The sequence below is a fragment of the Alexandromys fortis genome, unplaced genomic scaffold, assembly GCF_014885135.2.
Source record: "Alexandromys fortis isolate MF-2015 unplaced genomic scaffold, M_Fortis_MF-2015_v1.1 scaffold_6, whole genome shotgun sequence".
Classification (NCBI taxonomy): Eukaryota; Metazoa; Chordata; class Mammalia; order Rodentia; family Cricetidae; genus Alexandromys; species Alexandromys fortis.
The window spans coordinates 2,317,735-2,389,823 of record NW_026067902.1 but is presented as its reverse complement, the minus strand read 5'-3'; positions in this window follow the sequence as shown (position 1 = coordinate 2,389,823).

The following is a 72,089-nucleotide window of genomic DNA, read 5'->3' as shown; positions in this document are numbered from 1 at the left end:
TCTTTCCTCCTCCCAGGCTTGGGAGAGGGGGTGCTTGCTGCCTGAGCTGCTTTGGGGTAGGGCAGTGCAGCCGCATAACCAAGTCCGGGATGTTGAGCCTAAATGTAAGCACATACGCTGTACGGCATTAAGAAGATGACAAGCAAATGCCGGTGTTTAGGATATTGTCTATGTCAATCCTGGTAAGCAGCACTGATGGAGTGTGCAGAGGAGTGCTGACGCCTCCAGCATATAGCCACACCGAAGCACATAGTCCAGTTCCCTGACACTGGTCAACAGTGGCAAAACAGTGGGGTGGAAACTGGAATAGAATCCTCCAGATCCCTTAGCAGGCTCTTAGCGTCTAGGAAAAACCACATTCTCGGCATCGCTGTGATGCCAGGTGTAAACCCATCTCTTTCTGACCCCAACACCACTGTGAGCTTTCTGATTTGCTCATATTGCAAATTCTCAGGACAAATCAAAGTTTAACCGACTCATTTTAGTTACCACACGAAGCAAGCAGCCTTCTGCAGCTTATCAAATGAAACTGTTGGGGAGAAATTTTTTGTTGAATTCATTGGCATGTTAACTCAATGGAAATACTAAACTTTGAAAAAGTTTTATCTTCCACATTTAAGAAAGGTTTTCTTATTTCAAAAATCAAACAGAATGGCTCCCCATGCTTCTGCTAAATAAGATCATTTCATTTCTTCTTCCATTCTTTTCTCTTCCTTTTTGGCTTATGTGTTGTTGTTGGTATCCGATCTTGATTTGAGGCAATATCTGGCTAGGTAGCCCTGTTGATCTGGAACTTGCTATGTGAATTGAGTGGCCTTGATGAAGTTATTCTGACTTTGTTTCCTAAAGACTCAAATTAGAAGATTATGCCATGGTGCGCAACATAAAATAATTTAAGTTCTATCAAATCATTTCTTTAGAAAGGTAAGGGAAAACAATGGGTGTGCTTATATACATATATCATTATTAATGTTTCTGGATTTATAAATCTCCTATTCCTATTACTGCATCCTGACTTATGCATAATTTTAATTATCTCCAAGAACTCAAGGTGTTAATATATCTAGCTGATAAACACAGAAACAACAGAAAATTGGAGGTGTGGTGGTAATTTATTCCAGAATTTCAATAATTCTTCCATTTTTTTAATAATTCATTTTTTTTCACTGTGGGGATATTTCTCTACCATTGAGTCACATCCTCACTTTTCTTTAAGTGGTCTTTTAGATGCCCCCAACCATGCTTTTTTCCCCCAGGAGTTAAGGTATTGGTCTGCAAACTTAGGTGCAGTTATGGCCATCTGATATTAAGGGGAAGAGCATTTTAAAATGCATTTGCTGATTACTGCCACTTGCTTTGCAGAACTAATACATCCCGCTCTGATAACATCGAGGGGAATTAAGGCCCTCTTTTTTTTAGCAAATGCTTTTCACAGTCCAATACCCATTCCCATTGCTCCTATGATATTCCACTCCAATTTCCCTGTGCTCAGTGTAGACCCTAGAACTAGAGGAGCTTAATTTCTGATAAAAACACTTTCATCTTTTCTTATTACATTTTATCACCTCTTTCTAAATGTTTGCAAGCCATTATCATTATATGAATGTCTCAGTGGGAAACAGTTTTGTGCTGTGGAGTTGAGTTTCTGAGATATGAAGTCCAAACTGTCCTGTCCTAGAGTTTTCGCCCACTTTCCTGTGAATCAAGAGGCAGCCAGTGGCTTAACATATGAACCAGAAACAACAGCAAAAGACAGGCATCAGGGGCTCTAATGTGACTGCAATAGAAACCATTGTTTAAGGCACTTCCTGGGAATTATTTAAGGATTATGGTGTCAAAATTGCTTAATCCGTAGGAAATAGCTCAGGCCTTCAACTCACATCAGCAAATATGTATTAAGTGCTTACTCTGTGCCCTGGATTGAGTCAAGCACTCCACAGGAACAACAATAAAATGAAAATGAATTGCTTTTTAAGCAAAAGTTTCAGAGGTTTCTACTGAAAGTTGTAAAAAGTGGGAGGAATGCATCTGTGTGTGTTCTTTTCTTTTCATCTTGTACGATTCAAGAGTCTTTTCATCCTTAAAGAAAACGGGCTCCCTTCTCCCAGCAGATATCAATTGCCTATAGCTCCTTAGCTAGAGGTGGGACTTTGTGTCCATCTCCCGTTTCCATGCTGAGATTTTTGCCTGGCTTGAGCCTGTGTGGGTTCATATATGCAAGCATCTTGCTGTTGGTTGCACATATGATGTGGCCCCAGGTATAAGTCATCTACACTTTGGCAGAAGGCCAACTCTTATTAATGAAGATACCAAATACTTAAATCATGGTGCATGAGAAATCAGATTGGTATGTAGTGTGTATGGGCAGCACAAAGTGCATTATCTCTATAAATTTTAGAGACAGGACACAAAATTGGGTGGGTGAGAAAGAGAAACGAATTAGAGGAGTATGGGAGGGGGTAAATATGATCAATATATATGAAATGTCCATAGAACAAATAATCATGAGGAAATATTTTATAACATCCATAAAACTACATAAAGTTACTTCTGTGGACGAAATAGATATAAGTAGTAATTTCTTATCTCTTCTTTGAAGAAAATCATTTTTATTTGCATAGGTAGCAACTATTATTATTTTCTTCTTTGAATCAATAATACAATAAAATGATCATATACCACAAAAAGAGTCTTTTCCATCTCTCTTTAGCTCCTCCTTAAACAAACCCAAACTTTCATTTGTTCTAATTATTTTAGTTTTAAGGACAAGATACTCTGATGATTTTGAAACCCAAGGACTTAAAAATCAGTATCTGTCAGAGGCAGAAGAGGTGGCAAAGGGAGGAAGACAAAGAAAAGGGAGAGAAAGAGGTGGATGAATGGAAGGACAAGAAGGAAGAGGAGGAAGAAGAAAAGGATGTGGAAAAAATTTAAAAAGAAAGAGGAGGTGGGGGCTGAGCGGCAAGAGGAAGAACAGTGTTGTGAGGCTCCTGGATATATTAAAGCACTTTAAGGAAGAGGTAGGGGGCATGGGTGGGAAAGTGAAGTACATGGCTGTATCCTAAAGCATTTACTACATCAGAATACAAAACTAGATTAAAATCTGAGGGAGACGTGTGAGCCTCTACTATTTAGAAATTATTTACTCATGTTTGCTTTTACTTTTCTTATTTTACAAAAATCAAAAGACCCCTGAGTTTTTCATTAAATTACCTAGATAAGCTCTCAGGTTTCTCGATCCACTCCCACAGTCCTTTTAAGACAAATTCAACTAAGCTTGTTGTTTTAAAAGGTTTCTAATCACAGGAGACCCACATATTCAACTTTGCTCATTTCCTGTGCCAATTAAGAGACAAGGGTGGTTGTCTCCCTTCTGTTAGCACAAGGAATTCCAGGGACTGACCCTTTCCAACTTGACTCCCCAGTCCCTGGGAAAGCGGCATTGACTTTGGAGAGAGACAGGAAGGTGGGAATCCTGAGGCCCTGTGTCCAGGAGCCTGAGAACCAGAAAACCAAGGGCATTTAGAGGCAGGGAGTAGAAGCATAGGAATGAAGATGTTTCTCATTCACTTCTGAGTTTAATTCTTTAGTAAAACAGTGTCCAGGGCTAACACAACATCAAAATCACCTTATTTGATTGGTAATCAAGGAAACCCTGAAGACTTGTAAGCACTGTGTAGGCCGAAAGGATCCAAGAACCTGGATCCTCAGAGGCCAAGAAAAGAAAAGATAAGCTTTCAAGGTTGTCTTGGGAGACCTGGAGTAGAGAAACGTGATAAACTAAGGAGCCAAGGATTTTCCAAGAGGCCTGGGCCATAAACACAGCTGCTCTCACTTTTTCCCATATACAATGGGAGCTTGAACAAAATGGGGAAAAGGACTCTAAAAGAAAATGCGCAAAGCACCTAAAACAGTCAGAAGAGATGGGTAAATGGGAATGGCCGAATCCAAATCAAATTTAAAAAGAATAAACAAACAAACAAAACTTCTTTCAGATCTTTCTTGGCGTGATTAACAGAGTTCTCTTTTGTGAGTAAATCTATGAAACTTTTCATTCTATTGAGTTTTATCTCTGTAATCTACTAATCAAGCATATCTGTTATATATTGACAGAGTAGGTATGCCTAACCTACTGGCTGGTTTGTTACAATCATGGTGGTTTAAAAAAAAGAAAAAAAAAACAAAAAAAACAAAACAAAAAATGCAATATATGGTTTCTCCCAAGTCTATGGGTGGCCTGGGGAGCTATCCTGATTTGGGCCACACATTTGGATTTGAGACATGAGGAAGGTCAGCAAGTAGGAGGGTAAGGTATGCCCTTGGTCCAGGTCTGTGTTTTGCAGAGGGTTTCATTTCTACTCCACACTATCTCCACTCCTTTAGGACACTATCCAGGGCTTGTTTCCATGGCGGTCTAGAGGTCTAAGTGCCAATGTTTATGTAACAAGTTTCAAAGATAACAACTATTACTTTCTATTACTGCTCACAAAGTCTAATGAGATTCAGCAGTCATTGGCTAAGAACCTGCCTCTTGATAGTAGCAGTGACAAAGTCACATTGCAAAATGGGGAGCCCAGGGAGATTTCAAACTGAGCCACTTTTGCAATCACTCTATTGTATCCACCCTTCGTGGATTTGTTGACATATGATCTCCTGCTTCAGACTGCCCTTGCTTTGAACTTCACTAGAGATTGTGAATGAGGGAACCATGTCTTCAAGGAATTAGTTAAGCCATGAAGATTGAAACTTAATAGAGTTTAACAACATATGAATCATATTCTTTAGAATATCTTTTGTTTGGGCACTGATAGAAAAGCAACACCCACAAACCTTGGATGTTTTGTTTGCAGAAATAGTTTACATAACACTTATCAACAACATCGCTTTCATTTCAACATAAAATCAGTTTGGATTTTAGGTCTCAAGTCTTGTGTTCCTATCCTGCTGAACTATTGCAATTCATCAACATCTAGTATTGGGATTCCGTATTCTCCTGCAGGAATTTAGCTATCTACAAAAGGAACAATAAAAGTCCTTGAGATATGTTTTTATCACAATTTATGTCCATGTAATATTTTCAAGTTGACTAATGTTCAGTTTCAGAGACAAACAAGGAAAGTAGATTCCTTCCTAGGGTACCAATAGATCTGGCTCACTGAAGTTTCAGCCCTTATGGAGTCTTGCCTTGAAGAACAGGGCAAATGTTTCTACTTCTGGCTGTCCAGATGTAGATATCTAGCCATTAGTGATAGCTGGGATCCTTACTGTCTCCCAATGGGTCACTGCTTAATGTTTTGCTGCTGAGTGTGGTATTTCTGGGACATGGTAGAAGTGTAAGAGGTTCTACAAATTAGGAGGAAGTTAAGTCACTGGGAGTGTTCCCCTGATTGGACTATGGAGGCCCTGTTTCTCTCCCTCCTCTCTCTCTCTCTCTCTCTCTCTCTCTCTCTCTCTCTCTCTCTCTCTCTCCCCCCCTCTGTTCCTCCCACTCAAATGCCATGCTGTAAACAGGTCACCTCTGTCACTTACTCCTGTTCCATGATATAGTTTGCCACCCATACTCTTGCTCCTTGTAACAATCACAGACTCAAAGCAACAGAACCAAGTCACAATGGATTAAAAACTTCTGATGAGGCAAAATAAACCTTTTTCTTCAATAAGTCCTTTATCCCTATATTTTGTTGCTTTCATTTTTATGGATTGAATGTGAAATGCTTCCCACAATCTCATTTGATAGGACTTTCAATTTCTAGCTTCAAGTACTAGGTTGTGAGGGTGTAGATACTTTAGGAGTTAGAGACTAACTGAAGGAAATGACTTACTTAAGCCTTGAAGTTTCCAGTTCTAACTTACCTTTGGCCCTCTCCTTCCTACTGTTCAGATATGAACAAGCTCCTACCACCATGCTTTCTCCAATGTGGCAGACTGTATTCTCTCAAACACTGAACCAAAATAAATAAGGAAGTTCTCTGTTTACCTTACTCCTGTTAGAATATTTATCTTAGTAATTAGAAAAATATAAAATACAATATTACACCCTCTTGGGGGTATTTCTTATTTCAATTTATCCCTTGTCCACCAAGGCTCAACCCCTTATTCTAACTCACATGGGAACGCCAAACTCTAATAAGTGAAGAACCATGATTGTCCTGTAGATTCTGCTTATACCCTGCCCCAGATTCTTTAGATGTACTGCTATATGCTGTCTGCTTAAAATAATGGTAAGGAGAAAGTATAGAAAGACAAGAAAATGTCAAAAGTTCTATCCCAGATTGTCTTCCGTGGCTTATGTTTTTGGTGTGCACCATGTCTAGCTCTTGATCACTTATCACTGACTTTCTCCTGCCAAATTGCTCAGAATGGAACAGAGTGGTCTCACTCAACATGGAGAGGTATCAAAGAGAAGGTCACAGGTGGTAATAATATAGGCAGGCTCATAACAAGATTTTTGAAATATACCCCAGAGCTGCTAGATGAAGTAGTAGATACAAAATGTCTGCCTAAACCCAGCCCTTTGTCTGACTTTAAGTATGAGCCAGCTGTTCATCAGCCCCAGGAAACAAGTTGAAGAAAAGCTAATTAGATGAAGATGTTTCAAGGCTGACCAAGAGGAGGATGGTATTTTGACGCAGAGAGTTGGCTGCCTGTATCATAAAATCTTTCTTCCTCTGTGTGCACCACAACCGTTTTCAGCAACTTCAATGGAAGAGAAATCTCTGTAGCCACTCAAAAAGTTGCAATGTGTGGTTCTGACTCAATTGTCTGGAAATCTGTGAGGCAGACCTGGCTAGAAACATATGCTAGGAGAAGAGATCATGCCTGGTGAGACTGTAACTCGCAAACTTCTAGAAACCGGCCTTCTTGGAGTCTCCCGTGTGTCAGGGACTTACCACTAGGTAAACACTAGTGAAGAAAAGCCATCTGGCTGGTGCCCTCGAGCACTTACAGTCTAGGCAGAGACCAAGACAGATGGCTGAACACTTGGCTTGAAACTATCTTTGCTAAAATAGCTTGAAAGCTATTACCATACAATAGACATGAATCTAAGGCTCTCAAATGTTGAGCATCTCATCTGGAATACAGTTTCTCTCCCCCCTTTAAGGCTCACATAGGCATCCTCCTGAATATTAACCTTTATCAGGCGATGAAAGGAGACAGAGACAGAGACCCACATTGGAGCACCGGACTGAAATCTCAAGGTCCAAATCAGGAGCAGAAGGAGAGAGAGCACTAGCAAGGAACTCAGGACCGCGAGGGGTGCACCCATACACTGAGACAATGGGGATGTTCTATCGGGAACTCACCAAGGCCAGCTGGCCTGGGTCTGAAAAAGCCTGGGTTAAAACCAGTCTCGCTGAACATAGCGGACAATGAGGACTACTGAGACCCCAAGAACAATGGCAATGGGTTCTTGATCCTACTGCACCTATTGGTTTTGTGGGAGCCTAGGCAGTTTGGATGCTCACCTTACTAGACCTGGATGGAGGTGGGTGGTCCTTGGACTTCCCACAGGGCAGGGAATCCTGATTGCTCTTTGGGCTGACGAGGGAGGGGGACTTGATTGGGGGAGGGGGAGGGAAAGGGGAGGCAGCGGTGGGGAAGAGACAGAAATCTTTACTTAATTAATAAAGAAATAAATAAATTAAAAAAAGTCTCACATAACCTTAACTTTCTTCTCATGAGAGACTATTTACTTTTAAGACTACCATTATTCTGTTGCATTTACATTATATTAGGGCAAAGGAACTTTTTAATGTAAGTTATTAGATAGTGGTGTCAATTTCAATGTCATTTTCACTATTTGGGGTAAAAATGTATGGTGACAATAGTATAATTGTATGTTAAAGGAAGAGGCACAGCAGCTAAGATTTATAGAAACCAATGAAGGATTAAAATTAAATGAAGAGATGAAATAGAGTGTGAAATAAGCATATACAGAAATTGGCTGTTACATCCTAGTCAATTATTACCACAATGATAGTAGCCATATTGTTACCAAAACATCCTCATTTTTTTTCTGGAACATGCAATAATCCATATTTCATGTGAACATCCTCATTTTTTAAGCTTGAAAAATTATTGTTTAGATCACCAAAAACATGTCATTGAGGTGGACATGGCTTTGGTCAGCCAGTAGGCTTTTAGAACAAGAGACATCACATTGCACTAGGGAATGCATCCACTTCTCTACTAATAGTGAGAATGTAGACCTATTGGGTAAAATATGAAACCGACAATCCCTCTCTAAAACTAAAAACCCAGAGAAAGCTTTTGAGAGGTTATTTATGGACCTTGCTCTGTCTGGATGAATTATGATCCTTTATATCTTGGATTGAGTCATGTTAATGTTCCCCTGGAAATGGTGGGTCCCTAAACCTTACTCATCAGAGGTGAGCTAAAAATGTTGGTTATATGAAGGAGCAAAAATTTCAGCTGCTTTCTAACAGAGTTTCCCAAAGCAATAGATCTATTCAGTGAGGCCTTTCTGGTTCAGCTCAATGAAACCACAGAAAATGCCCAAACTAAACTGACTAAGATGAGATGCCAATGGATAGCATATTTTTCTTCTTTGAATGCTGTGGCTGAGGAAAATATCTGCAGAGTCCCAGTCTCTGTGTCCTCAGTGTTTTGGGGAACTAAGTCTCTGGCAGGACTTTGCTTTGTCAAACACATGCTGTATGTGTGTTAGAGTTCATATACTCATACTTACCACAGTGAATTGTGTCTTGAAATGTTCATTTGTTCTATGACTGACTAGATTTGCTCCTTTGAATATTTTAGATTCCTTTACAACCAACTCCTAAGGAGATCCCAGCATCAACTTATCAGCAAAGGTCCCACTCTTTCAACTCTTTTCTCCACCTGGATGAAATTTTCATCATCATAGAACTACTCATGCTAACTGACTTCTGTTGAAGTTAATTTGTACCTTGTCTTCTCAGAGAATGTACACTTGAGAAAAGAGATAAACTCACTACTTTGGTCTAATGGCTGCAGTAGTGTATGGTAGATACTGAAGATCACTGCTCATTGAGTGAATCATCCATTGACTTATGAGACAGAAACTAAGATGAAACATCCACCTAGGTAAACAGAACCTGGCTGGGATTCCTCAAGCATCTGTTTCTAGGTATCATGCTAGATGTTAAGCATGAGCATGTGTACTGTCCCAAATCTACATTCCTGTGGACACTTTTACATATCTTACATTTTATTGTTTGGGTTAGATTTCTTTGGAAAAATGCTGTTTCTATTATGTGCAAAGTGAGAAAATGTTTTTCTACAAATCACTCAGAATGTGCTTAGGCCATGAGAAGAGTTTCTCTGAATTAACTTGAGGGTTTAATTGTGTTTGGATTAAATAACATTTTTCTTTCAGAAATAATCAGATCTAAAATTTGAAGGAGATACTTAGGAGACTTTGGTCTTTATTTGGCAAATAATTCATTTGAATTTTGAGTCAGCTTTCTATTTGTATCAATGTTCAACTTTTAATACTTTCATTGCTTATTTTCATATCAGTATTTTACTTACTCTTTAGACTATCTTCAATTTAAACCTGTTATTACATTTGTTTTTTATATTTGAGATATACTTTATGGCATCTTAATAAATAAAAAAATACTATTTGTTACAACTTTTTAAAGCAGGAGTTCCAAGTATCGAATGTCTTATGCTAAAAAAAAAAAAAAAAAAAAAACTGTGTAAAAAGAAAATCAAGTATCAGTGCTTTGAGTTCAACTCAAAAATAAATGTTTTAAAAGTCAGTATTGTATTCCAATATAGTGCATACAGTGATGACATGGAGAGAGGAAGTGAATGTGAAGTAGAGTTGGGAAAATTTTTAAAATCCGATTTGTAGCTATTCTGCTAAGTGATATTGATGACTGTGTCGATGCTCCAATTACTCAAGAACCATTGAGTACAATGAACTCAGTTGGATTCAAGAGCTCAAGATATATTATCGTCAAATGATTTCTTTTATTGGGGATGAGGACTGGAACTATGCAGAGATAATAGCTAATTCATTCCAGTAAGTACATGGCACAATACTCCATTAAAATAACCTGTGATCATTATGACTCAAGGCCTCCCCATTAGAATCAAAGAGAATTTACTCATTGTCATCATTCTTCATGGCCACACTTATTGTTATTAGATCTTCCCTTCTTGGCACACTCATTCTCTATAACTTCTTTATCAATATTTTCACACTTGTGAAACCGTTTCTCTGTCCTTAGAATTGAATCATTCTCTCTATCTGTTGGCTAGATTTTGGGATTTTTTCCCCTTAATTCATAATCTCTTTAGAATAGTTTAACTACATAATTCTCCTTAATTACCACCATGATGATTTAGAATCTAATCTTTAGTTCACTCTTTAAATTTTGGAACATTTTATTAAGCATGTTAAGTTTGATTTAGTGCCTTACAGACCTTATAAAGCCATCTTTTCTAAAGCTAAGTTACAACCTGCTTCTTCATCTCATCTTTACATCCCAAATCATGGCATTATCTCATTATGGAAATTATTCTTCATTCCTGTGCCCCTCAACCTAACCACAACTATTTTGCTAATGAATCTCAATATTGTATATTTCCAAACTTGAATCCACTGCTTCACCTTAAACTACCATTTTACTCTTCATCTAAAATTGGTAATCTCTTTTAGCCCTGCTCCAATTATATCTCCCCAACATGCTCTCTCAGAATAATTCAGAGTAGGTTAATTCCATGAAAGCTTCAAATACACATGTGGTCTCTTGTTGTTTTCTGGGCCAAAAGTAAACATTATATCCACCTCAACCTTTACTTACCTGTTCTTCACCAACTTCTTAGGTATCATAGTACACTGTTGTAGGAGGAGAAAGGGCTTGCTTTTGGTCCCGGCCACTCTACTAGCTCACACCTAAAATAATCACACAGAAATTGTATTAATTAAATCACTGCCTGGCCCATTATGTCTAGCCTCTTATTGGCTAATTCTCACATCTTGATTCAACCAGTTTCTAATAATCTGCATAAGACCATGAAGTCATGACTTACCAGGAAGGAGTCTAACCAGTGTCAGCCTCAGGCATCTGCCACACTGCCCTTCTTCCCAGCATTCAGTTATGTCTACACTGCCTATCTAACTTCTGCCCTATCAAAATGCCAAGGCAGTTTCTTTATTAACCAATGAAAACACAAGTATAGAAGGACCTCCTACACTAGTACACTAGCAATGTTCTCTTCTTTTCTATGAATGATATTCATTAGTTCATTTTTCACATTAGTATAAGAGAATTTTTGACAGAAATGAATTAAGAGAGAAAGGATTGCTGCTGGTTTTTGGTTCCCAAAAGTATATTTAGTCTATCAGTCCATTGTTGTTGATCAAGAAGTTGAGAAAAGGGAAAGGAATGCACCACCCATACTGAGAACAAGTCTGCATTCTCAGTTAATACTCCCTGGGAAAATCCTCACAGATACAAAAGCCTCACAAACCTCCTAACTGATCCTGAATCTAAAGTTGGCAGTGAAGCATTCATATAGTTCTCTCCCTCCCTCTCTCTTTCTCTCTCCATATCTTCTCTCTCTCTCTCTCTCTCTCTCTCTCTCTCTCTCTCTCTCTCTCTTTCTTTCTTTTTTATTTTCCTCCCTCCCAACTCTTTCTTTTTCCAGTTTCTTAGTGTTTCTTCTCATGACAGGGTTTTTGATGTGCTAACATGTCTTAGAGTTTCTAAACCTTGACAAAACACTATGACCATAAAGTGGGAATAGTTTATCTCATTTATAACTACCAAGTCACAAGTCATCACTGGGGAAAGTCAGGACCAGGCCTCAAGACAGAAAACTCCAGATAGCAGCTGAAACAAAGGCTATGAAAGAGTACTGCTTTCTGGCTTACTCCACATGATTTCATTAGCCTGCTTTCTGATACAACTCAGGACCATCTGCCCAAAGTTGTCCCAGCCTCAGAGACTTAGGCTCTCCCACATCAATCATTGATCAAGAAAATGACCAACAATTTGTCTACAGTCCTGTATCATGGAAGCATTTTCTTAATTGAGAGTGCCTCTTCCCAAATTACTATAGCTTATGTCAAGTTGACAAAAAACTAACCAGTGCATATGTTTCCCAACCCACTCAGGGTTTTCTCTCTACCTAATTAATTCTTACTTATTGGAGCTGCATAAGTGTCCTGGCAGTTAATAGCTCTTGCTACACTTTCAGAAGACCAGTTTTAATTCCTGGAACCCACATGTTGGCTCACAGCTGTCTGTAACTCCAGTTCCAGGGAATCCAACACCTACTTCTGTCCTCTGAGTTAACCAGGTGAGCACAGACATACATACAAAAACCCTTACACATAAAAATAAAATAATATTTAAATTGAAAATAACTTACTTATACCCCAGATTACAGCTCAATGGCTACTTCCCAAGTTAAGTTATTGTCAGGGTTTTCTGTTCTGGATCATTTCCACAGTCATTAAGTCCCAAAGAAATCACACAGAGGTCTACATTAGTTATAAACGGATTGGCCCATTAGCTCAGGCTTCTTATTAACTCTCATAACTTATATTAGTCCATTATTCTTATCTGTGTTAGCCACATGGCTACAAAGTTCCTTTTTCAGTGAGGCAGTCACATCTTGCTTCTTTTGTGCCTGGGCCAAGACGGTTAAGGAATGGGCTTCCTTCTTCCCAGAATTTTCCTGTTCTCATTGACCTGCCTCTACTTCCTGTCTGGTTGTCCCGCCTATACTTCCTGCCTGGCTAATGTCCAATCAGCATTTATTTAAAATATAATTGACAGAATATAGATCATTGTCCCACACCATTAAGTAATTTTCTCTTTTCTAATTAAACGAAATCTCTAAGAAGATTTCTTTTTAGCCTTTAACTCAAGTGATTTTTTTTTTGGTTCATGACATTATTTTTATATTATTTATGGCTTATTATTGATGTAATATCTGTTTTCCTCCTGGTTTATAAGTTTAATAATTCAGGAATCTTGTCTAGTTTTAGATCTACAATAAGTTTACTATAAATTATATACTTCATTAATACTGAAGAATGAAGAAATAGAAAGTATTGCTGAATAGTATTTACATTTGAACTCCTTACCATAGTTCATATTTGCAACACACATATCTTTGAGTCTTGAAAAACACCAAACCAAACAAGTGTTGTAGCCTGGAGCTGGTGTCCTTGACCTACAAACTTGAAGATGCTCTGGAACTTCATTCAGTAGACTGAACGGATAAAAGAATGCTACATGGAATAATCCTCTTGTACAGTGTGAAGATTTGGATTGGCTTAATAAAATGTTAATTGGCCAGGAGCCAGGCAGGAAGTATAGGCAGAATGACCAAACTAAGGACGATGGGAAGGAGAAGGGTAGAGTGAGGCGTCCCCAACCAGATATATAGGGAGCAATAGATGAATGTGCCACGCTAAGAAAGGTACCACCATGTGGCAAAGCGTAAATAGAAATATGGATTAATTTAAATGTAAGAGCTAGTTAATAATAAACCTGAACTATCGGCCAAGAATATATAATGAATATAAGCCTCAGTGTGGTAATTTGGGAAATGGTTGCTGGGTAGTTGGGAACAGGCAGTCTCAGCAAGATATGTGTACTTACAGAATGTAGCATAAGGAGACACCGGAAATCAAGAGGGGCATTGTTCAGGTCTTCTGGCTCTCCACCTCTGTACCTGATAAACTAAAGCATTTATTGAAAGGTCTCTGCTCCCTTGGTGATCATACATTCACAGTAGGAAACATGCAGGTTGGTGTTCAGGTTGGAAGTGAGAAAGAACAAAGAAGAAGGAAGGAAAGTGAATTTCATGAAGGAAAAAAAAATCAAGATTTCTAAAAGCTGGCAGATAAAAGGTATTCTCAAAGAGATGTGGGAAACAGTTCTTTTAAAATATTTGTAACTCATGTGTAAACTCCCTGTGAGCATACATGGCCACTGTGGTTTTAGATATCAAATGCTTGTCTTTCTTATAAAACCTCCAAATTATTGGTAGCCAGATAGGTTCTCCCAGATTAGTTCTGGCATTCAGAAACAATACATGCTTTCAACTGTCGAGCTATATCTGTTTTGCCTCACAATATAAGGTTTTGTGTATATATGTATATATATATATGCTGTGTATATATATATATGCTGTATATATATATATGTATATATATGCTGTAGTTTTGGGTTTCAGATGAAAAAAGAACTCTTGAATTATTTTAGTTTTCAGACATGGTGTTTCGTATCAATATTATTCATAGTAGCCCAAACTAAAAATAGTCCATAAACTGATGAGTATACAATCAAAACATCTTGTATTCACAAAATGTGTACCAATTAATATATGAAAATGAGATCTGGGGAGACAGGACAGTGGTAGCTACATAAGGAAGAGGACCTGAGTTCAGATCCCCAGCACCCACATAAAAGCTCGAAGTGATAACATAATGCCAATGCTGGGAAGGTGAAGTCACGAAGATTTCCAGGGCTTTCCTGGATGTCAGTCTAGCTGAATCAGAAAGCATAAGAATTAATAGCTGAACTTCAAAAAATAATTTGGAGACATGAGAACCTTGATATCAGATGTTAACCTCTGACTTCCACCTACACAAGCACACACACTCACACAACATGCAATACATATAAATCTGAACACATACACACACATAAAGAAATATATATATATTCCTTTCATATATATGTATTTCATATATGTATATGTATGAAAGTTAAACTATCATGTGAGTAGAACTAAGAACAGTGGAAAAAGAGTAAGAATTGTATGATTTTGAATTTATGTAGGATCTAGAAAATGCAAATCTATAGAAATAGAAAGCATATTTGTTTGGTACCAAAGTAAGAATAGGGATTAACTAAAAATAAGAAAAATGGAATTGTAGAGGTTGATACAAACATTCTAGAACTGGATTGTGAGGATGGATTGAAAGTTTCATGAACATTGAATATTATTAAATCATGTGCTTAAATAGGTAAATATTATGTATACGCATGTATATCATTGAAAGTGATGAATTAGATTTAAAATTAAAACTTTTTGCTTCACCGAATAACATGAGACTAAGCTTCCTATTGCTGACGGCACCATGCACTTCAAATACATGGCACAGAGCCCCTGATCTGAAACTCATTTGAACAACTCTTCTTTGAGGACTGGATTTTATAGTAAGTACCAGAAGAAACCACGCAAACTTCCAAAGGAGGGGGAAGGCAACAGATAGTACCACTCAGCTATGTGCTTGTAAACCACAACAATGACCAGCATGGTGGCTCAATAACCTCAAGGGTACAGTAATGGGGCACACAATCTGATAGTAACCAACAGCTCTCTAATCAGACTTAAGACCTGCTCAACAAGAAGAAAATTATCCATGGTAATGGAAATGTAACCAACTGCCCAGGGCCGATGATGTCACAAATCATGAAGGAAAACCCGCCACTGTAATTTTAATAAACTAGAATAATTTCTAACTCACTATTTGTCCTTGTGCCACAGATAAGTGGAGTCCTCTCCTGGAGTCAAGGACACTTCTCTTTACAACAGAGACCATTGCAGAAAACCACAATCAATCACAATGTAGAGCTGTGGAGTTCAGTCCCAAGGAATATAAAGCACCTTGAAGGCTCAGGGAACATTGTGGAAGAGGGGGTAAAAAGATTTGAAGAGCCAAAGGATCAGAGAGTTTGCTGTGAGACTGTGTCTCCTAGTAATACCAGAGTCTCACCAACACAACTGCCTAAGCAAGAACTGAACAAGGACAATAGCAAAAGTCATATGGAAGTGGACCATGGTAAGTCCATGAAGACTGAAAACACTACAGGCAACTAAAGATTGCTCTGCGAAGAAAAAATATATTTCCCAAGGGGAAGGCATACCAATTGGCTATCTCGTACCAAATGATGTGCTCTGAAGACACACTTGCCACAAATATTATAAAGACTGAGCAAATCATATTTCTATTTAGTGAAAATACATATATATATACAAATACACATATGAGAGCAATTAACAAAAGAGGCCATGAAATTAAAACAGAGCAAGGAGATACAGTATATAGGATGGATGGGAGGGAGGAAAGGGAAGCGGAAAATGATGTAATTAGATTATAACCTCAAACTCTAAAAGAAATTTTTGTTAAGTTAAAAAAAAAGGGCCCTGTGCCTCGATTGTGCAAAGCAGTAGAGCCAGCCCTAGTGGTGCGAGCACAGGTGAGATGGACCCAATGGAGGGAGAGCAGACCTGGCCCTGGCCCTGGCTACCTGGTACATTGATTGAACTCACATAGCTAGGGCTGGATAGCTGCCTGGGTGTTGATGGGGGAAAGTTGGCAGGCTGACCAACCCAGCTACCACTCAGGCTCAGAACTAGGACTATGAAGTAGCCCACCCCAACACCCACCTTCTTTCTGAACTGCTGCAGCATCTGAAAGGGCCAAACCTACAAATCCAAAGCTACAGGATCTTCATGACACAAAGCAGCGAGAGTCGAGTACGGAGTGTAGAACAGAAGTGAGGGGGCTCAAACCATACCAATGATTCATTGCAGTGAACACTTACAAGTAAAGATATATGGACTAGAGGGTGTCCTGTGTAACTCAGTGGGCCACACTACACTACAGCTTCCATCCTGAGTTTTTCTTCTTTCTTTCTTTCTTTCTTTCTTTCTTTCTTTCTTTCTTTCTTTCTTTCTTTCTTTCTTCCTTCCTTCCTTCCTTCCTTCCTTTCTTTTCTTTTTTTTTTGGTTTTACTTTGGAAGGGTTGCCAGTACAGAGGACAGAAGTGAGGGACAGAGATGAGTGGAATTGGATACATGATGTGAAATCTACAATCAATAAAAGTTAAGAAAATGTACTATTCTTTTAAGAACAAACAGACAATAAGCAAAGCATTTTGGAAATCAATAATAGCAGCATTTGATTATGGCAGTGCAGTAGCTGCGTCTAGGATATGGAACTTTTAAAATTTGCAGCCAAAATCAGATTTGGGGATTTCTGATGAGTCTTTTTTTGTTGTTTTTGTTAAACTTGGTTATTAGAGGAAAATGTCTGTCTCTACTGCAATGGTAGCCAACCAGACGTTATCACCACTTGATTATTCCTTGTTCTAGGATAGCCTGTTCCATTTATCACAGGAAATTCAAGGTTGAAACTGGATCTCAGCTATGCATGTCTGTGGCTTTATGTGTTTGTGCGTAATAAATAGCCTTTGGTGCTTAGAGTCTACTTTCTAGGTTATAATTTGACATCATTTAGATTTGCCTTAGCATCGCCCAGTAGTATTATGGTGTCTGCAGCTTTAAATAAGAAATCACTCAGGAGGATAAGGGCCAAAGTTCCCTACTAGAAGCTTTTGGGAGTGGGTAGGAAGGGGAAGCTTTTTGTTCAGTTCGTGGAAAATGGACGTGTGTCTCATGGTGTCCACAGTTTAAATAAACATAAACTCTGAACCAGAGATCATACCCATCATTTCCTCACTGCTAGCAATACGAAACCAAAATATAATTTTATTTGGCTAACCCCAAAGTCGGATGTGGGTGCCAGCCTTGAAAGCCACACGATAAGGTTTCCAGCAGACACCACCAGGACTGGCTTGGTCTTGACCAGGGAAGTCACAGAGGCATCACTGCCGGCAGCCCATCACTGTGTTTAACAAACAGAGGCAACCATAACAACAGTGTGGAGAGAGTAAAGGGTCTTTGGCTGGCTGAGCATGGAGTCTGAAATGGCTGCGTATTATAACTCTGCTGAGAGAAATGACATCTTTAAAGAGGTGAAAGAGAGATCGGACCAAGGGCAGAAACATGACTAGAAGTAAGTATCCCTTCATCTTCCTAGGAATTGTGAAGTCTACTGATCTGAAACCTGTTTAGAAAAACCGCTGGGTCTTCCCTAGTAAATCTTTTTTTTTTTTTAATTTCCCCCAAACAGTGATCATTAATAAACAAGGCAGTAATATTTTTTGTCATATCGTCAGTGTCTCTTCCTTTGATATTTTGGGCAGGGCAGGTGGGGGGCAAAGAGCATTCCCGTCGCCTCCAATTGTTAAGCCCCAAATCTGGATTTGCTGCTTCACAGGCTTCCACGGTGGGAAGTTCCCTTTATTTATTTACTGTGGGGTTGTTATTTTTTCTCCAGTCTCTGGAGCCAGGGAGGGATGAGGAGATGATAGAGTTGGGTGCCCTAAGTTAATGACTAGCTCTGTATTCACAAGCTCATCCGCTTTTGTCCTCACCTGACGCCTCGGTGCTGCAGAGTGGAAATTAACTTTATTGAGGAGGACCCTTCAGGTTCCTTAAAAGAATAAAAAAACCTGCTTCCTTGGCTTGGAATGCTTTGACAGAAGGCACAGCAGCCGGCGGCCACATTCGAATACTGTGTCCTCTGGATTTGAGGGCAGAGAGGGAGTGGCAGATCGAGGCAGAGGGAGGGTAGCTCGAGTTATAGCACAGTCTATCAACAGCTCTCCTGCTCCAGGCATCCCCTTTTCGGCCACTCCCCCCCCCCCCAGAATCTGTGCATGACCCCCAGCGTTCTTCCCAACAATCAACTCCCCATAAGAAAGTGATCATCTTATGGCGAATTGGAGAAGAAGAAAAGTCAGTCTAGGAAAATGTTAGGATAATAGAAAACTCTTGAGTGTTGTAACCATCTGGTGTGTTGTGCTAACAAAGGGGGTGATAATTGAGTGCCCAGTAACTTCTTTTGCCTCTAAATAATGGTCACTCACCCTGATTTGTGTTCTTCACAAGAGTAATTCGCCGTCATTTCACACCACATCTGCAGCACATTTCCTCCCTCAATGGCGCCTTACATAGAAGTTACCACACTTAATTAAGTCCACATCATTCTCTTCTGAAGAACAGAAAAGTTTGTGTGGAGGCCCGAGTGGCAAAGAATCACAAATGAGACTTTAGTGATACTTGCTTTGTGGGAGAAATGGAGATTGATGGGAACTCCTGCCACCAGGGGTTGGCTCCTGGTTGGGGCAGGGTGGGGATATGCCCCGACAGCTTTAGGTTGGGCAACAGCTGTGGATAAGCTTAGGCAGGCAGCCTTGTGGCCAGGCTTGCTCTGGGAGGGGATGGGGACCCCATTGTCCCCTAATCTCGCTTTTGAAATTGTGCTACAATGGATTCGATCTGATTTCTAAGGTGCTGTCACCAGAGCATCATTAAAAGTCTTTTAAGAAACCGGAGAATAGACTAGATCACCAAAGGCGGCTTTGTGGGCCTCTCCCCAGCCTTTCTTTAACATGGTTCCCCATCCCCCTCGCACAGAAGGGATGAAGCCTGCAAATGTAGAATAATTAACGTGGATGATTTTATTTTATTTTCCTTGAATCAACACCCCAAAGTTATTTCAAGAATGAAAGCACTATTTCCAAGATGGGAGTTTTCAAATTCTGTTTCGCCATGGCCTGAGAAGAATGATTTCACTTTCTTATTGGTAGACGTAAAGCCTACGCCCTACTAAATGTTCACTTGCTGCTGCTGCTCTGTGTGTGTGTGTGTGTGTGTTCGCGCGCACACGCGCGTGCAGGCAGGCATGTTTCTTCCTACAAATGGTGAGCAGAGATTTAAAAGGTGTCTCCTCTAGAGGCTGTGTGAGCTAGGAAGCCTGAGCCTAATGAGGACATTAATCAAGGGGATCAGCACCAACGGATGAAAGCAAAGATTCTTCTAGTCTTCCAGTTATCTAAGTTATAAGTAAATTAGCAGCTCTTTATCCTCTCTTTAAATGATAAGGAGGGAGCCACTTTGGGGACATTTAAGATATTTCTCACAATAAGTGTCAAAATACCCTGAGAGCTCCCGGGGGTCCACCTCCCACACACAGTATGCCCTTCATTTGTTTATCTAAATGCTGACAAATTGCAGTATTTTAACAGCCTATCTGTAGGCTTGGCTTCATTTGCATGGCGTGCCCCCTATCTTTGAGTGGATAATGAGGCTCAACATAAAGCCCCCATTGACCGCTCTACAGAGCCCGACAGTGATGAATACTGAGCAGGAGAATTAGGTGCTGTGGAGAAGAATATGCTATTGTGTGTAACCCCTATCCTTTCATCTTCCCTGCTGCTCACTTTCAGGTCTTTCAAGGAAACTGCCTCCATCCCCTTTCCCCCTAGTGTCTTTTACTTCCCTTTCACTCTGAATGGGCACCATCTTCCAAATCGTCAGCTCAGCCCTGCGCTGTTTTAGTCACTCTAATTATGATCCCTGCTTATCCTATGAAATGCTAGAGGTTTCCTTTCACTGCGTGAGCCACTGAGAAAAGCCATAAGCCATTGTCCCAGGAGCATTTGGCCCTCCACCCACTGGATTCTCAGATACTCTCTTTTGCATTGCAGAATCCAGCCACCTTCTGTCTGCCACAGCCAGCTGCTGTCACTAACACAGGCTTCACAGAGTACACCCTCTGGGCAGGGATGGTGTTTTGGAAAGTTGAAGAGACAGGGTTATATTTTTTCAACCAAACTGAGCGAATATTTAGCATAGTTGCTATGCTATACAGAGAGTCTCTCTGGGGAAGAATGAGTGCTTTCCCATCCTAGAAGGCATTCCTTATTACGATAAGTAGACGAAGCAGTTTTTGTGATAAAATAAAGGACCTGCAGTACATGTTTGGTAAGATTCTGAAGATGCACAGTGATGGCAGACTGATTTATCTTCAAGTGAGGAAAGTTGTCCAAGTTACAAGACAAACCTGTGAAGGAAACTTTTTTTTTCCTTCCTTCCTTCCTTCCTTCCTTCCTTCCTTCCTTCCTTCCTTCCTTCCTTCCTTCCTTTCTTTCTTTCTTTCTTTCTTTCTTTCTTTTCTTTCTCCAGTAAACCATTTAGGCTGGTTCATAATACTTATTTCCAGGTTCCTCAGCCAGTTTCATCTTAAAATGAAACATCATTCACAAAGGTCAGTGGTAATCCCCAGACCTCTGCTTCTCCCCACTCAGTGTGTTGTTTCCTGAAATACAGTCCCCCTAATTCTCTAATTTCAACCAGTAATTCTTTTGGAAGATTTCCACGTGAGCTGGACATGTAAGTATAGCCTAAAATTCTAGTTTCTGAATTCTGCTATGCTCTGTCCAGTGAGGCAGAGAAGATCTTGGTCCTTCTAGACCTGAATGAGATGGCAGGAAAAACTGTTGACCTGATGGGAAATGAGTTACTGAATAATGGCTGAGACTCCATCCAACCTTTGGATTTTGATCATGTGAAACCATACACACTATTCTGTGCTTGTTTTTTTATTTGTTTGTTTGCTTTTTTTTTTTTTTTTGAGATAGGATGTCTTTGTGTAGCCTTGCTGGTTTAAAAATCACTCTGTAGTCCAGGCTGGCCTTGCACTCACAGATGTATGACTGCCTCTGCCTCTGGAGAAGTAGGATTAAAGGTGTGTGCCACCACCACCCAGTCTTTTCTGAACTTGTAATATTGCAACATTTCTAGTTATTTTATTATGAAACTTCATTGTTAAGGTGACTTTTTCAATTATTACTGTAGCATGTAACATTATAGAAAATATGGAAGTTAAGAAAATATATTTTAGTCCTAATCATTTCCAGCTTGCCATTTGATCTTCCTTAATGCATTATTTATTGTGTATATTCCATCAGTTTTCCAAATACATAAACAATAATTTTCAGGGATTTGTGTTCCTTTCTATTGACTCATTAAGGTTTTGTTTTTAGAAACCCATGGTTTATAGCATATATAATGATCTGAGGAGTACTGTTTACATAGATGGTGTTTCATGTCCACCAAGTTCTATGAAAGAAGGTGAACAAGAACAGTCCCACAGATAATGACAGGTTTGTATGTTCTTTCATGTATTCTGTGTACAAAAATTCATTAAAATGTGCAAAATTGGCACAAAAAATCAAGAATATATGCTTTCTAGTTCCAGTTATATCTGGATGTAGGAAATATATCTGAATGTAGGAAAGTTGCTTATCCTGTCCAAGTCATCATTTTTTCAGCCTCAAAAGATGGATAACAGGGTTTTGTCCTCTAAAATTCTTATAATGACTTATGGTCACATGTCTTAGAAATTATTCACAGTGCATGGTAAATAAGGAAGAGTTTGTGTAAGAGTAAAAGCTTAAGAAAGAGATTTGCACATGCTTCTGGACTTCTTCTCTGTACTGATTCCCTTACGCCTAGAAGAGTGTCAGTAGAGTCTAAGTCTTTCTCATGACTTGGGAGGAAACTGGATAATCTTTTTTCATTATGAAGATGTATTTGCCACTCTTGTGTGCAAAGCCTGGGGATCTTCCCCTGCTCAGCTTTAAGGGCCATTGAGAAATAGTTGGAAAGCCATCTGCACTACTGGGATGGAAGAGTGATTGATAAAATTTTTGTACATGCTCTTTGTAAGTCAATGACTTGTATCTGCCTGTGCCAGAGTGCATTGACCTTATAGCACTGAGTTGACATTTGTAGTGGCATTTCTGTGATAATCTTTGCTTTAGAAAGAAAGGGAGATTTGGGAGCATGTTTTAAAAAACACAGAATGGGGGATGTAACATATAAAAAATAAACAGAAATCCTCATATTTTACCATAATGGTATTCTCACAATAGAACTACAAAGTATGCATAGATTTATTGGTTCCTGATGGAGGAGGGTCATTTGTCTATTTGTTACTTTCATTGGTTAATAAAGAAACTGCCTTGGCCCTTTAATAGGACAGAAAATTAGGTAGGCAGAGTAAACAGAACAGAATGCTGAGAAGAAGGGAAGTGAGGCAGATGCCATAGCTTTCCTCTCCCAGATGATCTTTCCTGGTAAGACACCACCTCATGGTGCTATATAGATTATTAGAAATGGGTTAATCAAGATGTAAGAATTAACCAATAAGAGGCTGGAACTAATGGGCCAAGCGGTGTTTAAAAGAATACAGTTTCTGTGTAATTATTTTAGGTAAAGCTAGTTTCTTCTGTGGCAAATGTGTATGATCATGGGATCATCGTGGGTCTACTTTGAAGAAAGAATTTTAAGTGTTTACTAAAATAGCCTGTTTTCAAATTATCTTCCCATAAAGCAAAGTGCAGATTGATACAATGCTTATAATAATGTGAATGGGGAGTTGACAATAAGAAAAGCTGAGACACAGTTCCTCTTAGACTTTGATCACTTGTCTGGGACACAGCAATGACTGCCAGCCTTGAGTGAACACAGATGATTTTCCCGCTAAATCAAAATGTTACCAATTGTTAAACTGTCTATTTTAACCAACTCCTCAGAAACAAAATCCTTAATTCACCCAGCTAAGAAACTACCTAGATAAATATGATATTTTCTTGTCTTTCTTATTCTCAAGGACCGGGTGATGAATGTCTGTCTAGCAGATGTAATTAGAAGAAGTGTGATCCCATTATGGAAGTATTCTTTGTCTTCTTGCATATGAGCTGGAATGAGACAGGATCAGTAAAGGTTTCCAGAGTCCTCCTAGCCATCCTTGTTGTTGTGTCTTAAATGGCTTCTGCATGTAACAGAACAATAAAACAGAGAAAACTTAGGTCCTGACATCAGATAGCAACATAACATGGTTCTGAGACTTACTTATGCCCATAGCTTTCAACTAGCAAAGGGAAATAGATATTTGCAGCTTTTAAGGAACTGTTATTACAGCTATGTGCTTCTTTGCACAATGCACCTAAGATTACATTATTCATCTACACTCAAAATTCCTTTTTGAAATCAAAATGATTATTAGGTTTCTGGGAATCTTCCTGCAGTAAACTAAACAATAAAAATTTATAATAGAGTAGAACAAATGCTTCCCCTCAGTGTTAGACTTGCAGATACATCTTCAGTATGATTCTGGAGGAGGAGCAGCTATGTGAACCAACTCAAGAATTTCTAATAAATTACAGATACATCATCACTCTTACACAGAGAAGAGATATCTGTGGGAGGTAGAGCTTACACACAGCAAATGGTGACAAAGCAAAGTAAAGGTAACAGAAGTCCTTTGTTTATTAAAAAATGCTTCCATATAGAGGGCTGCGTACGTGCTTTGATAATCAAAACTTACCTTGGGAAAGTACCTTACTGTCATTGAGCTTTCTCATCTAAAATAAAATTCCTCACCTGAAAGTAATAATAGAGTTCTGTCCAAGATTGAATGAGTCAATGCGTGAAAACAATTACAACAGTGTCTAATACACAGTACACTCTCAGCAAGTCCGGGCTATCATTTTTATTATTAATATGTCTAGAGAACTTCAAAATCTAGTGGGAGTTAAATTCTTGAAAAGATGTTAGCGATAGCATGGCATAACGATTTATATCATACCTATGTGGATAACACTGTGGTCAGCACAGGAAAGAATCTAAGATTGGATGAGGCATTAAGGAACTTCTCCCCAAAGAACCTAGACTCGCTCAGAGCTTAGATTCAGAGAGAGCTCTCTACACACAAAGAGTAGCATTTCAGGATGGGGTTCAACCTGCGCAAAGAGAAAGCAAGCAAGCTAGTATTTGGTATGTGAATGGAAGCAACGGATATCACTTCTAGTCATGTAGGAAGAGATTTTGTGAGGTGTGTTTCCATGCCCTTGCCTCACTTTGGTATGCTGCTATGCTATGGTAAGACTCATATTTGTTGACTATGTAGCATGAGTAATGAATGGAACTTTGTAGTTTTAATTAAGTGTATGTACAGGGTGAATTTGTAGTCATAACAGAATTGTTATTACAAATGGGTAACAGATGGCAAGATACCATGATTCTGAGACTTACTTAAATCTGCAAATTTCAAGTAAAAAAAAGAAAAAAGGCATTTGGAGTTTTAAAGCAATTTTTAAATCATTTTTTACATTTTTAATTTTTTTAAAAAAGCTTTAAGACTATAATTAGAGCTGTTTGTTTCTGATACAATGGGCCTAATCCTACATTGAATATCCATTTTCAATATTTTTTAATTAAAATGGTTATTAGGTTTCTGGGAATTTTCTGCAGTATAACAAATTTTATTATAGTACAGGGGTATATATGTTGCCCCTCTTTGTTACTCTTGAAGACAACCTCAATATGACTTTGAGGGAGATGGAGATGTGTGGCCCATCAGAAACCAAAAATCTGTAGTTCTGGCTTAGTTGACTGGTAGTAGGGATCGACCAAAGTTGCTTCAAAGGTTAAGACCATGGTTAAATTGTTTTTGCTATTGTTGTTATGCTTTGCTTTTTTTTTTCTGGAAGAAAATATTTAAGAGATTATTGTGTAAGTAAGTATACTCTGGACCAGAAAGCATACTTTCTAAGTTAGTATGTCTCAGGCAAGAAACTGGAGAAGTGAACCTTAACTTTGCTATTGCTTTGCTTTCCACTCATCTTGACAAAGGATCAAAGTTTTGAAACTGATGATTTCATAGAGAATGACACATACACACATAGGAAGTCTGAAAAAGAATAAGAATGTAACCCACTACCAAAAATATTGGGACTTAAAACATTTTAATTCAGTTTTAGCATTGAAATTTTTCAGGGAAAATATTTTTGATGTGTCATTTTTCACTAGATCAAATAACCTTTAAGATAAAAAGCTAGATGACTATTGGGAAAGTGATGACATAAGCATTTTGGATCACATATAAAAGAGCAATCACTATGATTTTTGATATATGGGACTGACTGGGAATAAACTCACAGGAAAATCCCTCTCTAAACTCCTATGACTATTGAGGTTTTAAACAACTTTCAACCAGTTATAGAGTTATAGACTAAGAAAGTCATGCAAGAACATATTTTCCAGTAGCCAGTGGATATGATCAAAGCGTGTAATAGGAAAAAGAAGAATATGCTAGAAAGAGTTTAAAGGGTACTGGATAACATTGGGTGAAGGGTTTCCCCCTAGAGAACAGAGTCATCTATCTAAGCATGTAATAATCTCAGTTTTCAGGCCCTCATGAGTCTGTGCTAAGAGAGACACATGGATACTGTGTGCTACTTGCTTCTCATTATTCTTCCAGTTGTCTGACATTATGCAATGGGAAGAAAACAGAACACACATTAATAGTTAATACATTTGGAATCTAAAGGGAACTATATTTGGACATGGTAGAAGTATAACCATATGAATACTCTGGGTGTTGAGCATAATACAATGATAGGACATCTTAAGACATTTCTTAGAGGAAGAATATGGGTATTGTTTGTAAACATGGGAGTCTGTTAGGTAGAATATCTGTAGGAAATAAGGTACTCTAAATTTAGCATACATCAAAGGCTACTTATAGATAAATAACTAGTTCCAAACATGTGGCAGAGGAAGGAAGGAATAAAAGGATAGTGTAGAAATCTCAGGCCATTCTTAGCCTCAAGTCTGAAGGAATGAGAAGGAAAGACTGACTGTTAGGATCTGGAAGGGGAGCAAGACCAAGTCATTTGGGTCAGTAAAGAATCTCAGAGTGCCAAGATGATCTCACTGGGAAAGAACCGTGGGCCTAAATGCTAAAAGCTAATTGTCCATTTCTCTTAGGTCTCAGAGGTCTTTCCCTTGGTAATCTGCTGTGGAACAATGGTCTCCTACCTTGTAAAGATTTGTTGCTTGTACTGTTTTAATAAAATGCTGATGGACCAGGCAGGAAGTACAGGTGAGGTGACCAGGCAGGAAGTATAGGTGGACCAATCAGAATAGGAGAATTCTGAGAAGAGAAAAGTCTGAGTCTGCTGTTGTTACCCAGATGAAGAAGAAGCAAGATGAGAATGCCTCACTGATAAAGTGTACCAAGCCACATGGCTAACACAGACAAGAATTATGGATTAATGTAAGATGTAAGAGTTAATTAATAAGAAAGCTTGAGCTAATAGGCCAATCAGTGTTTTGTTTGTTTGTTTGTTTGTTTTGTTTTTGTTTTTGTTTTTCGAGACAGGGTTTCTCTGTAGCTTTGGTGCCTGTCCCGGAACTAGGTCTTGTAGACCAGGCTGGCCACAAACTCCCAGAGATCCGCCTGCCTCTGCCTCCCGAGTGCTGGGTTTAAAGGCGTGCGCCACCACCACCGGCTGCCAATCAGTGTTTTATTAAAGGACTATAACTGACAAATCTTTACAGGATAAAGATCATTGTCCCACAGCAGTAATCCCGCTCTAAATAGTGGGCACCAAATCCTTCTGAAGCAGTACATATATATCAGCATCAATGGGAAGAGAGCCACATATAAGAATGGGGAGGGCAAAGGAAGATTTTTGGGATGGGGATATAGAGAAGAAAAGGGTAGTCACTAACCACAGCAAAGACTTGAGTAATACAATCCTGCTCCCACTCCCCTCTACATATTCATAACTTAGAGTTTTAGGTGGGGAATAAATGCATATTGTAAGCTAAAAAGTCGAGTGCTGCTTCCTGCAGATTGGTCAGACCCAGAGAGAGCAGCAGCGGAGCATAGTGGCCTGTAGAGTCAACACTGGGTTCCCATTTCCTAGTGCCTTTCCAGTACCAAGCTGTTGACCCAAGGACGGCCTATTAAAGTGAAGACCAGGAACGGTGAGCATGAAGCTGAGAGTCTATAAGCACATGAACATGAGCAGACTACATACATGTCATACTACCTGCTCATCTTACCTCTTGATTGATTTATTGTATTATTACTGCCAGTTCTTTACCCTTCACTGTATCTATACCCTTATCTACGGCTTTGCAGCTCTTTTCACTGAAGAGTTAGAGTCTGTACCTCAAAGTAGGCTGCTCTTGACAATGTATTTGCCCATCTAGAAAGAAGTACATGGGGCAGTGTGTCAATTCTATGCAGAGGGAAAGTGGCAAAACAAACATGAAGCCTAGTTAGCCTACGGGAAGATGTGACGTGCCTAAAGCAGAGTCCTGTCACTCCCATCTCTTCCACCACTCGGCACAGGTTGAGTTAGCTGAACCCTGGGCATAGGATGGTCCCAGGCCAGACTGTGTGTGTCTAACCTGCCGCCTTGCTTCCAGTGTGAAAATGCACTTAGAGACTGTCATACCCCACCGAGGAACCCATGGCTTTTGGTACATAACAAAACTGTAATAATGGATCACTAATATATTCTCCCACATTCCTTCGCCCATTACATTGCATTTTCATAAAGGCTATGCTCTTTTAATGACAGCCTTTGGTTACAAAATGGCTTCAGGGTCTGCCCTCTTGAGTAACAATTTCTATGGTGCCTTTTTCTTTATTCCTTATTAGAGATGTTAGGATCTTATTCATACTCAGCTTCCTTGATCACTCTCTATCCAGTCTCTACAGTCAGTCAACCCTGGGTTTAGATCATTCACGGCTATTACCATGGGTAGAATAATTAAACTCAGCCTCAAACTTCTCTGCAAGAAAGTGGGAACAGACCGCACTGGAATGAGATGTGGATGAAGCCTTCAGGCATACATCATATAAACTTCCACAGACAGGTCAATCACAAGAGATTAGCTTGGGTGGCCTGCTTGCTACTGTACTTGGGGCTGAGGAACAATGTGTCAATCACCAGCCTGAATAGAAGGCACGAGGTGGGTGGGGCTCAGAAGCATAATTCTGGCTATTACTCCTCTCTTGTTTTCAGGGAAGAGCAGTTTTAATGGGGACCAGTAATGTTAGGAATAAAAACAAAGAGGCCAAAGGTCTTGAGCCTATTTGTGGTTACTGTTTACATATCCCCAAGAGAGTAGCATCATGGTCCATTTAATTATATCAGCAAGCTTTAGGACAGGTAATTGTATCTAGAGGAAGGCAGAAGGCACTTGTAGCTACTGAGAGCCAACTGCTACATTTTCAAGGCCAGTTTATATGCAGTTGTTATTAAACTAAAACTTGTAAATTTATAGTGAGATAAAATACATAAAAATGAACAGAAAATATCCAACACTTCTCATTTCCTATTTATTAAATGACATGTTACTGTGATTCACACCCTTAAACTTAGCTTTATTGTTTAAAAATTATTTATTTATTTATTTAATAAGTATACAGTGTTGTCTATATGCATGCCTACATGACAGAAGAGGGCATCAGATCCCATTATAGAGGATTGCAAGCTGCCATGTGGTTGCTGGGAATTGAACTCGGAACCTTTGGAAAAGCAGTCAGCATACTTAACCTCTGAGTTATTTCTCCAGCTCCCTCTTCAAATTATTTATGTTGGTCATACCTGGGTAGAGGGAATGCCACACAACGTAATGCTGACCACATTTTCCTAAGTCAGTGGTCACGGATGTCACATTCCAATATTAAACATGGCCACTGAACAAATATGCAGAACAAATATACACATCACAAAAATGAGCAAAGTTTACAACTCTGGGGTTTTGGGAGCCCATTGATCAATGTGCAGAACCACCCTTTGCTGACTGCATAACTAAGAACCAGTGTTGTGGATTCTCCCCACGCCTGCTTTTGTGGTGTTAGGATGTTGCCTGTCGCTATGCACACCGTTGCCTGGAAAGGTTTTCTTCTCCAATGTTATACTAATGACTCAAGCAAACCTAAGGAGAAAATCATCAGATTTAACGACAGAATGTGGTCATTGTAGTTCTTAGCTACCTCATGATCTGGCAAGAGGTAGGGTGAGAACACTATAGCAAGGATGAGGCAACCTTAGAAACCTGGTGCAAATATTTTCTGAGGAGCCTTTGACCTGACCTTTTGGCTGACTGTGGCGTGAGGAAGGGAATATTGACTTGCGAGACCAGATTTCCAAAGTGGAGTTAGTTGCCTATTTATTACCTCTGTGACCTGGTTCACGTCATTTTCATTCGTTTTAGAATATGAGATGATCATTTGAACCACATGTATGGTCTTATGTAGCTTATCCCATGGCATTTAGTTCACAGAGGAAATAAAAAGAAGAGGAAAAAGAACTGTACAGTCACTTGTTTCTGCTCCTTCATCATCGTTGGTGAAAAAAGACCATTTCCATGGGGATGTAGCCTGAGTGATGGCCTATTGTTTACTGATTCTGAGGCAGGGGCTGCTGTAGCTCAGGCTGTCCTTGAACTCAAGATGTAGCCAAGGATAACCTTAAACTCCTGATATCCTGTTTCTCTCCCAAATGGGGGAATTGCAGGAGTAAGCTGCCATATCCCACTGTATTCTGTTTTAATAAGAAGGAATATAGTGGTGTGGGGATTCTTGTACATATGGAGAATGTGTGACACTCACCTTTGTCTCTTTGACTTTTGCTATATGCCCAGCTGAAGAGAAAATATTGGAACCTAAAGTCTCCCTGCAATGTGTGAACCGCACAAGCTACGCTTCTGCAGGTGGCCAGTGTGCGGCTTCTTTGTGTGTTCTCACAGACTGTGAGTCTCTGGAAATGCATTCCAGCAGGGGGTATAAGTGGCAGAGATGAGAGAGCAATGGGCCTCAGGTTTTGTTGGGTAAACAGTTCCTCTGTGACTAGTCAGCACTAGCTGTCCCAAGCAGGTCACAGCCCTCCCCCATAGGGCCCTCCTTCCTGCTCTGAAACCAACAACCACCCTCTCTCTCTCAGCTTCCACTTGGCTGAGCAGGGACTGGGCACCACTGCCTTTGAGCAGAGCAGGGCCACTCCTCAGCCTGAGTCAGACCTGAGTGGATGGAATGAGAGCTTGCCAACCACAGAGCTCTCGTTGAATACGTACTAGAGTTGACTCAAGCCCACAAAATAGGACAGTCATACTTTTGTGGCCAAGGTCTCCTCACCTCCTCAGTTCCCAACACACTGGGTCAATCCAACATCTCTGTGAGCACTCCATCCTGTGGGAACTCCCAGGGCCTAGGAGGACCTAAAGAGACAGAGAGAAAAAACAAGGCAGTTTTGTGGGGAAGAAAAAAAAAGAGAGAGAGAGAGAGATGTATGTTTAGGAGGGCGTTGCCCATGTGCCCTCACAAGAAAACTACTTAAACGTTGGGGAAAAGGCTTAAAGTCCTTGCCTTTCACCTTTTGCAATTCTTGTCTCTGCTTCGGTGTCAGTACCCAAAGCCTTGTTGTCCCCCCCCCTTTTTACAGTGGCACTCACTAAAGGAATTCACTATGACTTCATATATATCTGCCCATTGGGGCTTGGTTGCTTCAAAAGTTGGCCTTAGCCTGTCTATCCATGTGGCCATTGCAGCATTAGTTAGTGCTGCTGTTTGGATCTCACTGGAAACAAAGCATGATCCTTTGTAAAATCACTTGACAAAACAATACGCTTCAGTGGTCAAGATAAATGTGTGTCTCCATTCTTGTTTACTTTATTTCTTTAAGTTTCATAATGAAACACACACACACACCTGGGTACTTAACACATAACTTTTTGTCACTATTATTGCATTTTTGGACAAAATTTATCTAATCTCTAAAGCATAATTGTTAAAGTAATTAGCTTCCTATGTAATTCTTACATTAGGTTTCATAGTCCTTATTAATTCACCAAATCAAAATGGAGAGTTAATATACAGTATTCAATCTTAGAAATAATAGTGGTCCCATATAATCTAAGAGTTAATGTAGTCTACTTCTAGGTATATTCAATAGAAACACAAGGATAAGTCTGCAGAAAAACTTGCCCATCAATGCACACAGCAGTTACTTTTCTTGCTAGAAACATCTACCAATTGGTGGTTGAGAAACTAAACTGTAATACATTGATGAATGAAATGCTCTTTAACCATGGAGAGAATGCAGAAACGATTCTAGTAAATGAAGTGGAAATACTACAGCATGGAGCAATCTTGAAAACTCATGACAAAACCAGTCTCCATGGTTAGGGCTGGAGAGGTGGCTCAGTGGTTAAGAGCACTTATTGCTCTCCCAGAAGACAAGAGTTTGGTTCCCAAAACCCATAGAACAGCTCACAATCCTCTCCTGACCCTTTCACCCACCAACACAATGAGATGCACACACATGCTTGCAGGCAAAACACTCATACACATAAAATAAAAAGATTAAAAAAAATCTGAGGGAAAAACTTCTAAGTCACTATAGTCCAGAACAGCCAAATCCACAGAGATAGATGCAGATTAATGGCTGATCAGGAGGTTGACAGAGAGGTGGGATGAAGAAAGACACAAGGATTCATTTTGAGCACAGTGATGCTAACATCACTGTAAGTATGTGAAATTTCACCGAAAGGTACACTTTGAATGGATCCATTGAAGGGCATATGACTTTGTACTCCTTAGTTGATCACTGCTCAGAAATGAACTTCTCAGCGAAGATTCTCCTGAATTCTCTCCTGTACCCAGCAAATACACTGAATGATATAATTATTATATTCACATTCATTGTATATGTGTGTTGACAAAGTATAAGCCCTATGCAAGCATGAATATTGTCAACTAAATCTGAGGCTTGGACTCTAATGCATGTCACACAGTAAGTACTCAATTAATATCAGTTAAATGAATGAATGGTTATAGATATTCATAGTACAGTTTGAGGCACACATTTTGTTAATTGTTAATTAATTTATCAATCATTCTACCTCACAATTTAAACATTCTGAGTTTGGATAAACGAAAAGGAAAAACAAATAGGGAAATTATCTGTGAGGAGTGAAGAGTCAGTTCTTTAAAAAAATAAGTCAGCCTCTAAGAAAAAATACACACCATGCTTTTAATCTAGACTATGTCTAAATGACCAGTTTAGAATATTTATTATCCAATAATATCCAGGTTTTATTGATTTTTCCTTACACTTTGTGGATACTACTGATATCTATCTATCTATCTATCTATCTATCTATCTATCTATCTATCTATCATCTACCTACTTATCTATTTATCTGCTCTCTATTATATGCCCATAATTTATCTATCTGTCTTTTTTTCTGTCTATTTATCAACTAGTCAAATCTACATCAAATAATCACCCTTTGTTTTGTATGTTGGGCACCTGATGCTCAGGATACAACATTACAGATTACAATTGTCATAGACTTTAAGAACAGTTAAAAAATAGCCCAGGGGCCACAGATACTGATGGCTATAAAGAGAAACCACCAAGGAAAAGGGCAAAGAATTAAAGGGTGGCATGGGGTAGGTAGAAAAAATCTGGGTTAGTGACGTTTTCACAGGGTTAGGAGATAGGTAAGAAACTGTGCTCACCTACATGAACATGGAGTAGTTAGAGGGAAGGGCAAATCTGTACCTCACCAAGTTGGAAGAAAATCAAGGAATGAAGAAAAAAGTGAGAGGAAGCAAGGTTGAGTGGCCTCCGGGAGTCAAGTCACTCTGGGGCTTTTCAGGACAGGATCAGGGGTCACAGTTTACTCTTAAACTAAGGGAAACCAAGGTCACAGTGACATGATCATCTTTAAATATGATGATGACATGATCTGACCTATATTTCAAAGAATTTTATTAATGTCAGGCCTAATAAATACTGAAAGCAACAGTATAAAATAACTGAGAATCCAGAAGACACCCTCAGTCTGGAAGGCAGCAGTGTGCCCCAAGGTGAAAAAGCCAAGTTAATATTTTTTTACTTTGGGGAGATCAGACCACACATGTTATAAAATGACTTTAATCCTGAGATATTCTTAGTATGATAGCCAAGCTGGACTGCATTGAAGAGGGATGCCCTTCTCCAGAGGAGAAATAGGCTAGTCTGCTGTGATGGGTTGCGTGTTCTTCATGGCAGGATTAAAAAGAACATAAAAGAATACACTTTGATTCAGGGTATGATGGGAGGATGCTCACTGCTGGTTTCCCAACATTACATAACACAAGAAGTTTGAATTTGCTCTTAATACTTGGGTCTCCAAAGGCAGTCTGTAAAACAATAATTCTATGGTAAATACTTTTTTTCTCTGGGGGCAATGGTATGAAAATGCGTATGTGGGATAGCAAAGTGTCTCAATATAATAAAACCCTTTTTAGGGTGTTATTTTTGGGGGGTGGGTATCAAAGCAACTACCATGGAAACAACTATGCTAAATTTCCTAAGAGATGCTCTTGAAAATGGTCCAGGCTTGTCTCACCATGAAGAGTAAGAGGACCAGGGTATGCCCATAACAGTTCCTAAGGGTCACGTGTCTGGGGCTGTTCCCACATGTATTAATTTCCAATCACTTCTGGTTGCTGCCTCTCAGTCAAAGAGAAAGTTGTATGGCTATGTCCTGAAGGAGGCCCTAGGCCCAGGGTTACTTGAAGAAGGACCTGCTGTGGACACCATTCACTTAAACAATCACACAGGTGCTACTTTATGGCATGCCTCTTGCCTGTCCATCAAGCCCCATGTCTGAGAAATGGCAATGCAGGAAGAATACCAAAACTCTCCAACATAAGCCTTGCATTCGTAGCCTCTACAGAACAGACAAGGGAAGAGCAGCCAGTACTCAGGGTGTGTTCATCACAGGGAAGGACAGCCTCCTGACAAGTTCTTTGGGGGAACTCAAGCATAGGAAGACAAGAGATTATTACTCAAAATCAGATTATATCATGTTCTTAACCATCCCAAATAGGAAATCATAAGGGGTCAGAGACATCCTTCTTGGATAATAACAAGCAATCTTTCCTTTGTTTACCTGTCTCTGTTAAATAATGTACCTAGGAGACATGCATCACAAAAGACTTGACCAAAAATATTCTCTCTTCTTTATCATCCAGTTGTGAAATGATCGGCTTAAAGTATTTTCCTTTTCAACTAAAATTTTGACTTGTTGCCAGCATTCATCTAAGAGAAAATTATGTATGTATGAGTCTTAATTTGACTACTAAACGAAGTGTGTGTGAGAGCATGCAACACACACTTGCATGGAAATGGTGACCTGGTTTTAACTCTAGTGTACAGCAGGGCTGTTGTAAGTCAGAAATGACTTCATCAGGAAATCAGGAAATCCTCAGTCAAACTTCCAAATATACAAATAGACGTCTTTTATTCTGCTGTGAATCAAAATGATGCCACGTCCTGTAATTAAGGATGTTAGTAGCCAGGTCGAGCGAGAGCCAACCATGTTTTGCCTTTGTTTCTAAGACAGTCATTTACTACTTCAGCATCTTAAGGTCGATAGGTACCTTATTTGGCAACAATTCAGTTGTTTCCTGATTCATTTTAGGGAAATAGAATTTTCATTCATTCTTTACCTCAGTTGGAGATGTACTGATTGTTTAAGCCCCGTGCATAAATATTTGTGTATATTGGACAGTTTACTATGCAGTCAAAGATAAAAGAATGCCTAAAAACCAAAATGCAATAATAATAATAATAATAAAACCTTAGCAGTGATTTGAATAGTTACTGAGCAACGGAATTAGAAATAAAACAAAACAAAGCATATGCTTTGCTTTGCTGTTAAATGCAAATATATGTGAGAGCTGGTCAATAGATAACGTTGGCTTATTATTTTTTTCTTACAGGAAATCATATGGAGTCGTTAGGCTTTCTAAATATTAACTATTCAGACTGACTGGGTAACTGGCTCCCAGGGTACTACACAATGGCAGGGTGATATGGTCTGTTAGCTAGCCCACAGATGATGGGAGGGGAGGTGAAGCACATTTCAAGCAGGGCTACACACACCTCAGAGATTAACTGTTACTCCTCTTCTGAAGTATCCTGAGCCCTCGGCCCATAGTGTGTCTGAGCGGCAGCTCTTCCTATGAGCATCAGAAGGAAGTTGTCTGCCCAACTCCCCCAGTGGCAGGAAAAAAGAAACCACCCAAATCCTGAGACAATGCCTGAATTTGTGGAGCTTTTGGTCCTATCTCTTGGTCCATCTCTATCAAGTTCTATCTTTGTTTTAGGCTCTGACTCATGCTCCACCCCCATCCCTCAGTCAGCTGTGACTCATAGCAGAGGCCAGCTGAACCCAATGTTGAGCCACATGGTCTGGACAGTGATTGTGTCTGTCTGTCTGTCCTTCCTTCTTTCATTCATTCATTCAATCCTTCCTTCTTTCCCTGTTTCATTCCTCTCTTCCTTTCTTCCTTATACTTGTCAGAAAAGTTAGGTCAAGTGTCATGTCTTGAGCATCTTCCTCAGGAACCTCTTTTCCCCTTGTGTCTTTAATCCTGGTGAGTTTTCATTCTGAGTGGGGATTTTGGGTAGATGTTTTCTTTTAACTGGTACTGTGCTTCAAATTTCTACTTTGAGAGGGATTTATCTTTACTTGGTTGCAAATGGCTGGTGTAGAAGGATCTTCTTTCTGTGTGTTGCTTTCATTGGTCAAATAAAGAAACTGCCTTGGTTTTTTGATAGGGCAGAATTTAGGTAGGTGGAGTAGACCGAACAGAATGCTGGGAGAAAGAAAGCAGAGTCAGGCAGATGCCATGGCTCTCCTCTTCAAGACAGATGTTGGTTAGACTCATGCCAGGAGGCCACAGTCAAGTGGTGATACACATTAATGGAGATGGGTTAAACGAATATGTAAGAATTAGCCAAGAAGAGGCTAGAGATAATGGGCCAGGCAGTGTTTTAAATGAATACAATTTGTGTGTGGTTATTTCGGTCATAAGCTAGTCAGGTGGCTGGGAGCCGGGCTGCGGGAAGTGGCCCCCCACTCCTTTTACTACAAATGACATTCCCAATGATGGCTTATTTCTTTATTTACTATTCCCTTTGCCCTTAACCTTCGAAATGTGCCTTTACAGCTACCCCAGTTAGGCTGTGGATTCTCTCCACTTCTGAAGTCTGAGTTTTTCTTTCTTTGGCCCACATGTGTTTCAGAAAAGGTTGTGTGTCTGTTAGAGCAGAACCAAGGCCAAGAAGGGCCTGGTCCAGGCAGACTGCAGCTGACTTACCCTTAAACTACAGAGAAATGAGTCAGCAGACCTTGCCAAACTTTATCCAAAACAAGAGAACTAATCTCTTGATCTCTAGCTTCACAAGAAAAATAAACAAACAAAAACAGGGCATGGTTTATCCGTTAAAATATCTGGTAGCTTGTCATTGTAAATAGCAGACATATTTGCCTGGCCCTTTAACTCGTATGGGTTGATTGGCAAGTTAGATCCAGAGAACCTTTGCTATAGTGTTTCAAGAAATCTTATTTCCTAATATTATTGTCTTGTGTTTGTTTTCAGAAAGGTGTATCCCAAAGACTCGAAAATGGGAAATGTTTGTGGTTTTAATACATGTTACACAAATTCATTACTAGAAAATGTATTATGTTACACATGGATTCAAACCTCGAGGCAAGTCCAGATCCAGTGAGCTAGTTTGTTAAGGATTTTTTTTTTTTTTTTTTTTTTTTTTTTTTTTTTTTTTTTTTTACAAAGTGCTACAGACACTATGGCTTAAAGCAGAAAAGTGCCTGTTCTCATGATTCTGGGGACCAGAAGTCCAAGTTCAAAGGTCAGCCTGCTGGATTCCTGAGGCCTCCCTTCTTGTTAGAGATGGCTGTCTTCCTCTAGGTCCTCACACGAGCTTTCTTCTCTGTGTCTTTGTACTCCTCCTTTTGTTCTGTTTTCTCTTTGGGTGTGTGGTGTATATGTTTGCACATTTGTGTGCACGCGTGTACATGTGCATGTGTGCTTGAGCATGCTCTCGGAGACCGAGTGTCAGCCTTGGGCGCCCTCCTTTTCTGCCCCACTTTATTACAGGGCCTTCAACTTGTTGTTTTGGCTGGACTGACTGGTTAATGAACTGCTGACATTGGCCCGTCTCCACTCCACAATCCCACTCCTGCCCAATCCTGGCACTACACACATCTGCTGACGTATCCGCCTTTTTGCATGAGTTCTTGGATATCTGAACGAAGCAGCTCATGTTTGCACAGCCACCCTTTATCCACCAGCTAGCTCTTCTTTTCTTTTAGGGACAGTTGTTGTGCTGCATGAGGGCCCACCCTAATAGGATCACCTTAATTATAATAATTCCTTAAAAATAAAATACTTCCTTCATGTCTGCAAATTGAGTCACATTTTGAAGTACCGGGGGCTCATACTTTGTCAAATGAATTTTTGGCTAACAAAATTCAAGCCATCAAAACCACTGATGCGATGCCTACTGTTGTATCTCCAAAGTATAGGCCTGATTATGATAACCCTGCTTAAAACCTTTCTACGGTTCTGAATTGTATTTAAGAATGAAGTCTCACTGGGAGATCGTAGTACATGCCTTTAATTTCAGAAGTCAGGGAAGCAGAGGCAGGTGGACCTCTGTGAATTCAAGGCCAGACATCTACAGAGTTCCAGAACAGCCAGACCTACAAAGATAAACTCTGTCTTGAAAAACCAAAGTAAAATAAAACAATAAAGTCTTACTACTTCTTTCTGCAACATCCACTAATTTCATTATTATTCTAACTCAATACTCAAAGCAACCCTTAATTAATTGTTTCCTTCTGTCTTTATTTACAATTATTCATTTCTCCGTGGTTTATAAATATTTGCTCCCATAAAACACACACACACACACACACACACACACATACACATGTGCCGAGAGAGAAAGAGACTTCAATGCTTTATCATTCTTTCTGGTATCTATTTTTTACTTTAGAGTATTGCTTGTCAAAATGCTTTACAACTCTTTTTTTTTCTTTTTGTAGGTTTCTTTTCTGTTATTTCTCTATAACAGCTCAGGCTATCCTTGAACTCACTCTGTAGACCAGGCTAACCTTTTAGAGATCTGACTGCCTCTGCCTTTGGAGTGCTGGGATTAAAGGCATGAGCCACCACCTTTACAGATCTTATAACCTTTCCAATTAGAACTCCACACAAAGGGAATCCCTTCTAATTATTTTGACATCACACTGTACCCAGCTGTGGCCTTTTTATTGCCTGTCTTATTGCACAGGTACTGTGTCCCTGTGAGCTGGAGTTAGCATAGTTATTTCTGTATTTTCTCTGCTTGCTACTGCTACAGTGGCTTCTATCTGTGGTGGCAATTAAAATGGTCACTTTTTTCTTATTTTAATACACCCTCTTATTACTTGATGATAAAGCAAAATATGTGATTGAATTTTATCTGGTAGTATTCAGGCAAAATCAGTGTATTGTAAATCTCCTATCTGTGGTCACAGTAGTCAGATTCTATTCACTTTGAGAAGCATCAATCACCCTGTTCCTATTCTGTTATACACTGTATGATTCATTTTCCTTCTGGACCCTGAATAGGTTCAGACAGTGACAGAAGTAGCAGAAACTGCTGGATGAGAAGGACCGGGATGCCAGGATCGTTCTTTATCTCTGTCTTTATTTCCCTGCAGCATCTTTGTAAGTAGTAATACCTCTCCAATTCCAGGTCCATTAGCCAAAATTCTACTATGAATCATCCTTCCTTGGTGGGATATTCCGTGATTTAAGATGCTGATAAAACAAAAACTGTCTACTTCCTCACCAGCCCAGAGTGAAGCACACATACCTACTTATTTACCTGAATATGTTTTATTAAAATGGAAGATTAAACATCCACAGGAAATGCAATTTTAGTAGATCTGGGATGGTTCCTACAAATTCACTTATCATTCAAATATTCCAGGGGCTTCTAGCAGAAATGATGGGAAGATCTCTGAAGGACCCCTTCCTTTCTACTGGGAGAGAGGGATGACATAAATAATGGATTGTGGAATTGGTCTTAGTTCATGAATGCTTCCTTTCATTAATGCATTAATATTCTTTTTGTTTGTTTGTTTTGTTTTGTTTTTTTTTTTCGACACAGGGTTTCTCTGTGTAACAACCATCACTATCCTGGAACTCACTTTGTAGACCAGGCTGGCCTTGAACTTACAGAAAACTGCCTGCCTCTGCCTCTGGAGCATTGGGATTAAAGACATATGCCACTGCTACCCAGTTCACTGATATTCTTTGCAGCATACTCCTGTTTTGAGACAAGTCTTCCTATGGGATTCATTCTGACAAATGGAACTTTATACTACTATATTAAAATATTAATCTATAAGTAACAGAAATATAATGTGAGAGCAAATATTATGCATATCATATAAACTATAATATGTTTCAGTGTGTTTACATCTGCATATATGTACACATGTACATGTACTCATAAAATGTAGGGGATGGGGGTGTAATTCAGGGTATAGCATTGCCTTGCATATGCAAGATTCCAGGTTTAGTGCCTGCTACCACCAAAGAAAAATTTTAGACAAGGAGACTTTATAATATTGTCTTCTCCCTCTACTCCACCTAATTTTTAAGGGTCTCAGCACTACCTTTCAAATTCACAGCATCTTATTCTTTTGTGTGTTACACACATACACACACCCACACCCACACACCTTCTGAGTTCCTTCAGTGTTGCTCATATGTATATGTGATCAATTGGGATTGGATTATCTTTCATGAGCCTGTTCTTGGAGAAGACTGATTTTTCTATCTCTTAAAAACATTTGTATTTTGATTTTGGTTGAGTTCCCTTGGTTCTGTGCTATTAGGTCAACTTGTCCATTTAACCCATAAGCCAAGTACTCATCCATACTTAACTAATTACTGAGTCTGACTTCATGACATTCTATGTAGCAGGCCCTTTGTGTTAATGCTGTTTTTGTAAGTGATTTGGTTGAAGTCATTCTCATCCATGGAATGTTAAATAATCAGAGGCCTTATAAAATGATGTGGACTCTTGGGGTAGGATTTAATACCTTTATACTTTAGCTTAACAGACACTGGATAGGCTCCCTATTTCTTATGGCCTCAACCTCTCTGTCCTCCATCAATTTCTACCTCGTAGCACTAAACTTATATATGTGCATTCAAGTTTTAAGTCTTTGTTTTACTGCCACCAATACTTCACATTTTTCCAAGCACCGACCACTTCCCACTCTCAACTACCAATCATGTCACCTACAATAGGATCCTGTTCTTTACACACACACACATACACACATACACACACACACACACACACACACACACCTGCACTAGAATGCAAAAGACATTAGTAAATAAGTAAGTTAAATTCAGTCATCCATTGGTGTCTATGGCCCCTGTGGACAGTTACATCTGAGGTTACTCCAGTCCCTTATAAAAATGAATACTTTTATATGTAATTTGAATACATTTTCTTGTGTGCCTTAATTATCTCTATAGTACATACAGTTCCTAATAAAACATACATGGTTTATAAATAGTTGTTGTGACATATGATTTAGAGAGAAATGGCAAGAGAGTCAAATCTGCATGGTTAGTTCTAGAAGAAAATTTTCCTGTAGCTTTCATCTGAGTTTGGCTTAATCTATGGGCATGGAACCCACAAGGCCGAATATACAGGGAGAGAGCCTCAGAAAAGGAGCAGGGCTGGCGTGCATTATAGAAGTGAAGCAGAATGAGGAGACAGCTGTACAAAGTTTGCTGCCACACCGACAGGCCTACATAGCATGCTCTGAGGCTAGCCAGGCACGGCACTGAGTGATTGTCATGAGGGAGGGAGAAGATATATTTCTTCCTCGTGTCTCCCTTTGCCTCTTCTCGTGTTGTATGTCCTGGAAAGCACACAGAACTACCCCATTACGTACTGCCTGCATTGAGGATCCCAAGAGATGATCTCATATAAGGGATATCGTGGTCATCGTGAATTTTGTAGGAGGGACCAACAGAAGAGCAGGGAAGAAAGACAGGAAAAGAACAAGCCCAGTGATTCCTGTGCTGGTGCATACTGGACAGTCTGCTGCTGGGCATGCCGGGATTCTAGGAGGTGCTGGGAGTTGGGGATATGTGGTGAGTGCATTTGTTTACTAACTCCGATTAGTTACATTTTAGGTGTGTGGAGTAAGTACATCAGTTACCCAGCACTTCTGTGGTATATCTGGGCCAATCATAGTTCCCTGGTAAAACCCTTCGGACCAAATGTATCAAGAGGAAAAAAAAGCCTTCCCTGTGACCTAGCGTGCCTGCTGCTTGCTCTGGGAAGTGGAAGGTGCCAGCAAGAGATTTCCAGGGTGAGAGGAAAGTGAGATTTTAGTAGTTATCACGTGCCCACCCCCTCTGGCCACACTTTGCTTTGCCCCTCCGATAATGTCCACGGTTTGGACCAGCATGGTCCTTCTTCCTTTAATTCCATCTGTCTGGTTCCCAGTAAATGTTTCGTGACTGCCCTTTCAGCCCATGCGTGGTGACAATTCTGGGATGCCGCAGTCCCTCCCTGCTTGTGACCAAGCACGCATACTCGTCTGTAAAATGCCTCTTTACTAAATGATTGAAACGCACAATACACTTCATTGCCAGTCTATTGCAAGCCCTACCTTTGTGTCTGGGTAGTCCGGTAAGTAACTCCTATCAATGCAAACATTATCCCTTTATTTATTTACTTATGAAGTCAACTTAGGCAAATTGTCTAAGGCCATGAGGGGATGCCAGAGGTAAATGAGCAGGTGGTGAGAAGATGAACGAAACCAAGGTTGAAGTCCGACTTCGTTGCTGATAAGCCTGCATCCTAAAGTCATGAGGTGCAGTTTGCTGCACGGAAAGTGTCAGTATCAATACCATCTTCCTAGCTTCTGTGGTCCTTTCTCTATCACTCTACCGGGTTCCTGGTGAGCCCTGTAGCTGTCTGATGCAGAGGAATGCTCAGCAGTGAGCAGCGGGTGGCTAGGCAGGCTCAGCCAGCCAGGTGACGCTTAGCCAGATGGTCCCCTCCCACCCACAGAGGCCACCATTGAAACTTTGAAAGAGACAAAATGTCTATGGAATCCCCCAAGAGGGACCAGATGCTACTTAGGGAAAAGTTGTCCCCATGGTACAGTCTGTGGGCATGTGAGGGCAGAAGAAACCTGATTGCAAGATAAAGCAGATGCAGGCGGCAGGACCATCTCCTTTCAGGATAAAATAAATACCCACTTGTTTCCCATTTGCGGTTGTTAAAGTGACCTCTCCCCAAATCAAAATCAAAAACAGATCCAGGAAGAAACTCCTGTACCTACTTCACGATCTCAATGGAGAAGTGTGCAAAAAGGCAAAAGAGTAAAATTGTACAAGGAGGTCTCTCTGTTTCTGGCTGGGCCTGGGTGTTTCCCACCCCCACACCCCACCTTCTTGCTAGTATTTCTTTTGGCAAACGTGCATTCTATTGGAGCATTTCCACAGACCTTAAGTAGGGGCATCGGGTCTTGTGGAATGGCGCACTATCAAATGGAGCTCCACTCTGGTTTTGTTTGCTGTGACCCCGAAGTGCCCGCTGGGATCTGTGAACAGACAGCCCCCTGCGGGAGTGCCCTCCTCCTCCCTTTGTCCTGCCTGGCTCCAGGCTGCAGCAGCTGATCTGGTTATTATACTCCTGAAAAGAATTTCTAGGTGGCCACAGTGACCATAAGGAAGCGAGAAACCACGAGGGCTGAAAGCCACGAAGAACAACACATGGGCTATTGAGCGCTAATCCCGACCATAACTAGAGGATGGCCTCAGCCTTGTGGTGCTCACCGAAATCTGAACCGAGGCTGAGAGGAGTTGGCCAGGGTCTGAAGCCACCATTTACCGAATGTGGCGTCATCAGTACAGTTTTCAAAAAGAGGCAAAGGGCTGTATAAGAAAAAATGGGGACAAAACCCGATTCCATTTAAGATTTAATCAAAATTGTCTTACTTTTGTCAGCTCTTTCCCTCTCTATCCTTAAGTCATGTGTGCTTCAGTGGAAATTTAAGCCGCATGGATGACTGACTTGCTTACCTTAGCCTCATCAAAGGATGACTCCACGCACACCAGCGTTTGCACAATTTTCCTTTGGGCAGTCGTTGTTACAAATAAAGCTCATGGGCAGGCCAGCAATGAACAGATTTGCCTTTTCTGACACTCTGCTTTGCCAATTCAGCCCTCAATCCAAGCATCTCAGTTTCCAAGGCAATAAAGACGCTCTGTGTTCAGCTGACGTAAGCCGACATGGATGCCCAGAACATGCCACCACACTCTACCATGCTCCCTTCTGTTTGAATGTCCCTCAAAGTGTCTGTTGGCTGGGTAGAGAATATCTTTTTGGTCACAGATCTGCTAATTATGTTGGATTATTGAGTAAAATATTAAAACTAACCTTTAAGAAGTAAATTATAACTTTTCAAAGTGTTATGAATCCAGCCATGCTTTAATCTGTTTAAGTGCACACCTTGCAATGAAATTGTTAGAGAAAAGAAGATACGTGCTTCTCTCACGCTTTTGCCCACCGCATCTCCACAATCTTGATTGACTGTCTTAACACGTGGTAGGATAAAAGGGTAGAATTTCTTTTTCATGTTGTAGAGGAAGAAGTCAAGGCCTAGGCTTTCCAGAGCAACACAGAAGACTCAGGATCATAATCTTGGGTCTTTAACACCCATGATGATTATGTATTCTGCGGGACCATGAACAGATCTCAAAGCAAAGTTAGAGACTGCCTTGTTCAGGTGCCCATTCAGGACTGCCTCTACAATGGAGAAAGGAGGCACAACTTTAAACGTTAATTACCCAGGGTAAATCTCCCACTCCCAGGAGGTATGGATGAACCAATTTACTGGGATGACATTCCACCTGAGCCAGTGGAATCTTTATGAAGACAGGATTGGCACCAGTTTCTTGGGGCGTTGTGAAGAATATGCTCTCAAAGGGATCCTTTAAGTATGCATTGCAAACAGCAAATTTTACTACGGGGAATCATGGAGGAAGCGGCTCTGTTTAACCAAGCACACCTGTGGTCTCAATACATACAACTAGAAACCTGAAATTTGGAAGAGGACTGGATAGAAGGACTATAAATTTCAGTGCAAACTCTCTTAGTTTGGAACAGATGTCCACCGAGACTTGCTAGTAACTACATGTGAAGTCAGTTTTCAGTATTGATTTGATGTTTACACTGCTTGAAGACAAATCGGTGTTTTTATAGGGTACAGCCCTGAATTAGAAGAAGGAGATAAATAGCCAATTTATATCCTGTCCACAGTTCTAAAAAAAATAAAAAAAAAGAACTGGAGAACAAGATTAATTTACCACACTCAACTCATCCCAAAGGTCCTGCTGAATGGTGAGAGACTTGCACACATTTAAATTGGAACTCACACAATATGCAGAATGACAAAGTATTAGGGGAGATTATACTAATTAAACTAGATTGTGAGAACGTCTCCAAGAGATCCAAAGTGCGGATATCTTCCAACTAGGGTGACAGTGAAAGCTTCCAGAAGCTTGCCTTGCCTCCCCAGCTCTCTGACTCTGGCGGTCTCAGCTAGGGCAGCACACTTGTGTATGCAGTGACATCTAGTGACAAAGGAAGATAGAACCAGCTCACAGACTTCAAGAGGCTGTACAGAGATGACTCCGCTGGCCTCCTTTCCTGGATCTGTGCGCAATGCTTTCTGTTGCAGATAGATACGCCAGGTTCCACACCTGACATGTTCATACAGGGTAAAGAAGGAAGCATTAGGAAGAGGCAGCAAACTAGCCTGCATTCAGAATCCAAACAGGAATCTATAAAGATTCCTTTCGCCTCATCTGTTTAAAAACCAACAACTAGTCACTTAAAGTTAGTACTGACTGTCCTTGAGAGCTGTTGGAATCTTCCCAGGAAACTCTACATTGCAGACAGCTAGAATGTCTCATTCTCAAATTCACATTCAAAAGCTTGCTTGAAATATATGGGCAAGTTACACAGGCAAGACAAAGCTTTAACTGTCTTATTGGCCTTAAACTGCCTGAAGACTGTTCTTGGTATTAACTGGATCAGGCCATAACAAAGCATTTCCCTTTTATTTTATCTGATTTTTGGACTTGGACTTAAATAAAAAATCGTGTCATATATGAATAAATTCAAAACTTTCTATAACAACTCAAGTCTTGTCTTGGTTCAAGCAGAAGAATATGAAAATCCAGAATTGTCAGTCAGCTTCTCAGTGGCTCCTTAGGGTGGGCCCTACTAGAACCTTCCTCATCCTCAACCTCTTTATTGGTATAAATCACTCACCTGGGATTTTTGTAGACTCCTGGGCCCTGCAGTAGGGCCCCAGAACTTGAACTTTCAATACTCAGATGCATCTTATACACTTTTCTCGTCTACACTTGCCATGCATGTCTCTCTGAGAGGAAAATACCACTGAAAGCAAAGAGGAGCCACACTCTGTAAAGGTCTCCATATCCTGTGAATTGCCCGGTCTGGGTTTATACACTTACAGGATGACAAACCAGATCATCTCCATGCTGGTCTACTTAAAAGAATCAATCAGGTAATTTCCATAACATCCTCAAAGTGAAACACGATGTTACAAACAAAACAAAAGCCTCTTTTCAAGGTCTCCTTTATTGGTTGTGGTTGTAATTGTCAGTTTCATTTTGAAGAATGGCTTGCACGGAAAAACAATCCCAAAAGAAAAGTCCTTTTTTTTGAGCAACTTCAGTTTAATGCTATGTATCTTAAAATTCTACCTGCACAGCATGACTAGGACCTAACAAAGGCATTCTGGGGTTTCTGGATTCTTGCTTGGAAATTAAATACTCATAGATTGATGAATCACTGTAATAACAAGGGAGTTTATACACAAAAGATCCCCGTGGTTTCTCTTGTTGTGAACTTTTATAAAAGAACAATCAGCTAATAATTTATTTTCTATTTTGCAATAGAATGGGATTTTAATATATGCATCTAATCTGTGCATATATGCACTTACATAATTAAATATTTTATTATTTGGGTGTATTTAAAGATGATACATCACATGGACATTTAAGACTAACACTTTTGTTACATTTTAATATTCCCTTGTGTTAGTCACTAGATTTCAATGATATTTTCTGGATTTAGTTTTGTTCTCATTTGTATTAGTTTTCAACTATCTTTCATTTGAAGCTTTCAGTGTCCTCTGACATTGTCAAATGATTTTACACATATAACTCTACTATCAGAAAGACCTGGGAAAAGCCCTTTGAAGATGAACTTCTATTGGTTGGCTGTTTGATCTGGAGTCTGCAGAGCCTGGGCTTTTGGAGACCTGCTAGAGAGCATAAAGGGGTTTGGAGTGGGATGGGAATAGGCTACAGAGTCCTCTGCGGAAATATCTTGGAGTTTATTTATTATCACATGTTCCTGAAAAAGAAAGAAGACATTTCTTCTATATTAAACAAAAGTTTCTCCTGAATCAAACATGTTTGCAAGATGCTAATTTAGAGATTCCCTTTCAAAATAATATGTCTATTTTCCTTTATAAGTTTCATATAATATATTTTGATCATATAATCAACCCCAACTCCTCCCATATCTACTTTCCACCCATCAAACTTTGAGTTTTCCTTTTTATCTTCCTTTAATTTTTCTTTCTCTATCAAGGCCAGTTTGTGTCATCTGGCTATTCTTGGATGTAGGGCTTTCTTTGGAGTGGAGTTAGCCTACAAAGGGTCATCCCATGACATGATGATATGCTATGTCAAAGCTAGCTCTCCTTCTCCCAGCAATTATCACATGTGAATACTTTCAGATAGTGGTAGGATTCTGTGCCCACTTTCCTTCTTCCATCCTGACCTTTGTCTAGCTTCAACTTGTGCAAGTCTTGGGCATACTGCCCCAGTTGTTTTGAGTTTATATATGCAACTATCTTCTCATGTATAGAAAACAGTGTTTGCTTGTAGTGATTATCTACCTCTGGTTCATAAAATACTTCTGCCCTCTCTTCCACAAAGTTCCCTGAGCCCTGGAGTGGGAGTATGCTATGCCCATGTTATTTGTGGCTGAATATCCCACGATGTTTTACTTTCTGCATGTTGATCATTTGAGAGGGTCTCTATGTTGTCATCCATTGCAAGGACTTGCTTCTCTGATGAGTGTTGATACTGTTCTATAAATATGGAAAGAAGTCTTTAGGAGTCATTTTTGTGTTAGGTCCATTAAGCAGAACACTAGTAGTAGGTTTTTCCCTAGGGCACATTTATCTAGGTACATTTTCTTGGTCCCTTTAACAGTGACAAAAATGGGTTTTCTCTCAGAGAGAGAGAGAGAGAGAGAGAGAGAGAGAGAGAGAGAGAGCGAGCCTTAGAGACAATAATAAAGTTGTTGGTTACTCCCAAATTATTGCACCAATGGACATATCTTTCCAGTCCAGTCTTTGTTGTAGCTTGCAACCCGTTTTCCCCTGGTAGTGTAGATATATATGATAGCTAGCAGGGATCAAACTCCCAACTGAGTACTAGCTTGATTTTTCCACATACTATAGCCCAGTATGTGGTGTCTTCAGTGAGAGCATTTTATCATCGTTTGGAGGGTAATCAAGTGTTGCAGGGGGCCGCTTGTTTGTCCTGACCACCCAGAATTGAAATAACCATATGGAAACTATATTAATTAAATCACTTCTTGGCCCATTAGCTCTAACTCCTTATTGGCTAACTCATACATCTTAATTTGACCCATCTCCATTAATCTGTGTATCACCATGAGGTCATGGCCTACCAACAAAGTTTCATCATGTCTGTGGTGGCAGATCCATGGTGTTTCTCTGGCTCCACCCTTCTTTCTCCCAACATTCCCTTTAGTTTTTCCTGCCTACCTAAGTTCTGCCCTATCAATAGGCCAAGGCAGCTTCTGTATTCGTTAATGGTAATCACAGCACACAGAGGGGACTGCTACATCAATTAAGAGCATTGGCAAATAGCTTGAAATGCTGGGGTGTGGGATTTATGAAAGCCCATTGGCCAAAAATACCTCACGGAGAGGTAACAAATTCCTGGTATTTTGGTTTTCATTTGCTAGCATGTTGTGTTCTTCTGTTGTAGAGAAACTCCATTAAAACTCTTTTACAAATGTACTAATATAAATTTTAGGAAACTTCTGCTGTGGTGATATTGTGTTTGTGCTTTAACAAATAAAGCTTACCAGATGATCAGACTGTGGAGATAGCCACAAGTTAGCCATAGAGGCCAGGAAGTGGTGGCTCACACCTTAAATCCCAGTACATGGAACTCACATACCTTTAATCCCAGCACTAGAGAGGAGGAGACAGGAAGGGGTATGTCTGGGTGAAGAGAGGAATATAAAACTGGAGGAGACAGGAGCTCAAGGCATTCAGTCGGAAGAGTCATGGGGAGGGGATCTTGCTTCCTTCAGTCTGAGGATTTGGCAGAGGTAAAAAGTCTTTCTAGTGGCTGGCTCCTTTACTTTTTTGATCTTTTAGCATTTACCCCAATACCTGTCTCATGGTACATCTACAGTAGTAGGTTTCCATATGGCTTTTCAAATGGCCTGTGTTATGTTTCTGGGAACCACATAGTAGAAATAGAGAATAGGCTCTTATAAATTAGCCTCTGACTGTCACACATGCACACTTCCACTCTCCAGATAAATAAATGAAGAGAGAGAGAGAGGAGATTCAAATGATTGGCAGTTTATTAAAATATTCAACATTGCTAATCAACAGAAGAATGCAAATGAAAACCAAGCTGACACATTGTTTTCCATCTTATTGACACAGTAACTGCTATCTAGGATGATGAACAAATGAATGTTTGCCAACTGTGTGGAGAATGTAATAGCACAGTCATCATGACAAATAGGATTGAGATTCCTAAAAAGTTATAAAATAATGTTCATATAACACAGATTTCTATACCCTTAAAGAAAAAGACAGTATGAGGTACAGATATCTGCAACTCCATGTGCATTGTACATTATTAATAGCTGCCAGTATCTGAGGTCAACTGAAGTGCCCACCAACAAATAGAAGACCAGAAGTGAACATTATTTAGTAGTGAAAAGGAAAATGGTGCCATTTTAATAAAGCACAGGTCTGGAGGACATTATGTTAAATTAGATAAATAAGACACAGAAAAATAAAAGCTGCTTGATTTAATTTATATGAGGGTTCTATAGAAGCCGAAGTCTAGAACATTTGAGCCTAGGTCTGAATGAAATTAAATGTTAGTCAAAGAGTATAAAGTCTCTGTTATCTGCTCCCATTTAGAAAGTTTATGATTAGGTTACTAACAGAGTTTTTTTTAATAAACTATCACATACTTTGAAATGACTAAAATAGTGAATCTTAAATATTCTTTCCATACATAACCAACACACACACAAAGAAGACCATTAAGGTGATGGGAATGTTAAGTTGTATGATTACAGAAATCATTGTGGAATGTGCACAGTTATCAAATCATCAACTTATGACAGCCAGTGTTGGCACATGCCTTTAATCCCAGCACTTGGGAGGCAGAGACAAATGAATCTCTGTGAGTTTGAGGCTAGCCTAGATTACATATTGAGTTCCAGGACAGTCAAGACTATTCAGGGACACTCTGTCTTGAAAAGTCAAATTACAAATAATAAAAAACAAACAAATAAACAGAAAATAGCATCGAATTATGAACCATGATCCAAAGTGGAAAAATAAGTACAAAGTAGGAGGCGATGAAATAACCTTCACCATTTCAATATGTGTTGATGAGGCTTACCTCTATGCAAAGTGAGTGAGTGAGTGAGAATGAGATTGATTGGGAGAGAAGGAAAGGAAGAAAAAGTTGCACAAAAGTTTCCATTATTTATCAATCTGCAAAATGACTGGTGGGTTTATGACAATCACTATTTTTTAAAATTCAACTACATCTATCAGAAGGACAGGAGAGAGAGAGTGAATATTGCCTAACTTGTTTCCCGGTTGATGTGACCAGAAGGTTCCCAAGGAGTGCCTGTGGGATTTGGTGGCTGAGTCAAACAGATGGGGTGGGAAAGGAAAGTTGTAAGAGATCTGCCTGCTTTTTTTGCTTTTTGAGAATTCTCCACACTGATTTTCAGAGTGGCTGCCCTAGCTTGCAATCCCACCCATGGTGAATAAGAGTTCCTCTCCCCCACCATCTTCATGGCCATTTGTGGTCGATTGTGAACCCATGGTTGTCTAAGTTAAATCTCAAAGCTGTTTTAATTTGAATTTCCCTGATTGCAAAGGATGACGAACACTGTGTGATGTATTAATTCTTTTGAAAACTTTGTTCAAATCTGTAGCTGACTTTTTTTTTAATTCGATCATTTGTTTTCTTGACTCCTTTTTGAGTCATTTCTATATTCTAAATATTAATTCTTAGTCAGATGCACAGCTGCCAAATATTCTTCCTCACTCTGTGGGCTTCCTCTTCATGTAGCTGATTATTTCCTCAGTAGTGTAAAAGCTCTTACCACAAAGTTTAGTTCTTACATTGTTAGCTATAGAAAATCACAGACTTTTACTGTCATGGTTGAGGAGTAGGCGATGGAACAGAGAACACTCCATAATACTCATGAAGAGTCACAGCACCCATTCACTTCCCCGCATCAGTTCCGCTCAGTGTTGCTGCTGCTGTCACGTGAGGTAGCAGCACTTCACTGAATCAAACTTGAATTTTGAAAAATGTGTTCTTCAAATTCTTAAGGACAGACAGTTTTAGAGTGAGGGTTGGCGTGGAGCAGACTGAATGAAGGCTGATCACTATGGAAATGAAAAGAAATAGTAAAACCCATGTGTTTGGTTTGTTGTCTGTTTATTTTGTTTGTTTTAGCAAAAAGGAAATTTGTCATAGCTGGAGTTGTATGTAGCACTTTGATAGCTGGGAAGCCAAATGAGTATGAGAAATTATAGTAATCATCAAAATATCTGAGCAGGGAGTCTTTGAGATGACTGAGTGTATAAAGGCGTCTGCTGCTGTGACTGAAGACCTGAGTTCAGTGCCTAGAACCAAATTAAAAAAAGGAGAGAACCATCTGCCTCAAGCTGTCTTCTGATCTCCAAAAGTCCACACTGGCACTGGTACACCACACCACACCACACCACACCACACACACACACACACACACACACACACAGAGAGAGAGAGAGAGAGAGAGAGAGAGAGAGAGAGAGAGAAAGAGTAAATTAAATAATACATTTATGTATGCAAAGACAAAAAGATTTGATGAGAAGTGAGTGGTTTTCAACTATGAGAAAAGATTTTACGAAGAATGAATCAGAGGTGACAGCCACAACAGCTGACTTGGAATTATAATGATAAATGATATTCTCATTTTCCCCTTGTATTGGTTTATTGCTTGTGTGACCAGTCAAATATAGCTGCTTAATTTGCCCACATCATGTATTATAAATGTAGCCTTGGGCATTTCAAATCCTATAAAATCCTATAGTTCATCGGGAAACCCTGGAGCCTCCTCAGAGTCTGTTCTCACATGCCCTCCAGGTGACTGCACATCACGTCAAAGTTAGAGGAGCACAAGGACCTGATTGAGGGTGACCTAGCAACACACAAAGGAATCCTCAGTTACCCATCTGCAACTCTGTTGCTAGGTGGATTACACACTGAGTAGTGAATTCCCATGAGAGCATGGTCAGCTCTTCTGCGCCACCCCGTAATCTGAAAGTTTAGTATCGAAACTCCTACACTGTTGGCAATTGCCAGTTCCCAGACAAAATAATTTAACAGTTCATGCTTATCATGTGGCTTGGAAGCCAGCTTACGAATCCATGGGACTCAGACTTAAGTCTCCTGCTGCCTCCTAGATGTTAAAGTATTTACTCTGCAAAGTATTTTGGTGGTGCTGATTGCCCAATGAAAGGAAAATGTCACAACTAGCAATTTAGTTATTTTGAAACCAACTTTAAACTCATTTGAGTGACTTTTACATTTTATAACTGTGAAGAGTAGGATTCTGAAGCCAGGACTTAGTGTCAGAATTTTGTTTCTTTCATTTCCTAGCTATGTGGTCACTGACAGACAAATTATCATCCCGGTGTCTTGGTTTCTTCTTCTCTGAAATGAGCCTACCAAAGTGTCTATTCGAAATGTTATTCCACTGTTTTTCACCATTTAGAAGAGCAAAGACAGACTTTGTTCACACACTAAGCTGTGATCTTTCTCATCAAATAGCTGTCACTTGGGGGGGGGGTGTTGTAAGCCCCACTATTGAAGTATTGACTGTAATGCTTTTCATTCGCAAACATTTATATGTGTGAAGGTGAGGTATTTCGTCTTAGTTATAGCTTTGGTTAGTCTTCTGGCTAGCTATAAAGCTTAACTGGCTAATTCCTAGGTATTAATTTATTTCAGCCAATGTTGCAAATATACCACACTTGATAGCCACCTTAGCCAAGGAAGCCCTTGAAGAGCTCATTTAATTAGTGGCCAGCCAGTCTATAGTGTTTTGAAGGTTTCAGAGCTACATTGGATATGGGCAGAAAAGAGTAATTGATTTGTCATTTGGCTCATTTCCCAAAGGTGTGCATTTATTTTGTCACTGGAAAGTGGGTGGTGGAATGCACAGTGTATGATAGCGAGTGCTATCTTTTGTAATAACATGTGGAAGTGTTTCCTAGAAGTGAAGACTAGGGAAATAGCTCTGGCTTTTAATCAATAAAGGTTGTAGAAATGTGGACACAGCAGGCAAATTCAACAAATGGGTGTTTGAAATCAATCTATGAAGATGGTCTTCGTATCCATCATACTCACCCATCTAGGAGAACCTGCATCTCAAGTTAATGTGCATTATCAACGTGATTGATTTTGCAGTCACTTAGGACTGAGTCATGCTTACAGATAAGCAATGTGTGATGAAAAATGTACACATGTGCACTATATATGATACATTTTGATATATGATATTTTTGATGATTGATACTTTTATTTGTTGGAAGCTGTTGGCCTGCATTCAGGGTTTTTTTCTTTTTTATACCTAAATATTTGCATGCATGCGGTCATGGATAAAATGGATAAAGTTTGCCAGATCGTGGTAGCACATGCCTTAAATCCTAGCACTAGGAAAGCAGAGGCAGGCAGATCTCTGAGTTAGAGGCCAGCCTCATAAACAGAGCAAATTCCAGGATAGCCAGTGCTAAACAGAAACACTCTGTCTTGAAATTCCCACTCCACCAAAAAACGATAAGGTTTACATCTTTATGGCTGTGAGGTCAAATGTAGAAGTTGGGGGGAGGTAATAAAATGCTGTACTTACAAATGTTTGATTATAATGAATAAATAAGCAATGTATTAGTAGCTTTCCATTATTATAGCAAAATATCAGAGAACACCTGAAGGAGGAAATAAGAATTTTCAAAGGGCTCAGTCCTTGGTGAAGTGGCCTCACTACCTTTATCCAGTGTCAAATCTTCAAAAAAGACGTGGGTGAGTGTTAGGAATAATTTTAAGACAAGCCTCTCTGCTGATGTGAATAATTCCAATCAGACCAAATTAGAATAAATAAAAATGCCCACATTTAATAAATGTAGCGCTCCCAGGTGACCAGCAACATGGCAAGGAAGAGAGGACTATGCAAAACCCGAAAACCACTTATTCCTTTTTTGGGACTGCAGCCTAAATAGCCTGTGGAAGTGGTCCTGACCTTCCCTGGGGAGGGGTTAGCGCTTGGTGGGCTTCCTGGAGGTGGAGTCCAGACCAAGGCAACTCCCAGGGGGAAGGGGTTTGAAATGGAGCTTCCTGCCCTACTGCTGCTCCAAGGATGGTTGCCAGGGGCTGGGGTGGCGCTTCCAATCGGTGATGAAATCTGCCTGCCTCGTGGCAACCAACAAACAAAGAGAGCAAGAATGGGGAAAGAAGGGCAGAGGGGTAGGTGCCAGAGAAGAAACCAGCCTGGAGATATACCTTTCAAAGACCTACTTCCTCTATGCAGGCCCTGCTTCTATTTAGTATTCAATTATCAGTCGATTAACCCCTTATAGTACTCTGGTGGCTCACCACTGTCAAGGGACCAAGCCTTAAGAACATGAGTTTTGCGGGGAGAGAATTCACATTAAAACCATAAGAACGAATGGTGAAGACCTTTTGACTCCTGTGATGCCTCAGAGTTTGTGAATAAGAGCACTGCCTACACTGGACTTTCTCCTGAGCCATCTGCTTTAAGATCATCTATGCAAGGACAAGCTCTGCAAGACAGTAGACGTGTCCCCTTTCAAATCAAAGTGACAGTTACTTACCAGGGTAATAGAAGACAACTTCTGTGTGAAATGACAAATGAACCGTTGCTGATTATGGAAGACCCAGGTTCTCCTTTTATAGGCTCACGGAAACAGTGCAAAAATACACATGGGTCATTGCTACTATAGTAACCTTTCACCTGTGACCCAGAAGCCTACATTTTCCTACTCAAATTTGTGGACTACAGCACAGGTTAAATTGTTTGCTTGCATCCTTGTTAAAATCTGATTTTGACATTTGTGGACAAGTTTCTCAACCACTCTTGCATGTCTCTGTCCTCTTGTTCCCCCTTTCTTGACCCATTTTCTCTCCCCGGGTTTCTTTTTTAGTAACAGCATTGAATGCAAAACAGTCCAATTATTGTTCAAAAATTACTCATGGTAGCTCATGAACTTTAAGCATTTTACTCATAATATGAAAGTGGGTTTTTTTTTTGCAAGTAAAACTTATGAAAAAAAGGTTTCTGTTTCCAAGTCTCTAAAACAGAAGACATTAAAAAGATAATCAAGCATACACCGAGACTCAAAGAGACCAGGCCTACAAAGGAGACTTTTGCAAAGAGGCTTCTGAAACTCTAGAAGTGACTGGAAAACATTTGGCCCTTGTGCAGGGGCTCTGGTCTCCACTGGTGAAGCTCATGACTTACGAGACCCCTGGAGTTCCAATGCTACACAGAGCTGGCTAGACCTAACACTATTATACATATATTTTTAAACTTTTCATTCATTCTTTGTGGATTTCATATCTTGCATCTCAATCCCATTCATCTTTCTGTCCCTTCTTATCTACCCTTTGCCCTTGTAAACCGTGCCCCCGCATAGTTGGTATTTTTACTCTTTTGGGCCTTACCATCCAGCTCCCAAATACATATACAGAGACTTAATTTTACTTATATGTAAGTGTGACATGTTTCTAGCCAGCTTTTCTTAACTAATTATCTTATCTACCCTTTACCTCTGGGCTTTTATCTTTCTCTAGTCTATATACCTTTCTTTCATTCTTACTCTACGACTGGCTGTGTAGCTGGGTGGCTGGCCCCTGGCATCCTATTTTCTTGTTCCTTTTTTTTCTCCCCTTCTTCTCTCTTTCTCCTATTTATTCTCTCTGCCTGGCAGACTGGCCTATTTTTCCCCTGCCTAGCTGTTTAGCCATTCATTTCCTTGTTGGATTAATCAGGTGTTTTAGGCAGGTAATCAAATGTAACATAAAAGAATGCAACACATCTTTGATTCCTTAAACAAATATTCCACAGCATAAACAAATTCAATGCCTCCCCCCCCAAAAAAAAAACAACTTAAAAGAAAAAAAAAATCTTGTGGAAGCTGTAGCGTGACACAGTGAGTCACACAGCATACTCTTTAGTCTATATATCTGGCTTCTGCTAAACTCTAGTTACTGGACCTTCACTGGGACTCTTCTTGACTATTCTGTAGTTGTGCAGTACTGGCCCCTTTACGTGCTCTAGCAGATCATAGATGGGGTGAATGTTGGGGTGGACCAACTCATAACCCTGGTTCTGGGCCTGAGTTGTAGCTGGGTTGGTCAGTCTACCAGCTCTCCCTCATCCTCACCACCAGAGCAAGCTCTCCAGCATTGCTGCAGGTGGTGAGGAGGAAGGGAAAGGAAGGGCATCTTTCCCTCACCTATGCCACCACCTGGAATCTGGGGATGGGGTCAGTACTTCCAATCTCAGGCCTTTAGATGGCTTATCTGTGACCTTGCCGACGGTGAGTTCTACTGTGCTGCCCAGGAAATGCGCTGGGACCACTCTCCCGTGTGCTGCACACAGTGAGGGACAGGACCAACTCTCCTCTTCTCATGATTTCAGGGCCAGCTCTCTCACCAGCCACAGACAACCCGGGGTGTTGGTGGGGCATCTCTTCCTCTCCACACCAGTTTATGTTAGATGAGGGCTGGGTCCAGACCTCCCACACTCGTGTTCTCAGGCTGGCTCACTCATGCCCCATCAACAAAGTCAGCTATACTGTGTTGCCCAGGAGAGTGCAGGGTCCCCTCTCCCAAGTGTTGCAGCTGGCCAGGGGCAAGGTCAGCTCTCTTGCCCGCTGCAAGTGGCATGAGGAATATTTTTAATCAGGTTGAGGAAGGGACATTCTGATTCATAGTATGCTGTGTTATTAAAATGGACACTAAAATTTACTGTCTTTTTTTTTTTTTTGGTGGTGGTGGCATGCTCCTTTAATCCTAGCACTTGGGAGGCAGAGGCAGGTGGATCTCTGTGAGTTCGAGACCAGCCTGGTCTACAAGAGCTAGTTCCAGGACAGGCTCCAAAACCACAGAGAAACCCTGTCTCGAAAATGCAAATAAATAAATAAATAAATAAATAAATAAATAAATAAATAAATAAATTTACTGTCTATTTTTATCAAGTCATGTGATATAAATTGTACTAATGAGTTTTTTATATTAAAACTTCTTTGCATTCCTATCTATTCATGTGAAATATTATTATATTATGGTAACATAAATTTATATCTTTATAATTTTGATAATTATTCTTATATTCATTTATAGATTTGCATAATGAAAATTTCTGTATTTATACTCCCTCTCAATTCCCTGTATAGTTTCCTTAGCAATTATATAATTATAAAAATTCTGTAGAGAAATAAGTGTAGAAATACAAGAGTAAACCTACAAGCATAATAATAAAGACAATCTTGGTTTGTGTCCTACTTAGCTTTAACTGTCAATGTGACACAGCCTAGAATATATGAATAAAGAATCTTGATGAGAAACTGTCTTTATCAGCTTAGTTTGGGGGAGGAATGTCAAAGACTTTGGAACTGTGGGCTGGGAAAGCTTTTTAGTGCTCAGAGCTTCTTAAGATATTATTATTTGGAATCTGAAAACTATGCTCAGAGAACGTGGACAGTAAAAGTCTAAATCAGAAGAGTTCATAGAATCAAGGACTCAGTCAAGAACTGGACTAGAGGCCCTTGATTCAGCATTTGTTTGTGCCGGTTTCCCTGGGCTGAAGAACCGGGTAGGATAGTCAGAGGGGTCAACGCTACTGAAACACAACCTCTTGTGCTTTTGGGGGTGGGAGGAATCACTGGGATACTGATTAATTAGGACTAAAAAATTATATGTGACTAATTGAAAAAAAGTATTATTGAGGTAAAATCCTCTCTGTTTTATTGGGACAAAGGAAAGTATTTCCCTCAGAGTCAGTTCACAGAAGTCATGGTCTAATGGGGCTAAGGCTATTGTCAGACTAACAGTCAAATTTCACATGAAAGTCTCCTACAGGACATTGGTTTTGGAGTCATGAAAGGTGCATAGGTCAAGAGGTCATTGAGAAAAGCAGACACTTGTATGATATGACAGGTCAGACTTTCTGAAGAGAGGCCAGGAGAGGTCAATGATGGAGGTTCAGAACGTGGGTTATTGGAGATGATATGACTATGGGATGTTTGTCAATTACAGTGTCAGGTGTGGAGTAGAACTGCTCTAAACTTACAAGACCAACTGTGTGCTGAAGATAGAGATGGAAAAATAAGGCAGCCAAAGCCCTTTGGAGCCCAGGGAATCACATCATGAATGGGTTCCAGATACCAGACATCAAACTACCAGGTTTGGGTTTTCACAGCTAGCTTTTGAATTTGCTTTGATATGATTGTTTTTATGTACTAGTTCTGCCCTTTTACATTAAAATGTCAAAAAATTAAAGTCAATTGCACTATGTTTTCTATTATAATAATAAAATGAGCTCTTGACAAAGAATGTAATGTAAGATTATTGCTTAAGCTGATGTATCTGTGTATAAAGGTGACAAGGGGTGTAATATGCCCTACTTAAAATTAATGTCCACTTGAAATGACATGATACAGCTAAGTATATTTGTAGCTGATTAGTTTGTGGTCATGTCTGGGAAGAAGTGCTTGATGTCCATTGAAGTAGGAAGTCTGCGGGCAGTACCATTCCTTGGGCAGGTGGCTCTGGGTTGTATATGGAGACTTCATGAGTATGAGCAAAACAGAGAATAAGCCATCAAGTAGCATTCTTCCACAATTTCTACCTTCAGGTTCCTGCATTGAGTCCCTGTCCTTACTTTCTTCGGCGATAGACTGAAGAAGAAGTGTAAGCCAGACAAAGCCTTTGTGCCCCCAAGTTACTTTGGGTTGGAATATTTTATCACAGCAACAGAAGAAAAACTAGAATAATTTGTTACCTGAAAGTTTACTAAGTTTTAAGAATAAATCTTTCTTTTGCATTATATCATTATGCTGTGAAGATTCTAGATATATTTAGAAGATGTATTTGGTTTATTTTAAAATTTGTAAGATTATAAATTCTGATTTGTTTGTGTTTTAAATTTTTCTCTTTTACATTTTCCCTTTTTATTTTTTATTTTTTTTATGTTTTACATGATTTTATTATACTGTTATCTCCTATTAACATTAGAAATTTCTGGTTCTGTTGATCAAAAGGACATTGCATGGATCCATATTTAGGGACTTCAGTCATCAATTAACTTCTTAACTTCAACTTCTCATCGCTGCTTTTTTTTTTGCCTTTTTTTATTGAAAAAAAATTTCCGCCACCTCCCTGCCTCCCCTTTCCCTCCCCCTCCCCCCACTCCTCTCCCCCTCCGTCTCCAGTCTGAAGAGCAGTCAGGGTTCCCTGCCCTGTGGAAAGTCCAAAGTCCTCCCCCCTCCATCCTGGTCTAGGAAGGTGAACATCCAAACTGGCTAGGCTCCCACAAAGCCAGGACATGAAGTAGGATCAAAACCCAGTGGATTGGGATCTTGGGGGTGGGGGGGGGGGGGGTAAGGGGAGATGGGGAGAGAAAAGTGAGAAGGGGAGGTTGGGGGGAACTTGGGGAAACGGGATGATTGGGATAAAGGAAGGTTGGATAGGGGAGCAGGGAAGCACATATCTTAATTAAGGGAGCCATCTTAGGGTTGGCAAGAGACTTGGACCTAGAGGGGCTCCCAGGTGCCCAGGGCGATGTCCCCAGTTAGTTCCTGGGGCAGCTGAGGACAGAGAACCTGAAATGACCCTATCCTATAGCCATACTGATGAATATCTTGCATATCACCATAGAACCTTCATCTGGCAATGGAGGGAGATAGAGACAGAGACCCACACTGGAGACGGGACTGAGCTCCCAATGTCCCAATGAGGAGCAGAAGGAGAGAGAATATGAGCAAAGAAGTCAGGACCACAAGGGGTGCACCCACCCACGGAGACAGTGGGGCTGATCTATTGGGAGCTCACCAAGGCCAGCTGGACTGTGACTGAAAAAGCATGGGAATATGGTGGACAATGAGGGCTGCCAAGAAGCCAAGGACAATGACATTTTCCCTTTTTAAATAAATTTATTTATTTTACATCATGAACTCAGCTTCTTCCTCTTCTCTTCTCCCACTCCCTCCTCCACCCCACTCTGTTTTCATCCTCCAATCCACTCCTCCTCTGTTTCTGTTTAGGAAAGGGCAGGTTTCCCATGAATATCTACAGAACATGGCATATCAAATTGCACTAAGACTAAGCACCTCCCTAATTAAGTATAGGCAAGGCAGCCCAGGATGATGTAGCTTAGTTTAGTTTTGTTTTTACTCTATGGGGACTTGCCGCCCAGTTTACAAATAAATGTATGAAGAATTTTTCTTACTTATGAATGCCTGGCCTTAGCTTGTCTTGTTTCCAGCCAGCTTTTCTAGCTTAAATTAATCCACTTCTCTTCTTCTGTGTTTTTTCTCTCTCTCTCTCTCTCTCTCTCTCTCTCTCTCTCTCTCTCTCTCTCTCTCTCTCTCTCTCTCTCTGTTTTATCTTTCCTTATTCTGTATGTTTTTCTTCACTTCTTACTCCCCGGTTTTGTGGCTGGGTGGCTGGCCCTTGGCTTGTTCCTCTCCTCTTTTTCTCCTTCCTCTTATCTCTAGCCTAGATTCCCCCCCCCCATTTATTCTCTCTGCCTGTCAGTCCTAATTATTTCTCTCTCCTGCCTGACTATTGAATGTTCAGCTCTTTATTAGACTAATCAGGTGTTTTAGGCAGACAAAGTAACACAGCCTCACAGAGTTAAACAAATGCAACATAAAGGAATGCAGCACATCTTTGCATTATTAAACAAATATTCCACAGCATAAATGAATATAACATATCTTAAACTAATATTGTACAACATTTCCTTCTTTTGTCTAAATAAAGAAAAGATTTTAATTTTAACATAGTAAATCTATATAAAATGAAAACAAATACCGAGTAAGAATTACATTTACAGTGTTTAGTCCATTTGTATCTAGCAAATTCATAGAAAATAATCTTATTATCTGTCTTATATTAGTGATTCCAAAGTTTTATATCTAATTTACTTTCTATCCTAACTAAGGAAAACTATAACTCTAAATATTTAGTTTTAGCTCCATCAAAGATCCCAGAAGGATGTAATATTACCTAACAAAAAAGACATCTAGCTGCCTGGACATTCACCCAAAGTTCCTCTGCAACATTTGAGCATCTACCTTCAGCCTATAAGCCTAGAATATCTGGCAAAATTTGAATGACTGTCCAGACTAGTATTGGCAAAGACTCCTCTATAAAGCAGAAATCTGAAAACACTTTCCTGCTCTGTCTTAGTAAAATCCAACAGTCTTCCTCCTTATGTACTGATTGTCCGGTTTTTACAGCATACTTTCAGCAGTCAAGGTGAGATCCGTTTCTTGCCCAAATGATTAGCCTTGCTATATTGAAAGAAAACCCCTATTGAGTTTATTCAAAGCCCATTATCATTTTATGAAGTAATTTAGTGATGACAGGAGGTTATTAATCATCTTAAATGTCATATTCTGTAGGTTTTTGAAGTGTTTAAAAATCATCTATCTGTCTAAAATATACCTGTTTAAGATTGAAAGCATAACCAATGTGACTACAAGTTTGATTACATAAATTAATTCTAACCTCATTTCTTAATTATACATTGCATTTTTAAATGAGTTGCATAAGCAAAATACCCCAAGAAAGAGTAGAAATGTATATGCAGTATAAGAAAACTAACTTTCGATTTGTATCAATATACCAAAATCCATGCCAATGCAAAATATCTGAGATTAATAGTTGTCTTTCTATTCTATATCCTTATATTTTTCTTAATGAAAATAAACCTCCATAACCTATCAAAATACCAACAACCTCTCACCCTATCTCTTGGGAGTGTGTGCATTATCTTCTCTAGACCGCTTCCTGTTGTTTTGAGCAAGGACATCTTTAGGAGTTCCTGTGGAAACAGACAATGGCCATGTTTTGGGAAAACTTGCTGTAACTTTTTGTTGATATAGATCACCTATCAAGCAAGATTAAGAAGGTCTCTCCCTGACCAAACTTGAATCATATTAATCTGGAATAAAACCACAGTTTCTTGTTTCCCTTGGAAATGAAAGCAAAACATCTTCTCCAAAGAAATGTATCTTTTGAGATCCATTTGAAAATTAAATCATTCTTAAGACATCTAGGCTGGTTTATTTCAGCAGTCCCTCTTTCAAGCCTGTGTCTCTTAGCAGCTTTCCTTTGCTTATCAGCAATCAAAAAATTCAAAACCGACACAATAGTATAAGATCCAGACTCCCTGTGTATTTTGCATCATTTTGTGTCATTTTTCTTTTATATTACTTTTCCTCTCTCATTTAAGACTTTACTATTTTTAAATTAGTTTTTTCCCCTGTGACTGCCTGTACTGTTTTTTTAAGCCCACACACATTTTTAAACACATTGTAACTTGTTTGGAGATTTTTTTTCCAAATTTGTCTTTATTCTGTAACTCTATCCTTTTCTGACCTCATGAGTCTTTAAACTGCTAAGCTGTGTGGCTACAGCTTTGTCAGCTGGTGACCTGTCCATTGGTGTGAGTTAAAGATTTCCACTATTATTGTGTGGGGTTCCATGTGTGATTTAAGCTTTAGTAACTATTCTTTTACAAATGTGAGTGTTCTTACATTTGTGGCATAGATCTTCAGAATCGAGGCATCATCTTGTTGTACATTTTCCTTTGATGAATACGAAATGCCATTTCCATCTCTTTTAATTAACTTTGGTGGAAAGCCTATTTTTTAAATATTATGGCACCTACCCCAGTTTGCTTTTTAGGTTCCTTTGATTGGAAAATCTTTTCCTAACACTTCACTTTGAGGTAATATGAGGTAATATCTACCTTAGATGTTGAGGAGTATTTCTCCTATACAACAGAATGATAGATCCTGTTTTCATCTCCAATCCATTAGCCTGTGTCTTTTTATTGGAAAATTGAGTTCATTTTTGAAGATATTGAGGTATTTTAATGACTAATGATTGTTAATTCCTGTTATTTTGTTGTTCGTGATGGTAGTGTGTGTGTGTGTGTGTGTGTGTGTGTGTGTGTGTGTTTCTCTTCTTCGGGTTTTTCTGGTGTGAGATTACCTATTGCCTGAGATTTTGTGGGTGTAGTTAACTTCCTAGAGTTGAAGTTTTCCTTCTAATACCTCTATAGGGCTGAGTTTATGGATAGATATGGCTTAAATTTGACTTTAACAAAAATTGTTTTCTTTTCTCTATCTATAGTCATTGCCAGTTTTGTTGAGTATAGTAGTTTGGGCTAACATCTGTGATCTCTTTGAGTCTATAAGATATCTGTCCAGGCATTTCTGGATTGTAAGGTCTCTATTGAGAAGTTAGGTGTGATTCTAACAGATTTGTCTTCATATGTTACTTGGCCTTCTTCCTTTGCCTTTTTTTATATTCTTTCTTTGTCCTGTATGTATAGTGTTTTGAATATTATGTGCTGAGGAGACTTTCTTCTCTGATTCAATCTATTTGTTGTTCTGTAGGCTTCATGTACTTTTATATACATGTGGTTATTTAGTTTGGGAGATTTTTCTTTTATAACTTTGTTAAATATATTCCCTGAGTTTTTTTTTTAAGATTTATTTATTTATTATGTATACAACATTCTGCCTCGATGTATGCCCGCACGCCAGAGGAAGCAGATATCAATACAGATGGTTGTGAGCCATCATGTGGTTGCTGGGAATTGAACTCTGAACCTCTGGAAGAGCAGCCAGTGCTCTTAACCTCTGAGCCATCTCTCCAGCCCCTTCTCTGAGTTTTTGAGCTGGGTTTCTTCTCCTTCTATTCCTATTATTCTTATGTTTGGTCTTTTCATAGTATCCCAGATTTCCTGTGTATTTTGCATTAAAAATTTTTAGATTTAACATTTTCTTTGACTAATGAATCTATTTCTTCTATCATGTCTTTAACACCTGAGATTCTCTTCCAACTCTTGTGTTCTGTTGGTGGTGCTTGCATCTGTAGTTTCTATTCACTTACCCAGATTTTCCATTAACAGAATTCCCTCTGTTTATGTTTTCTGTATTGCTTCTATTTTCATTTTCTGCTCATGAACAGTTTTTTTGTTTGTTTGTTATTTCTTGGTTTTATTTTAGGGATTTTTTTATTTCTTCTAAGTTTTTCTCTTTTTTTTTACTACATTTCTTTAAAGTATTCATTCATATCCTCTTTAAGAACCTTAGTCATCTTCATAAAGTAAATTTAATATTGTTTCTTCTGCTTCACTTATGTTGGATTGTTCAGGTATTGCTGATACATGAGATAGCCGGGCTCTGGTGATGCCATATTACCTTATCTGTTATTATGCTCTTACACTGGCATTTAAGCATCTGGATTTGGGATGATTATAGGGATAGGCACTGATTACTGCATTTGTCTTTGTTAGATCAGTATTTTGTTCCTTGGTTTTTCTTTCCTGTCAGTTCTTCTGGCCTAAATGGCCAAGGACTCTGGTGACTAGCAGGTCTTCATATCAAGTAGGGTGTCACCTGTGGGGTTTGGGGGCTAGGGGTCCCAAAATCTGATCTGGCCACTGGTAAAGATGAAGTCTTCTGAAGTCGTATACCAGGGTATGAAGCCTAGGAAAAAAGGATAATAAGGAAATGCAAGTTAGTAATTAGTCACCTATTATAATCAAACTTGTAGTCACATTAGGTGTGTTTTTAAGGTCTAACAAGATGACATGTCTATGTAAAATAGGTAAAATGTAAATTAATAAGATAAAATATAAAATAGATAAAAAAATAAAATATCTAAAATAGGTCACCTTCAAACACTTCAGAGATTTATAGAATATGGCATTTAAGATGTTTTAATGACAGACTCTTTTTTATAACAATGAGGCATGAATGCAGCACCATTCTTCTTCAGAGAAGATAATGAACACTGAAGAAACTCCATATGGAGTTCACTTTCTTTGTGGCATAAATAAGCCACTGGGCAAGAAAATGTTCTTGCCTTATCTGCTGACAGTATGCTGTCCTAATTGGACAAACAGGATACAAAAGAAAGTGACTGCCAAATACTGTCAAGACAAGGAGAAACAGCCCTTGAGAGTATCCTGGTTCACAGAAATGTCTGTTGTACATGCTAGGATTGTAGGCCAAAGATAGGTGCCCCGATGTTACAGAGGAACTTTGGGTGACTGACTCTCTACCTTTCCTCTCCTCAGAATTCTCTTAATCTGGTCACCCCACCTCTACTTCCTACCTTGCTACTGGCCAATCAGTGTTTTATTAAACTAATATGAGTGACAAATCTTCACAGTATACAAGAGAGTAATCCCATAACAGACAGAGGATAGTTTATTTGTAAATATCAATATAATTTTCTTGTACTACATGGGACTGAGGGATTAAAATGAGATTATCGGATTTGGTGGTATTTTATCTGCTAGCAAACTTGCCAATGTATGTATGTATGTGTGTGTATGTAAGTATGCACATATACATATAGTTAACATATGCCTACATATGTATTATGTATATTATATTATAAACAGAAATGATTCCCAAAATATGTGTGGAACAACCAAACAACTTTACTGATCTTGACCAAGAAGAACAAAACTGGAGATATTGTATGCTCTTCCTTCAGAAGATATTGCAGATCCATAATAGTTTAAACAGCATGGTATTGCATACAACCAGAACGATATTAGCCCATAGAAGAAAACCCAAAATAAGTATATATTTTCATTCAATAGGTCTTTGAATAAAAATGCTAAGAGCAAATGCAAAGCAATGGTCAGATTGTTTAATAAATGGGTTGAGGACAGGATGTAGATATATGCTTGAGAATTAGACATTTTCTTTAGATATAAAAATAAGCCCTAAGGGAATATTAGACTTAGAAGATAGAATTAATACTGTAAAAACTTTTGAAAAATTTTGAGATTGGTCTCAGCAGTTATTTTTTAGGGAATGCATTGAACCCAAAATGTGGCATAATAAACTGCATCCTAACAAATTAAGAACACTACTGCTCAGTGAGTAGAGAGACAGCCTGTTGAATGAACAAAAAATATTTGGAAACTATACATAATCTGATGATAGTCTAATGATATTTAAAAAACATACAGAACCCAAGCCATATAAAGAAAACAACAGAGGAGACATGGAAACACATGTCTGTACTTTAATAGTCCAAGCTTAGCATCAGGTTCCAAGATCTAGGCTAGTGAGACTTGGTTACAAAAAAATTGCAAATATGCAAATAAAGCAGAACAAAGTCAAAAATAGTATGGCAACAAAATAGATAACAGATAAAATATTTTCTAAAAGGACATACAGTACAAAAATTTGGTCAATAAGAAACTGTTAGACCTCTTAAAGGAAAACAAAAGCAAATATTGATCAGATTAAGACATAATTTCCTACATATGACAAAAGCATATGAGAAAGAGAAATTGAATATCATCAAAATTTAAAATTTATTACAAACCACACTGTGAGTTTGTCAATTGGCAACGCCATTTGACAGTATAGAAGAAAAGACTTGCCAATTATATATTTAATGAGAGGCATGTATACACAATGTAAGAATATATTTTAGAATTTTTTCATGAAAATATAAATTATCCAGCTTAAAAGCAGGCAAAGAGTTTGTGTAGATATCTGTTCAAAGTAGATATACAGATGGGCAGCAATGGGTGTCCAGATCCTCAGTGTCATTAGTTCTGTGCAAAATGCAAATCAAACTTCATGAGCTGCTAGTGTGTAGCAGCTAGACTGGCTGTAATTAGCAAGATGGCGGTGTGATATAGAGAAATTAGAATGCTCATCAAATTCTGACGAGAGTAGAAATAGTGTGAAATAATTATGTAGTCTCTCAAAATATTAATCATACATTTACTGTATAACATCACATGTTAATTACTCTTCTCTTGATGTGTTATAATCCCCTGACACAACCAGCCCAGGGAAGAAAGGGCTTGTTGTGGCTCACATATCCTGAGAGAATATTCTTTGTGGTCAAGAAAGCATAACAGTAGGACCATGAGGCAAAGTTGGTGGACAGAAGGCCTAATCACACTTTATTTGCACACCAGAAATAGAATGAGAGAAGAAGAGTGGAGAAAGGCCATAAATCCCATGGAATATGTCCTCCAGCAAGGTTCTTCCTTGTCATCATCTCATAACCTTCCCAAATAGCATCACCAACTGGAGACAAAGTATTCAAATGCATGAGCCTATTGGGGAATATTTCTTATTCAAATCATAACACTGAGCAAATGTGTGTGTGTGTGTGTGTGTGTGTGTGTGTGTGTGTGTGTGTGGTGTGTGTGTGCATGAATATTGTGTGAGTATGGAGGTTAGTAGTTGCAATCAAGGGTCTTCCTTTATTACCCTCCACTTTTTTTGAGGCAGACTCTTTCCCTGAACCTGGAACTGATCCATGGTGTTAGACTGCTTGGCCAGTGAGCTCTAGGGGATCTAGGGAATTGTCAGTCTTCATCCCCTCAGCACTGGGGTTTCAGACACGTGTCACCATTCCTGGCGTTTATGTGCATATCCAGGATCTGAACTCAGCATCTTATGCTTGAATGGCAAACACTTTGATGACTAAGCCAAGTGTATAGTACCAATTCCATTCTTAGAAATGAAATAAAAGTGTGTGTAGATACCCATATTTATAAACAAATATTCATCGTAGATTTAATACTAGTTCAAAATAGAAACAAAGTGTTATTGAATGAATGCACAAATAATTAGAGCTATCTATACTCTGAAATGTCTAGCCCTGAAGAGGAAGTAGAGAGATGCTATATTAGAATAAGCAAGCCACTCAAAGCCACATATTTTATGATTTTATTCATGTAAAATACCCAAAATATGTAAATCTGTAGAGATGGAAAGTGAGTATCTCACAGACCTGTGCATGAGATGAGTGATGGGGAATGGCTTTTCATAAATATAAGGTTTTTTTGTGGTTATTAGAATGCTCTAAATTTAGACTGCTTAATTCTGCAGATAAAAGCACAGAAGTGTATATTTTCCTGAGCAAATAAAAAGATGTGTGAGCTGTATATATTTAAAATGACATTCTCATTTGTATACATACTTAGTGAATTATACAAATGACTCCTGAAGTTGTAGTCTTTCTTAGTACATTTAAAAACCATTACATTTGAGAGGAGAAATGGAAGGGGATTACTTGGATAAATACCCTGGGTCTGAAAATACATCTCATAGGAGCATATGTCAGTTTCCCGAAAGGAAATAACTTATCAAGTAAATGGAACTACTTGCATTCTTGTATCCACAGGCCAGATCATCTCTCTTCTTCCTTTATGTGAAGTTTCACCTGGGAGCTAACTTTAATGCCCAGATAAAAGAAGATTTATACTGGAACCTGGAGGGGATTCTTTTCTTTAAAGGACTTTTAGAGCCTAACCTGGAAGCCTTGTCCCAGGGATTAGAAGATGGAACATTACAGAACTGTTCATCTTGAACTGTGCCCTAACTGTGGTTACTCCACACCCACATGGCAGACTTAGAACAAGCTCAGGTTTCCTCCCCCTGGCTTTCCTTTGGCACCAGTTGTGTGAAGAGAGAATCAGACAGGAGTGTTCCACAAAAGCTTTTCTCCGGGAGTCTATGAGGGCAGAAGCCTGTCTGCACAGGTTTCCCTGTGGCTGGCCCACCTGTGGGGCTAGCTGGACCCTCAGTGAAGGGGAAAAGAGAGAGGCTGATCCAGTTTCCCAGCTTTGAAGTGAAGAATGGGCCAGAATGAAGAAGCTCCTGATCAAAGGCTCTACCCAACGATAAGGAAGGCGGCACTAACTCTCCAGGGAGCATCCCAGGCATCTGAGGCCAGGTGGAGAGGGGACTCCCTGCTCTCTGAATGGGCCCTTTTGTTCCTACACCCTTTGACAACAAGAACTATTTGAAGCAACTGCACCTAGCAATTTTCTAACTCGGATTGGTTTATTGTGATGGGTTTCAAACTTTGATAGGCATCAGAATCACTTGGGGAGTGGGAACTTCTGGAAAAAGAGGCTTGGTTCTGCCCCCCCCCAAAGATTGCCATTCCTTATGAATGTATTTCTGTCAGTTCCTCACAGGTGTTTTAAATGCTAAAGTTTAAAAGCCCGATGCAAAACTCACCTGAGGGGAAAACTGTATTTTGAAGGATAGATTAGGGTTGAGTATGTGGGGTACTTGTTTAGCATGTGCAAGGCCCTGGTTTGTTCCCCAAAACTCAAAGTGCATGCGCGTGTGTACATGCATACACACACACACACACACATAAATTTACATTGCTATTATTATATAATTTCACATATTACTCAAACACTCTCAAAGAGACTTTAGGTTTAGTCAGTGTCGTCTACCACACATCTCTGCACAAAACCCTTTGTTAACATTCCAGACACTGGGCTATGTGCTGTGGGTGGAGATGGATAACACAATTTTGTCTCCAAGAGCTCAGCATCTTGCTGGGGAGACAGACATGTAAACAAAATAAATGAAGTATTAGAAGAAGAATTCGAAAGGCTGTTCCAGCCCAGGAAGAGAATGACTAACTCCGCCTGAAGGCTGGGAGAGGGCTGAGGCTTTCCCAAACACCCAAGGTTGGAGGCCAGGCTAATGCTCAGGATCAGCTCGCCTTCTGTCTGAAAAGATGCAGGTGGCCTGGCACAGGAACGGGGAGATTCCAGTCCTAGGGGAAGGCCTGTGCAGACGTAGGTCTGAGAAGCCCGGGAGATTGGTTATGGTGGGATGCATAGGTAGTTGGTGATGGAGTTGCTGAAGATAATCTAGACAAACAGCCTCAATATGAAAGAACCTCTCAGCCTCAGGAAGGCAGCTAGGGACATTTTAAGGAAGGTGAACTTAGTGCAAGAGTTCAGCTGTAATTCTAGGTATAAAATCGTTGCTCAAATGCAGGAAGTATGAATATAAATGATATAAGGGTAAGTTAGCAGACACTATAAAAAAAACTCTTGGTATTTATTTTCAGTTTGATTTTGCAAGAGTCAATGAATACTAATAACATTAGTATTTATAAGGTATTTCATAGTCTAAAAAAGATTCACAACGTTGTCATACAATAGCAATACACAGCACATTGTCATGTGCTTTCTATAGCCCTCGGGGCACCACATCTGTTCCTGACTCAATTTTCTAGATGACATTTCTTAAGGAGGCTGAAGAACTTTCAGAATCACACACACCGTGAGGTAGCAGACAAAAGACTCAGTCACACATTTTCTGAGTGTGAACTTTTTTACTCTAAGGGTGGTTTTGCTGAGTGAGATAACGGCAATAAAGATACTTACAAGCCAGAAGACGCCAAGTTGTTTACAAAGGCATGCAGCAGCCTAGAAAAAATGCAAAAGAAAGAAATATGATTCTGTATCTATACAAATAGGCATGTGTAGGCTGGGCCTACGATTAGTAAGTGAAAACTAGTACTGCAACAGAAAATGAAAGTCGAAGTCCAAGGATTGATTCTTCTAAGGCTTGCTCTCTTCTGACTTTACATTCTGATGCTTTTGGGGCAGCATTCTTGAGTGTCTCTCCTCCCCTTGGTGACTTGAGGTCCAGGCTGTGTCATTTGAGGCCACACCTTTTGATGGCTGCAATGTCTTCTGGCATCAGCCATCTAAGAGACACAACCTCGCATTGCTATCTCACTCTCCTCAGCCAGCTCAACCATGTGATTGGCTCTGACCACTGAGACATTAGTAAATGTGATATTAGCTGAGTTGGGAAAAATATTGTACTCTTAGTCTTGCCGATCCTTAGACTTATGCCTTCTGAGAGTCAAGTATTACCCAATCAAAATTACCCCTTTTACCCATGCATGCTTTAAACTGTGGGGAGGATGAATGTGACCTTCAATGACTGAGTTCAATTCTCTTTATTGAATGCTACACTGCGTATGTAAGTGAAGTGCTTTGGAATATGCACTTTTTAAAAATATAAATGCAAATTGCTTTTCATATTTTAACTAACTCGCAAATGATAATCAGGTCTAGGACATCTCTCTTGGAGTCAGTATTCAAATATTCAGAAATGGCGGATACAATCTGGCAAAGACTGATGAAAATTAAAACTGATGAAAAATCTTTTGTTTGTTTTTGTTGTTGTTTTTCGAGACAGGAGTTTCTCTGTGTAGTAGTCCTGGCTGTCCTGAAACTTGATCTGAAATAATGTAAGAGCATTGTGTTAAGTCCTTTGGAATGGATGACAGCAGCCACTAAAGAGAGCTTGAGGAAAGTGACAGCTTGTTTATCCCCACAATATCATAGGCAGATGGTTATAAAAATCAGCACCGAACCACACTATACCTGATTCATGGACATTAGGTTACAAAAATACTTCATAAACCCGGAAAATTGCCCACATTCTAGCTCTGTATTCTTGGGAGTCCTCTTAAACCTTTTCACTTGGGTTTCCCATGGTGGTCTCTTTCACTGTCTCTAGGCATTGGTGATGTTTCTTCTGGAAGCCCTTTTTCAGATCACTGACTATCTTCATGGTGGCTTGTTTGACAACATTGCTCAGGAACTTGCCTCCCATGTTTGACACAGCTTCAGCATTCATGCGCCAACACCCACTACATTTTCAAACATAAAAAATGAAGGCTAAGATTTTGATGGTCTGTGAAGAGAGGTCTCCTGCAAATGAGAGAATATTCTTTTCACAGACCTTCAGGTCTTGCAGAGGTGTTAGCTGGAGAGCAGATGACTCCTCTGGGGAGAAAGAAGGTATTATTTTGAGATTTATTGTTTGGATCTCTCTCATTGCCTGCGAGAAAACAGAAAACTGTCTGGATTTCAGTTTTGCTCTCTCTAACACTCAAAGTCCTTCCCTGACCTGAGGAGATGTGGTGACTTGCTGTAGCTAAAGGAGGATTAGGACTCCCACGCTGACATTAGCAATTGATTGAAATGTGGTTTCAGGTGAGGGCAGGAAGGAATAGCACAGAACAATACAAACAAGTTCATTGTGCTAACTCTAAGGTATAGTTCCCTGAGAACCAGGTGTGA